The 60,948-nt window shown below is 41.7% G+C and overlaps 2 protein-coding genes across 2 annotated transcripts; one reads left to right on the top strand and one right to left on the bottom strand.

Annotated features, from left to right (window-relative positions):
- Window positions 1-4,559: 4,559 nt before the first annotated feature.
- On the top strand, window positions 4,560-16,973 carry chmp2ba (charged multivesicular body protein 2Ba). The gene is made up of 6 exons (XM_037110380.1): window positions 4,560-4,778; window positions 8,145-8,236; window positions 11,802-11,996; window positions 13,212-13,314; window positions 13,547-13,653; window positions 15,183-16,973. The coding sequence occupies exons 1-6, from the start codon at window positions 4,745-4,747 to the stop codon at window positions 15,297-15,299; spliced, it is 648 nt and encodes a 215-aa protein (XP_036966275.1). The 5' UTR covers window positions 4,560-4,744; the 3' UTR covers window positions 15,300-16,973.
- A 1,635-nt stretch (window positions 16,974-18,608) lies between these two features.
- pou1f1 (POU class 1 homeobox 1) lies at window positions 18,609-32,280 on the bottom strand. The gene is made up of 7 exons (XM_037109902.1): window positions 31,738-32,280; window positions 28,746-28,895; window positions 28,106-28,204; window positions 21,629-21,892; window positions 21,325-21,489; window positions 20,274-20,334; window positions 18,609-20,170 (listed from the first exon to the last, which is right to left on the bottom strand). The coding sequence occupies exons 1-7, from the start codon at window positions 31,871-31,873 to the stop codon at window positions 19,930-19,932; spliced, it is 1,116 nt and encodes a 371-aa protein (XP_036965797.1). The 5' UTR covers window positions 31,874-32,280; the 3' UTR covers window positions 18,609-19,929.
- Between the last annotated feature and the right edge of the window lie 28,668 nt (window positions 32,281-60,948).

Raw genomic sequence — 60,948 nt, 5'->3', positions numbered from 1 at the left:
TACCCTCAGACAGATTGGCCTCCTCGGGCTAAAAAGACCTGTGGATAAAAGAGGGGTGTCATTGAACCGTGTGTGTGTGTGTGTGTGTGTGTGTGTGTGTGCTTCAGTGAGTGCAGCTTCCAAAATTGGCGCCAGCAGCAGATTTAAACAATAACACTTCGCTGTTTGACCTTACTCACAAAACCATGTCTGCAGCATGCTCTGTATGTGTGTCTGCACTTGTTCATGTGTCCAAATCCACACCTGCCTCTAAGTGCTACATCGGCCTGCCGGTGCTGAGGTGTGTGTGTGTGTGTGTGTGTGCTTCGTAGGAGGCTGGGGAGGTTACGAGTGGCAATGATGATGAGCAAACACTACGGGGGAGAATAATCTCTCATTGCCCACAATTCCCCGATGCTGCGCTGCGCTGGTGAGCGCGACTAGATTCGTCCCACGGGCAGAAACGAGTGGAGTCACTCACTCGATTTATTAGACCATCCCAAACTCCCCGTCCCCCCTTCCTGCCTCCCCCGCTGCTGTCGTCCTGCTTCCTACACCTCTCCGTCTCTTCCCTGCTCTCAGCCACCTGCTGTCTTCCATATGTCCTAAATCCTCTCCGCCACTGGCATACCATGGGAACTGATCACAATGTCATGTTGGAAATAATTCCTCTTAGAAATAACTAACCCGATCAGCTTGTATTGCAGATACTAAAGGGCACCTTTTTGGTTTGTATGAGATGCCGATGCATGAAAGAAAACATCAGTATTTGCTGACCTTCTTGCTGACAGTTTCTTGGGTGGGCAGAATGATTTACTCTCAGGCCAGGTTACTGCGTCCAAGAAGTAGTCAGGCGCCTGACGCCCAGTACAGCAAATGGTTGTTATTTTCAGACTTTGCTGTTTGTGTGGATTACACAAGCTTCATATTTAACAGAGAGGCTTAAAACGCTCTACCCATATTCTCATCTAATTTAATAAAACATCATATAAATAAAGGGACATGGATGTTACAAGCCAACAAGGCTGCCAAATGGGTGACCACAGTTTGAGTCAGTATAGTGGAGACCAAGACTGGTTATTTTTCATGGGAAGTTGGGTCATTTGTGGCGACACACACAGGTATTTTGAGCCAAACCATGATGTTTTCCTAACACTAACCAAGTAGTTTTTGTACCTAAACCTAAGCATAGCATGACACAGTGTTATGGGAGAAGACAAGAGCTAAAAAGATGATTGAACCTACATAAACATTCATCATGACCTTAACTGTGGTTTTGCAGGAACGTATACTTCAGCTAACATTTGTTCTGACAGTTGGGTTGGTATAAACCTACACTGACATAGTTCAAGGTAAGTGTTTAGATTAACACGACCTTGTGACTTTTTGCCCATCCTGTAAACTAACTTCCCTCTCTGTCCCTGCTTTGACGTTCCCACTGATTCTGTCCTCTTTTCCTCTCTGTAAACTTGCCCCCTGTTCTCCCCTTCCTTCAATCCCCCCGGTGCTCCTTGCGTCCTCCCTGCCCCCTCCTATCAGTCTCTCTCCATCTGAGCAGCAGTGAAGTATCCATCCATCAGAAAGAGGAAGAGCAGTTGAAATCCCGTGCCTCCCATCGCAGCCCCTTGTCTCGCTCTCTGTTTGCATACAAACATATTTCAGCCTGCTTAGATGTCAGCGGCACAAGGAAGAATATAACGTACAGTCATGTCTTGTGTCCTATTATGATACAGGATTTACACTTGATAAATATGAGGAATGAAATTTACATCCCGAGGAGGCCTGAGGGAGCTTTGTTGAAAATTCTACTGCAAATGACAAAATAATAAAAAATAATGGGATCCGGGTTTTTTGCTTGCATGAGGGGCAAATGTTGGCTGGCCATTACCATAGAAATGAGACATCATGGAGTCAGGATTGTCCATGTCTGTTGCGATAAATATGAAGATGTTGAATCTGGTCTTACTGCCATTTCTTTTTTTCATTTTCTCTCTCTGTTTTTTTTTTTAGCTAAAATAGATTTAAAAGTCCTTGTTTTACTCTAAGTTGTGTCTCAATTACAGTATATTAAAGTTGAAGAATAAAACGTGGTACAAATGCAGTTCATTTCCAGTTTTTTGTGCAGTTCTTTAGAATGAGAAAAGCCACATTCGGTTTTTGGGATGCAACATATTTCCGTCTCGACCATTAAAAAGGACCCCTCACTGCGAGACTCAACACTTGTTTCATCGCTGGATGTCCATGAACGGGTTTATCTGTGAGAGAGGAGAGGAAACACAGTTGTTACAAGAGTGACTCCAAAGGATATGTGCGATTTTCCTGGATGATACCTTAAAGCCGAAAGGCTTGATGTGCTTTATGGCCGCGACTCCCACTGATTGTGCAGAGATCTCATTTCACACATGAACGTCTCTCTCTGCTGTGTCCATATACTCTGTAGTTAGTGCCTTAACATCACAAATCTGCTTGCCCCAGGCTAGATCACAGAAACGAGGAGGAGGAGGAGGGAGAGGAGAATAGAGGAGGTAGATAGTTAAAAAAACGTGTTGAAAAACTGATGCCGACAAACAGTGAAAATGAAACAGAGAAAAGAGGGGTTCTTTTTTTCATTTTTTAAATTCATGTTTGATTTTGCTAAGCCAGATATTTGGTGTTTTCCAAAAAATTTTGCTGTATAAATAAGGCATATTTGAGTCATTCAAAGTGTCCAACTTGAATAAACTCAGGTTAAAGCCAGACCATTATACAATGATCAGTTCAATAAAGTGCATTTAATCGAACATCAGTATATCCATCAGAGGTACAGGTACTGATTTACATGCTCCTACTATGCAGCAGCAAAATCAGAGACAGATACAGGCTTGGTACCTGCAGGTCCTCTGGGTGCTTGGGGCTAGATTTATCACCACTGGGGCCCTCTGATGATGAGGCCGTTTAGTGGGTGTCCCTGCAGTCCTCCACTGATTAGCGCCAAACATCTTCCTTAATAACCTTAACAAGAACAACGCCTCAGGACGACATGCTGATGCACACCGCCAGTGCGAGCACATACACACACACACACACACACACACATCCTTGGAGATAGAGGAAAGACCTAAGGGCTACCCATCCTCCTCCTTTTCTCCTCAAAGTCACCCCTCTCTCCTCTGCTCCAGCCTTAACTTGGCATCCCACACTACTATTTCTGGGCTGAGACCCCCCCCCCCCCACCCAACCTCAAACCTCTTCTGTGTTACCTCCCACCGCCAATACCAATACAGCCGCACACAGGCACCAAATTGAGTTGGTTATGGTTCAAGAGTCCCACCAAGTTGCTCTCAGCACCAATATGAAATAAGACAATACATGAATACAGGCTGGAGTGTCCCTCTTGGGGTAAAGAGATGAGGAGGGAAATTGAGAATAACAGAGTTTATGATGCTGTGAGGAGCTGTGGGCGATGTTTTATAGACAGTAACTCCCTTTGTGGATTGTTTCCCTACAATAGTTTGCATGCTTGTGCGCTGTGACCAGAGTATATGCCAGTCAAATCAAATCATTTGTATTCATGTAGCCCAAAATCACAACCACATTGCCTCAGTGGGCTTTACAATCTGTGCAGTGGACGACATTCTCTGTCCTTAGATCCTCGATTCAGGTGAGGAAAAACTTGCTATACTGAAAAAGAAAAAAATACTTTTAACAGGGGAACAAAAACATGAAAGAAACCTCACAGAAAGTCACAGCCTCCCAGGATGGACAGACGTGGAATAGTTTACAAATTACATTCAGAGAATGGCTGATAATGTTAAATTATATGAAAAATATGTAAAGCTGTGAACGGAGCAGGTCCAGCCACACGGCATCCACTCAGCTGTGGTGACAGATATAAGGAGGTAGATATATTGATAACATGCCCCAGATACACAACCAGTTTGGATACATTACAGAAGAAGAAGAGAAAAAAAAAACACTAAGAGGAAGGAAGAGCCAATCCAACACCAGCTGGATTAAAAATACAATGAAGGTAAATCTCTAAAATTAAAGGTGGCCCACATATATCATGATGACATCACCTGCTGACTTAGTCTTATCATTTTACAATAATAATAAATGTCTTTGTTGCCAGTGAACATTTTATTATCAGTTCATGCTGCGTTCACTTACTGCATGGAATATTCACCGTCTGTGTGCCACGATCGGGAATAAAACAAGATCGGCATATGGTAATAAAGTTTAAGTTTATCAGTCAGAACACAACAAGTACATTATTTTCTTGCTCATTGGAGTCGCCACTTTTCAAAGTCGCACTACAAAAATAACGACAGTTTGGCCGCATTTGCCTGTCTTTTCCTGTTCTAACCCTGTACATAGACACGTCAATCTGTTGGTCCGAACATACACGTTGGCTTTGTTTTTTTACTGCCATCCAGACATTCAGAGGGTTTAAGGTTCAACCAAAACATATAGACCGTGTCACATGACATTTCGTCACTTTTTTTCCCCTTACGGCTGAAGCACAATTTTCCCGGCTCGTGAAATCTCTTTTTTACGAGGCACGACGAAGGCAGCGTGAGAGTCCCGCCGTGACGTCACGCGGAGCCGTTGAGTCAGTCAGCTGAGGGAGGAACTCCGACAACAGAAAGTCAACCAGGAAACCGAAGCTGCTAAACTGACCCACCGCCCCGGTGTGACGGTCAAACGGCAGTATCCACAACAGGAATCACACGGTTTAACAGTGTAGGAAGCGTATTCGGTAATTAAGTTCATACAAAGCAGCGACATGGCTTCCCTATTCAAGAAGAAGACTGTCGACGGTAAGTTTGCTCCGTGTGGGGAGAAAAAAAAGCTAGCTAACTTGTTTTTAGCCCAGGCGTTCAGCCGGCTGTGTTGTTCGCGTCTTGAATTAGCTCTTCCCATTACACGCTAACTTGTTTAACCTGTTAGTTGAGTCACCTGGTACATTGTCTGGCTTAAAACAGCGTTCAGGCGCTGCCAAAGCTCCAACTCAACGTCCTAGCTTAGATGTATAAATTGTTTTTGTAACATACATGGCTGGGGTACACTGTGAACAAAAATATGAGGTGTTACTTGGGTAGTTTGGTTCCCATTTACTGATTAAAGAAGTTAGCTGTTGGTTAAGGTTTCATATCGGAAGAAGGTGTCTGTATGGCTAAACAGGAGCTAAGGTGAAGTAATTGTCATCCAATGACTGACAGAAACCGGAAACATAAACCCTTATCATCATACAATATATGTGAACACGTTGAATATGCCCTGTCGAATAGATTTAAGCATATTACAGTGTTTTGTCGTTTATGTTCTGTCATTCGTTTTTATTTAATAAGATCAATCCAGCTTCTACTCACAGTCACTTTTCTTTCTTGGGATGACATTAAGCTACGTTACTGTCCATTTGTGTTGAATCCTTGCTGCGCTTTCACAAAATGACTACACAAATGACTATACTAATGACTTTTATCCAAAACAGTGCTATGAAAATCTTTTTATATAAAGGAAAGGGCTGTTAATGACACTGTGTCATGCTGTTTTTTCCACTTGGATATGGTAATTTTAGTCAGTAATATACAGTGTTGTCAAAATTTTGGATAGCCTTTCAATCTAAATCCTTCAGTGTTTTTCTTCAGGCAAGGCAATCAGCCTCGCAAGGTCAAATGGAAAAAAAAATCTGCCTCTCTTTAATCAAATTAATGAATCAATGATTCCATTTAAAATATTGATTGCTACCATGGCTTTTCTGAATGTTATATATTTTTGGAGAGTTTAATAAGAATAGCATAATCTGTCATTTGCAAGTTTAAAAATAGGCTCTGTTGGTGAAGTGCAAATCTTTTCGCAGCACCGCCTATCTACTCCTCCCATTGCTGCCATTCCAGTTTCACCCATCCCGATCATCTGCATACTGTACTCACTGTGCCGTGTTACCCTCAGTCCACACCAAGCCTTATGTTGGGTCTTCCCAGCTGTCTCCATCTCACATTCTTAATTTCTCTCATCTGTCGCTTTCTGGTCACAGAGTTTTTTTTCCCGGTCGTTGCCCTGGGTAGGGTGGTCGAAGTTGTATCTGGTTATTTGGCGAACGGAGAAAGGGGGGGGGTTTAGATCACACGTATTTGTAGGACGATATCCCTCCCACTTCGAGACGTTGGCGACACGTCACCTTATACGTATACGTGTGGCGTTCACACAAGTGGTCCAAGGCTCTGACGTGTCTTTACCAAGTTCATGATTGCTGAACTTTTCAGAAAGAATAAGCATTTTTTTGGAAATGGCTCACTTTTTTTCCCAAAGTCATATGAAAGTAACTTTTAAATATAGAGCTGAGTCAATTGTTTAAATATATAAATATTGTTTCATTATCTTTTCACCAATGTAATATCTAGATGTCTTCCCAGAGAACTTATTAACTGCTGTGTTATTTTATGCCATCCTGATCCTGGAGGAGAGGTCCATCTTCTGACATTTTTCTCCTTAATTTACCCTGTTAAGGGGTTTTTGTGAGTTTATTTGCCAATTTGTAGCAAGCTTTTTGGGTTAAATTAATAAAAGCTGTACTGATTCATCAATTACATGTAAATCCCCACTATTTTGATGATCAGTCAATCATTAAAGTCATTTTAAAACAAAAATTGTGGCAAATTTGCTTCTTAATATATATTAATTTGCTGCTTTTTTTGGTTTTTTTTGACAGTGAATAAAGAGTCTTCAGTTTTTTTTTACTGTTTAGACAAAAGAAGCAATTTGAAGATATCACTTTCGCTCAGGGAACTTGTGATAAGCATTTTTCACAAAACTTACTAGATCAATCATGCAAAATAATTTAGTTTGATCGCTAATAAGAATGAGATTGACTTGACCTGACATGACTGATTTTTTTAGCCTGAATCTTAACTTTTTAAAAACATTTTATTGCTTAAAGATTCATTGTAGATTATGATAATGAAACATCTAAAAGCACATCAAAATATAGACTGAATCTGCTTTACTTCATAAGGCAGTCGAGTTTAAATACATCTCTAAACTGTGTTTCTTAGGTCATGAAGGGGAGGTGTGTGTGTGTGTGCACGCTCACGCATGTGTGCTTGTTGTTGTGAGAAGTCGTGGATGATTGTGTGACCTCAGCCTCATACAGTATCTCACATGATGCCACTTTGTGTTTGTGTAGGTGTACTGAAAACTGACTCAATATTTTTGTGAGCTGTCCAAGCTCTTCCACAGTTGGCAGCGTCAGTATGTGTTCTCAATGTGTTGCTTATCACTCTGGTATTTCGCGTGCATGTGTGTGCACACTTGCACATGCTCACCATTAAACAACTCAATAGATGATTGAGATTTCTACCAAAGACAGCTGACCTAGACCCTGCCCTTTTCTAACAGCATTGCAGGAGAGACGTCCAAATAGATTCAAGATTCAAGATAGAAAATAGAAAACATAATCAATTTTACAGATATTTCAGTCTGAAATATGTTTTTTTTAAAACCACTTTTTTTTTGTTTTGTTTTTCTAGCTTTTTTCCTGGCTTTTCCACTTTTGTTTGAACTAAAGAATCAATTTTAGGATATTTATTTGGGTTACTGAAAAATTTTATTTGCTTTGGCAATTTTTGACATTTCATACACTAAAGTAATTATCAGTTAACCCGGAAGATAATCTGTAGATGAATTGATAATGAAATAGTTGTTAGTTGCAGCCCTGTCATCCACTGACTTACTGAAAAATATACATGATGATCTTGATATAATCCTTCGTCTTCATGTGTAGTTTTTGTTTACAGTGCCAGTCCCATTTAAGTTATTGTTTTGGATCTGTGGTAATACTTTATATATACATTATATATTGAGGATATGCTACCAGTTCCAATGATTGTCTGAGTACAGTTCATAGCACTTTGTAAGGGTGTACTTGCATAAGGCTATCATCATTACATCAGTGGGTTCAAAAGATTTTTAAATGACATCAACATCAGTTATCTTAACAGGCCTACTTTTAGGTTGACTTGCCTGTTAAAATACAACTGATGTGAAATCCAGCCTGTCTAACAAAACCTCATGCACGAAATCTCATAAATCCAGGTACAGTTTTGGTGTTTGAAATATTACTTGGGTGTCATAAATGTTTAGGATCCTTTTACAATCTTTGATCCATCTGTCTCTCTCCAAAGACATAATCAAGGAGCAGGGAAGGGAGCTGCGTGGCACTCAGAGACAGATCACCAGAGACAGAGCAGCGCTGGAGAAACAAGAGAAGCAAATGGTGGGACCACACGCACACACACACACAGTTAGTTTGGAGAGCATTAATTTCTACAGATTGCATCAATGCTTTATTAAACTCTCCCAACACACATACATGGCTATCTGGGATTGAGCCCGATTGGCTAATGGGTGTAAATGAATAGACATGAGTGATCTGGTCTAGTGGCTTAGCTTCAGGCAAGTAGGACTACCCTCTTTCTCTGTCTGTCTCTCTCTCTCTCTCTCTCTCTCATTCTCACACACACACACACACACACACACACACACACACACACACACACACACACACCCCGGAGCTAAATGATAAGGCTACAAAAACAGACACACGTAACATTTTCCCGCTCTGAAAGATAAAAGAAGATGTCTGTGTCCTCTCCCCTCTGTTGTATTAAGTAAATATCATACAGGACATAATTACCTCCCTGGGGAGCCAGATTTTTATTCCTCATTAATGTTTCCGCTAATTAGTCTATTTTTTTAAGCTTTATTGCACATTGTGAATAAAGGATATTTTCACTAACAAATGATAATGACCTATATTTGCAATTTAGCACTATCATGACTTTCTGTCGCCCCTCCCTCCCTGCATGCTAGACCAAAAGTCTTTTCACAAGTTTGCAAAAATAATGTTTTTTTTGAACTAGAAAAAAAGTCTACACACGCAGGCCTTCACAGGTTTTCAGCAATAGCAAAACTGTTTTATTATCTCAGCATCTGAACAAAGTCTAGAAACAAAGTAGAAACTAACCATGGTTTAAACTACAACTCCTCCTTGTTGAAAGGTCCCAGCAGAATAGACGCTTCAATTCCAGTCCTTAAGTATCTATTTTCCTTCTACGTCTCTACTTTTGTTGTTAATCTGTAAAGGAAAATTGTTTTTTTGAGTGGGTTTTGGTTACAAATAGATCTGTGGTTACCATAGGCTTAATATTATTATAATTACATTATGATCTACAACATAAAATGCGTCATTATATGTCCCACAATTGAATTATAAAGCGCTTACGTGTCTTGGTTGCTAACAAAGTGGCCAAATGAGACTACAGAAGCTGTCAGGGACATTAAACGTCATCATGCCAAACACTGAGACTCATCTCCTCACTAGTCCGTCTTTACAGGCCGACTTTAGTTGCTGTGTGTCCTAACACTAACTTTACAGCTTGTAGAAAACATGTGTTGTATTTGTGTAGTAAGATGCGTAGTGGTGGTGACATTTAATTAAAAATTACACAATATTAAAATATTGTGACCACAATGTAGTCTGTTTATAGTCTCAACATTAGCTTTTTTACTTAGTGATTTAATCTACACTTCAGAAATCATGAAAGTAGCGTTTATCTGTGAAGATTATCTTGCTGAACAAAACTTGTGTTTAACGTACAGCTTTTCTCGACGATAATCCAAAATCCACTCAAAAAATCCAATAGGCTTCTTGTCGAGGGAACCAGAGCAATGCCAACTTCCAGGTTAGCTAAACCACTATATACAGTTAATTCTGTATTGAGCAGAAAACATATTGAATTGTTTGAAATTTGGCTTCCTGAAACAAGCTGAAACTGCGAAACAAACTGAAACTGCTGCTGCAACACATTGTTCATCTGTTGTCCAAGAAAGTCTTTGGTCTTTGTTTATAGATTACGGTTCCCAGTTCCTCTCAGGCAGAGCTTAACAGCGCCACATTTGTCTGCTGTATTCCTGCACGTTTCAGTTAGCACTAAGCTATCCATCACAGCCCCTCACCACCTTCCTCCTTGTGTGACAGGGCAGTAAATAAGACATTATAAGCTTCACATCTGCAGAAGTCCCACTGCTCTCATCTGTGTCTTTTCATAGTTTTTCAGATGACAGCGCGGTTGACATTGTTATTGTCACTGTGTGCCTTTTTTTCCCTCACACAGCTCTTCCTTCCTCCATGGCAATAATTTGAATTTTATCTGCTCACAATCAAGCAAATACACACTGAACCTAATGCACCTGTTCTGTGTGTGTGTATGTGTGTGTGTGAGCTGAGTGGGGAATGTCTATTGCTTCATCAAACATTAATAATTGATTGTTGTTTCCTGAAGATGCTTTTAGCTCACACACAAGAAATAAACAACACATGCCGGAGCTGTCGTACGGAGCGGTGCTGAGAGGCCCGGCTAGCTTACTGTAACCTGCAGCTCCACTCTCGTCTCCTGGGATGCTCGCACATGCACACAACCACACACACACGCTAATGCCCACACACATCCCTGTAGGCATCAGTGTGTTTTCTGATGTTTACCAAAGCTAAAAGCATGTATTTGTTTGCCTCTGTGTAAGGCCTGATCCAGATGACTTTATTGACTGTGTCTATATTTGCAAACACGCCGGTCTCGTGGGAGATTGCAGATACATTTCTGTTTGTTTATCAATACATAGGGTCTTTATGCATGCACAAGCACTTGGTTGTGTGTATGTGCATGTGAGCGTGCAAGCATGTGTGTATTGTACAATAAGAGGAAGTCATGGTAGCACTTTGTATGTCATAAGATCAGTAGCAGCACAGTTATTTGCATAATAATGATTTCACAATTTAGTCTATGAAAGCCCTCCGGATTCTTCTGAGTCATTGAGTGTCACTTAAATGACAATAAGGAACATTTTCACTCGTTATGAAACGGTCTTAATTGAATATGCCTCTGTATAAACAAACAAACTGTCAGTGAGAAGTTCCACTGTCAGTAAAGACATAGCAGCATCAATTAGAGATGGTTGATAATGTGTTAATTAATGTTTGTTTGCACGCAGGTCACACTAATCTGTTACTTACCTATAGATTGCAGGTGAATAGCCAAACTCTTGGAAGTTGTTGTGGCAGCTGCTTGACTTTTTCAACATCTCGCTAGCGTTGTATCATCTAAAATGTTCTTTCAAACAATGGAATCGGCGTGGATAGCCCATTCAATGTGTCCTCCATGGCAAAGGCAATGGTCATCTTCGTTACCAGTGTTGCAGATGATTTTCCTATTCTGTTTCTCCAAGATCTTAATGTGGCTTTTGACATGGTTAAGCATGTCATATACTATATTCTTCACACAGATGTTTAAAAAAGACACACAACATTACTTTCAAATGAAATGTTTCTGTTGTCTGAGGTACCGTCCCGGCTACAGCTAATCTACAATATGTGCAGCCACAAACCCTTTATTTTTCTTAATTTATATGGAACATTATCTCTAAATGTAATGCTTATTTTCACTGTTTGGCAGATAAATTACTTACTCATAAAACCAGGAGGCACTCAGCCTCTCAGTAGCCTCAGTGGATTTGTTCCAGATATTTACGCTATAGCTGAATTAGCATTTGGATCTATTAGTGGCTGCTCCATCTGCTTCCTGCCCTTTCACACAATACCATTCTGTAATATGGACTCAATTCTTTCAATTTCCATTCATAATCTGTTGTACTCACACTTATTTGCTACATTTGTTTTGCACATACCAACATTTACAGGCTTTTTGTGTTGAATATGCTAAAATTCAGACACAGCAGAAGAGTTTTGTTGGTGTCATGTTCTTATATCCAATTTCTCCCTGCAGGAGGCAGAAATCAAGAAAATGGCTAAGAGTGGTAACAGGGAGGCGTGTAAGATTCTTGCCAAGCAGTTGGTCCAGCTGAGGAAGCAGAAGAACCGCACATATGCTGTCAGCTCCAAAGTCACATCCATGTCAACGCAGACAAAGGTCATGAACTCCCAAATGAAGATGGCCGGCGCCATGTCCACTACAGCCAAGGTAACATCCCGGATCTTCAGTTCAGCTGGTCTGAGGTCTGGTTTGGAAATATTAAATTTATAAAGTTGCTTACTTTACTCCAGTTTGAAAGCACGTAGGGCTGCGCTGTTACAAACAGACACATAACAAACTAATTAATAATATGTACATATGTTAAGATAGTGTGATCAGCAGTACTTGCACTTCTTAGGGGTTACGTGTTCAAATTTTTGTTTTTTGTTAAAAGACGGGGTGCATACTTTACACATGGAAACACTGTACTTACTAGCAAACAAAAGGATGATATTTTGATATTTTCAAAATATTACAAGTAGACAGCTAGAACTATTTTAGTGCATTAGTGTACCTTAATGTCATTTAAGGGCTGCAACTAATGATTTTATTATCGATTTAACTTTTGAGATTATTTTCTCATTCAGTCAATCAATTGATTGTTCTATAACATGTCAGAAATGGAGAAAGATGTTGATCAGTGTCACGGAAAGCCAAAGATGATGTCTTCAAACATCTTGTTTTACCTACAACTGACTGATGACTGAGTGTGAGAAGATAGGTGTGTTTGTGTTTTGCTCATGAACTACTTTCAGTGTTTACTAGTATTAATATTTTAGTGTTGTAATTAAAGTATTAATGTGGGATCTGTTAGTGTTAAAAGCCAACTGTTGTGGCAGTGTCATCATTAATGAGGTGTGAGAGGTAGTGATTTGCCAGGAGCGATGTACTGTACAGAGTCAGACTCAGCCAACACAACACGACAGGTCAAATGTAATTAGGCTTCAGATTAATGGAGTGTGATGAGGTTGCTGTGCCGCTGTGTCAGAGCAAGAATGTGTCAATTGTTCAGACGCACACAACATTTCAGTTTACATATAGAATATTCAATAAATAGCGTGGCTTTGCTCTAGTGTTGGGAGACTGGACGAATATATCATCTATCTGCGATCGGCTCAATCCATCGCTGGTTGTTTTTTATCAGAGCTGATATTTTGGTCTATTTTTTACATTTTATGTATATATGAAAATCGAGTGAACCAAATGCATTAATTTTGTCTTAATTTAGGCTTAATATTTATTTTAATTTTTTTTACCACCATCCTAGATTTAAAAAAGAAGGCAATACCAGGCCACCCCCGTAGCTCAGTTGGTAGAATTTTTAAGCCATTTACTTAAAACAGTAAGACTGATTTTCTAACCCTCTCTCAATAATGTTTACAGACGATGCAAGCAGTCAATAAAAAGATGGATCCACAGAAGACCCTGAAGACCATGCAGGACTTCCAGAAGGAGAACATGAAGATGGGCATGACTGAGGAAATGAGTAAGGACTCACAATACACAAATGTACACACACAAAGAGCTGGTATTTATAGGCTTACTCAAACCAGACTATCAGGATATATTTGAATTCTGTACAGAGTGACGTGTGGTGCACCAACACATACAGTACATTTACTAGTTTGGATGCAAAAAAATGTTAAGCTATCTCACGCCAAAGTCTAAGCTGTGACTAGTAATCAATGTGACCTCTCTGTCTCACTCTCTGTTAACAGTTAACGACACTTTGGATGACATCTTTGATGAGTCTGGAGATGAAGAGGAATCTCAGGACATTGTCAACCAGGTTCTGGATGAGATTGGCATTGAGATCTCAGGAAAGGTAAGACATTGAAAATCAGAGAGAAACTACGACTGACCTTATACATCCAAAATACCAGAGCTGTATACTTCTAAGCACTTTAAGTCCATGGGCAGTATCAGTTAAACCTAACAGTTTGTCTATGTAATCTAGATGTGAAAACATAAAGTTTTATTGCACCTTTTACACATTCTTCAGACTATTCATAATGGGGTGCACATCCCCCAGCAACATGAGCTGAACAATAACTGTTCCACATGGCTTTTACTCGAATGTTAACATGTATTCCAGCTGCCACATGGTGGGGCTCACCCTCAGCTCTTCTCTCTCTTATGCTCTGCAGTCTGTGTAACTGCCTGGCTGCCCATCTGCTGTGTGTCTGGCTCCCCCTGGGGGGATTCATGAGTTATTACCCCTCATAACATAATGCACAAACCCACAAATTCTCCTATAAACAAGCCCACAGCTTGAGAGAACAAACAGGCAAGTTTCATAAAAACCTGCAGAGCAGTTTTTGAATCTAGAGAGGGGGTAGTTAGTTCCTGCTCATTCATTGGAAAAGCAAAACAATAAAAGCATCCTCAATGAAGCCTGAAGCTGAAGGGAAGTTAGAAGACACATGACTACTGTAGTTTTAGAGAAACAAATGTAAGTACATCAGCAGCCGTTTGTGTTAATATCATGGTTATTGTTTAGAGAATAAAGCAACAAATGTAGAAAAAAGGGCTTCCTTTTTCAGCAAGTACAAGGTCATTTATCCGTAGCTTCAAAAGAGGTCAACATAATTTAATTATGCCTTTTGTTGGAGAGAGCCAGATTGTTATGGTACTTGTAAAACACAGTGCACAGCAATTAAAATCTGATTATTAAGCAACAAGCCTGGAAAGCCACACTTTCAAAGGAGACATTAAAGAAAGTTGAAAAGTAAAATGTGACATTAAATCTGAGAACACAAAGCAGTGATACAAATTCAAAGCAGTTTCTGTAATTGATTGTCTTCTGCCTTTACAATCAGTTATTGAAATAGGAAAATATGAAATATTTATAAAAGCAGAAAACTGTTTTCACCACTGACATGATCTATGTTTGTTGCAAAACCAGAGTAGGCTATGTAAGGAATTAAAAGAACAGAGTGTGACCAAGTTATTAAATGATGAACTAAATAACACAATACAATTGTATTTGATTAAATACATATTCTCACACCAGTATTTTGCATTTTCTTCTGATATACAAATTTCATATGAGAGTAAATGAAATTTGTAACTAATCTTTTGGATTTATCTCTTCTCTGATCATTAGTTAATACATTTTTAAACTGGTAAATCATCATTGATCACTAACATCACAAAGTATGAATGCAATATGAATTATAATGTGGAGTCAATAGATAACAAAATTAATAAGAATTCTCATAATTTCAGTTGAATTGAAACCGGCCTTTTGAGTCACAGCTGTACGTGGCAGCCAATCTTGGAAACATTTTTGTGCGCGTGTGTTGAGTTTGAATCGTCTGCTAATAGCATTTTTCTGCCCATGTGTGTTTCCAGATGGTGAGAGCTCCAGCTGCAGGAAAGAGCCTCCCCGGCGCCGCCGCCTCCTCCAAATCAGCCACCATCTCTGATGAAGAGATCGAGAGACAGCTCAAAGCCCTGGGAGTGGACTAAATGTCTTCTGCGTTATTAATGTTCACATTAGAAACCTGTGCAACATTAATACTGATTGAAACAGACTCTTTCGGTTTTGTTCAAACGCTACAGGTGTAGCAAATGGTGCACACCGACACACAGCAACACACACACATAACACACATTAAGACATATGAAGGCATGCAGGCAGACATTATACTAACACATACATATTCAGACGTTCTTCGGCAACATCTGATCTATTTATGCGAAAAATATTTATTATGACACTGGAGTGACCACAGCCGGAAGGTTGAGCGATAACAGATGTTTGACCTTAAGAGTTCTGAACCACCTACACTGTTGTTTACCACCCAACTCTGTCTTAATAAGGGCTACAGTGGATGATGTGACCTCAAAACTAGATTTTCCCGTCTGATATTTCAGTCTATCCGCTCTCACACAACTGAAATGATCATCAGTTTTAGAAATGAGTAAAACGTGGTAATTAAAATGAGCTGAGGGGCTGTCAGTAACCACATGGAACTTGTTTTCTTTTTTTTCCCTCCTCAGACAATTTACCTGCGATCATTATTGCTGGTGGTTAATTATCACCCATCTGATTCTCGTCCTTTGAGGCCAACAATCCATATCTGATAATAATATCCCAGAGGTGTCAGATATGGACCGCAGATAATTAATTGTGCAAAAAACAGTGAGAAAATTGTCACTCTAGCTAATTAATTATCATGGTTTTTTTTTTTTGTAATCCTTTAGGTACGCTACCATAGATACTGGAGACAACCATATGCATGTTAAACGTTTAACTGACATTGATGCCTTTAGAGGAGGGTAAGGCCTTCACTTTACTTCAAAATAATGCATGAGACGGCTGTTAATTAGCGCCACCGAAGTTGTGTTGCTGTACAGAGAAAATGTGAGAAAATTTAATCCAACACAAATTAGGACTCATGAGCGACTCGCATATCAAAGAGTTTTGGATTGATTCATTGGAAACTACTGAGTAATCAAATTAGGTTTGTTGGGGGGATTCTTGGTTGATGTTTGCTTTCTGATTGTGTATTGTATATTGAACATGGGATTTACAGTGATTGTAGGATGGCACCGATCCTGCAGTCTCTCTTCTCTTTCAGCTGCTGTGCAGTTACTGTCCTTTTATTATTTTTAAGCTGCCTCACTCATAAACACACACACACACACACACACACACACACACACACACACACACTACAGCAGAAGTATGATGGATGCAATGTTTGCTAAATCGACACTGTGATCCGAGAGATGTTTTCTCTTCCTCAAGGCTGATTTATTCGCGTCAGCCAGCTTCATGGGAGTGACAGAGACATAATCTGATGTCTTTGTCTTTTTCTCTGTCTCTGGCCTTTTGTTCCCGTTTTGATTCCCATTGCCAAAACAAATCAGAAATGTTTAATTCTTGCATGTATCATGTGACATGCTCAACACATTTTTTTTTCTCTCCTCTACCTTTTTAACAAGTCTGTGTGATTGTGACCCCAAACACAGTTTTAACAGATTTCGACATTGTTTGAGTGCAGTTCCATGGTTAGGATGTTTCGACACTTTATAAAAGGTGTATGTATCTTCCTCTTCTTTTCTTTAGTCATTGTAAAGTGACTCTGTATAGGGTTTATGGCTTTTATAAGGAATAAAATTTCTTCAGGTACAGTTTGGAGAGTCTCTTGAGTTATGTAAACTTCCCATTTCTAAAGACCATTTTTCAGTTTACGCTGTGTATTTGTGGATGGATGTGCCTTTGGTTGCTATTACTTTCCGTTTGAATGGCAGTCTCTTGTGTTCTATCTCAGCGGGCAGCAGCACAAATGAAGAAGCACAGACTTTTAACATGAGTTTGCAATGAAAAATGTGTTTTTAGAATTCATACAGAATTATATACAAGTTGGGCTAATGGCAAAAGAAAAAACTCTCTACCATGGTTACTGCAGAAAAGTAAAAAAAAACTTTTCATATCTTTAGAAAACTTGTTCAGACTCTTGTTAAAATGAAAATATTAAGTTTTGTGACCAGTGTTCTACAAAACATAGAAAGGGAAGACAATCAACAAGCGTAATTTATTATTTAATAGTTGTAGAGCTGTTAAGCAGTGGTCACGTGTAATCAAGTTAATTTTACATATACAGTAGAGTAATTAAATGCAGATCTAAGGTACTTTTACTTGAGTATTTAAAATGTACTTTAGCATGTACTTTTACTCCACTGCAATAATTTGACAATACATACAAAACATGTTGACTTACAATGCTGTGTTTTGAATCCAGATCCAGGTCATTAGAAAGCTGCATCTAATCTGTTAAACTGCCTCCAGTGATGTCACCCTGGGGCTAAATTGCATTGTGGGGGATGTAGGCACCAAGTTGTGAAAAGGAAGAACAATGAAATTTAAAAAAAATGGTTTCTATGATTCTTCTGTATATTGATTTTAGTTAAAGGAATACAAAGTTAGACCAGTGGACTGCTCTTTCAAATCTGGACCCTACATTACCCACAATGCAGCGTAGCCATTGAGCAACACCACTCACATAATACATATCAGGCTGCCCGCAGCTTCCTCTGGAGCCACAAAAGACTTCATACTACTTTTTTACTCCCCAAACCTGCAGGCACACTTTCGATGCAAAATTGGTGACGTTACCCTTTAACCATTTCTTTTAGCTTCACAAATACTAGGATTGTCTTCTTGACCTTTTGATTTGAAAAGATTAAAGATTATTAAGGTGTCACTTCTGGCTCTGGGTTATTGCGATGAATTGGTACTTCCCACTGTTTTCAGAATGGATTATTGGTAGTTGCAGTCTCACCTCAACCAACTGTAAAATCCTGCTTTTACATGACTGCATGAGTAAAAACATTAAATGATGATATGATACATAACAGTATAACAATCCTAAAGGACTTGGATGAAGACAAGCAAATACTTTGTGTGCCACTGCCGGGAAGAAACTTCTAATTCTGCGCATCGTGGCTGCAACTTCCCGCCGTACAGCCTCAGCAACATGTCAGCAGTCGACGACCCTGCTGCATTTATTTCCCCTGACAGCGCTCCACTTAGACAGCTGTACATGAATCACAGTGGAAAGTGCTTGTGTCTGAATTAAGATGTCTCACAGCTTTTATTTATGAATCCCCGGCGACACACCCCTGACTCGTGCAGTTCACGCTGTGCGCATGACTAGACTCCCGCTCTCTCCTGATGTATATATTCAAAGGGTAATATAACTACGGTAAAAGAAGAAAAAAAGATGAGAGAGTGCACATGTAAGTCTTCATGACATGGTTCCTTTTTATTGTCAGAAATGAATTAAACAGATTTATCTTCCTTTAAAGACGACTGCAGCACAAGTGCTCATTTTGTACTAACCAGCGATGTCTTTGGCATATTTACAGGAAGGCACTTCATATCTATCTGTCTGAGACGTTCATGGTCTATCATTCCCTTCCTTTGATGTAAGATGAATATGAAGCCCTATATATATTTATATATATATATTTTTTTTTGTCTGAAAGGAAAGTCGCAGCTTGCTTCCTCACTTGAGACATCAGTCATCCCAACCAGGTCAGAGTGGCGACTGGCTGGATGTTCTTTGTCTGACACTTTGGCAGGGCGGCGTCGGCAGAAGCGCAACATCAACAAACATGAAATATGAAACAGGGAAACAGCCGAGCTGAGGCCCATCTGTTGACAGAGATGTTTCACATATCCCCAACTTCAAAACCATAGATCAAATCTCAGTAAACTCCATCAACACAATATATTAGATTTGAGTGAAATATATTAGTTTTGACCACAGCTAAAATAAATAAAACAAAGATCTTTCTTATTAATTAGAGGACACAGGGGTATCGGCTGTGATCATAAACACACAACAGCAATAACATCGACACAAAGGATCAACGCAGATGCAGAAATGTCCCTTCTCTCAAAAAACGGGACAAAGTCAAGGACTTTTTTTAGAAAGGCACAGGGCGGATCTGCCTGAGTACTCATCTGCACGCCGCTGCTGATGGAATAAATTATTATCTGGTCTGTGTAATTAATGTACTTTGAGTATGCACACAGCAGCAAATAAGGCACAGCTGAGAGTCAGTGCATTTAAATATCAGGTCTGGGAGCTGCAGCGTCATGTGCGGTTAATGGAAACCTCTTATCTTCACAGTTTCAACTTCAAGAATGAAAAATGACTGGCTCGGTCGCTCTTTGTGTTTTGTTTTTTTTTTCCTTTTCTTTTTCTGGGGCACGGAGAGATTAAAGAGACACTGTTTGAAAAATATTAAGACAACCACAGCACATAAGAACAAACATTTACTCCTTTGGATTCAAGTAGCAAAACGGCAGTGACTCATGATTTTCTAGCAGAATTGTGGCGTTTTCAGTGGTTTTCAGGTTCTTTTTTTTTTTTTTTGTCAGGCTGATCTCACAGGATATGGATTTTCATCTGAACGTTAAATTAATTAAACTGTTTTGAGAGCATCAGCAGCTGGTGAATGCAGGGCGAGGGCAGTGTGTACTGTCAGGTGAAATGCTCCCCTCTTTCGCGGTGAAATGATTCCTGCAACACATTTCACTCCAACCTCCGCCAGACTGGAGGTGAACGGATCGAACCTTGAATTACGTCATCGGCCTTTGTGCTTTGCTCATCTGCGCGATGCAGTTCGGGCTGATTTTGCTGAAGCAGGAGCTGAGAGTCAGGCTGGTTTTCACCCGCTTCTCTCTCTGGCGTCGGTTGCAGAACCACACTCTCACCACCTCCTTCTCCAGGTGGAGGCCTTTGGCTATGCGGGCTATTTCCTGGGAGGATGGCTTATTTTTTTCCACAAAGCTGCGCTCCAGAGCCTCCTTAGCTCCGAGGCTGTGGGGGAGAAAGGTGGAAAAGAGAAGCGGGAGGATGAGCTACATGAAACCCAACATCACTGTGTGACACAGTTTGCATCTTTAGTTCGCACGGTTGATACCTGATAGTTGTTCTCCTTTTCCTCTTGCGCTCGTTCATTCCTATTTTATCACTGTACAAGGCTGCAGAAGGAAAAAGGGAGATGTTAATTAATGAACTGAACCTGTTGGAGCATCATTGGAGCGACATTTCTTTAGGGCTAATATAACTGTCACCTCTTCCGCTACGTCCTGCCGTGCCCTTTGGATTAAATAAAGGGTCTCGCGTCTTAAAAAATCCAATACCTCGGCTGTTAAAATGTTCTCGCATGAATTTTTTAAAACCAGTGATTCACAACCAAAGGGCTGGGACCCCTCCAAGGGTAAAAGACAGAAGAAAGAGCATATTTCTGCTTCACAAAGCTGCAAACATCTGCGTTAGACTTTATTCAAAATAGTTTCTTTTCGTCAGGCCTTTAAACTTGCATTCATACTCAAATAATAGAATAGGATTTCTGCAAACCACAAGCATGTTGAATGTGTACATGTTCATGTGTATGTTTCAGTACTCAGTCTCTTAATATCTCCTTTTGTAAGGTTTAGGCATACAAAACAGACAATTAGGATCAGGAAAACATCATACTCTGGCTTAAAATACTCGGTTTTGTCTCCGCGAACACGGCTGGAAAATGTCCTGACGTCTCGATCAAAATCCTTATAGGCTCCGAAATGTTGCAAAAGGTAACCGGCTGTCAGTTGAAAGTTGAAGCAAACAGTGGTCTGAAAGTGGTCTCTGGCCATGAAACCTTGTTAATCTGTCAGGCCACAGTTCTCTTCCTCCTGATAGGAAGGTCAGCTAATATACATGCTACATATGTTAGAAGTGTTGGTGTTGATATGAATGCAAAGTACCATTTTTTCATAGCTGCGTTTTCCAGAAATGTACAGTGGTGGCTGGGCTGACAAGCCAGTGTTCAATCTTCACAATCATGCAAGGAAAGCATCCTGTCACACTCACTCAAAAGCGTATTCACAACTTGATTTAACACAAGTGTTACCTCATCAGGATGTCAGCGCGAGATTGTGTTTAGCCAAGTGGAGGTCGATGCAGTTGTGTGGACGTGTGTGACTCACCTCCAGCCAGCTCGGCCTCGTCGAGCCATTTAGCCAGGATGGCCTTGAGTTTGCAGGCGTTCTTGAAGCTCAGCTGCAGATTTTCAAAGCGGCAGATCGTGGTCTGGCTGAACTCTGAGCCGTGCACTGCAGCGAGAGCCTCGCCCACATTGGTCTGCGTGTAGCCTGGTGGTTGGAGTGAAACACAGAGAGAAACACAGAGAGAAACACTTCATCGAATCAGCGCGTGCAGAGAAGCAGCGAGGCGAGAGCGAACAACACAAACAATCCCGGTACTGGGGTCAGTCTCAGCTGCTGTTGTTACCCAGTTTGATCCTCCGTATTTTGAAGTCATTGGCGAACATCTCCAGCTCTCGTATCTGCGGGGAGTCCATGGTGGGGGCATCTTCCGGGTCCCGCACGCTCTTCCGTTGGGCGTCCGCTTTCACCTCTCCAATGCTGGGGCCCCCGGGGGCCTCATCAGTGGAGAGGAAGGCCGAGGGCAGTGAGGAGAAACCGTGGCTTAACGCGCAGGAACCGCTACTTAAACCATGGTCCGGAAACTTGTACAAGCAAGGAGTAAGAGACCCTGCAGAGAGAGAGAGAGAGAGAGGGCAGAGAAAGAAAATTAGTTGGTCGGTGTCACAAGGGAGTCAGACTGTCAGAGGGGTGCCGAGAGCAAAGCGCAGACATTATTCCCACGCGGCCCACCGAGAGCCGTTATTTTGACAGCGCAAAAACAGTTTTGACGCGCTCCCTCGAGATTCAATGAACTACTAAGAATAAAAACCCCGGCAGAACCTGCGAGCTATTGTTTTCTGTTATTCCGCCACAATATCCAACACGCTGCAGTATCTTTTTAATTATGATTATCATTCGTGAGAGTGAGAAAGCCTTCTTTGGATCTCTGTGTAAACCAGGAAGCACACATGAGTCAGCTCCACTGACGGTGCTCAGATACACCGAATGTGTTCTGATGAATAGCCATTCACTCCCCTGCCCCTTGTTCCAGTTATTTATCTGCTCAGTTAACCCAGACCCATTCACACGCTGCCAGAATGCTCTCATCCTTGGCTGGAGTCCCCTTCTTTGATTTAAAAGGGTCTCTTCTCAACTCAAACTGAACATTGCACTGCCTCCTTCAGCTGGTTTGTAACACTTACGTAACACACTTTAGGCTACAAACCTTCATATTGGAGATTCTGCTTTCTGCGGGCTGTTAAAGTGGAGTGGTTCGATACAGGGGATCTGATGGCTGAAGCTGCCTTTTTGTTTAGTTTTAATGACATATTGCTGCCAGAGTACCAGATGGGGAGGTTGACCGATCATTATTTTGGAATATGAAGCTGTCTCATTGCATCAGCACTGTGCACGGCTGCAGCGGGAGACAAACAACTGCACTCATCAGTGTCGCCGCCGCTCTCATCGCACCGCAGGAGCAGACAAGACCTCATCTGTAGCTTTACGTTCGACAGCAGCCCAGAACTGTCGGCTTCTGCCCACCCTAAAGATTGCTCGCGTTTGATAGCTGATAACTGAATCTGCTATGAGCAATGCAACACTCCCCTCTTGTGTTAGTGGGATTGCAGTGCAGTGCAAAAAAAAAAAAAATCTGTAACAACTGCAACACCTGCTACACGGGAGGTTGTAATGTAGAGGCCGCACACAGCTGTTGTGTCATGTGTGCACCCACAGATGGGTGAAGAATTTCCAGAAAAATGACGTCAAGTGTTCGACCACCACAAGAGATCTGCAAGTCTCTGGAACTCCACTGGAGGGACGCATCAACCTTCTCCCGATACACGCCAGTCCAAAATCTCTCGTAGGTGTTCAGCTGGGTTGACATCTGGTTGACTGCGACTCACATCGTTTCCATACTCATCACACCAGTTCAGGGGCCCGTTGTGTCCATGGCGGAGACCTCTCCCATGTTAGGATACAGGTGATCATGCAAAAACAATTCAGGACCCTGACACACCAGGCCGGATCTTATTATTTTTTTTCATTGAGCGCTTTACAGCCCTGGTTGTTGTGGTGTGTGTCGTGCACCGTTAAAGTCGTCCCCCTTTGTCAGCTGCCTTTTTGGCCAATTGAACATGTAGAGCGAGACGTTATGTCAGAAAATATGTCACTTCATCATAACAACAGTCTGTTTATCTGCCGCCCTGAGCCTCTGAACGAATACAGAGTGCGGCTACCTCGCGGCATGGAGAGACATTTACTCTCCGGGCCAGCACAGATCATAAGAGCTAGTTGGCCGTCAGCTGTGGTCTTTGCTGTGTGTTCGAGCGCAACACAACAATCAGTCTTTGTCACCACCAGTTCTCTGATGACAATCTGATGTGTCTGGGCCGTTGGTATTGATTTGCAGTGACCCTTGCCTGTAAGAAGACCGTGCCATGTTTTTCAACTCATCCATTCAGGCTGTCACCTGTTCCAGTACATCTGCTGTCAGTAGTATATTTTGTCCAGTCAGTTCACATCACTGAGGGCAGACTAAATGTTTGCACAGGTATCATCTTTTCCCACGACTCATTTTCTCAGAGCAATAACGCTTACATCTATGTACTCAGCGAGTCAGGATGAGCCTATACAGTCGTACGGTGCATTATTCGATTTCAGCATATGCAGCAGATAGCAGTGGCCTACTTTTCCTGTATAACCCGAGGTAACAACATTTAAGGCTCCATCTGAAACTCGGATACAGCTAAATATTGCCCTGACACCAGCAGCTTTTGAGCCATTTTGGACTCTCCATCTCTCCCCGGAGGCGCACAGAAGAAATAGTTAAATGCAACAACAGCCTGATGTTCAAAATGGGTTTTCTCACCAAAAGTGTGTATGTGAGCGTAGAAAAAAAAACGAGGCTTTCATTGACCCGCTGAATTGTGGAGCTGGATCTATACGCCAGCTGGAGAGCAATGATTCCACACTAAAACTTAATACGTCAGTGATTTTATCTCATCCCGCAGGTGTCAGGGTAGGGATTTCACTTGCTTTCTAAAAATGTCTCGTTACGTCTGGGAGGAGATATCTCGGTACAGTGTGCGGCTGCCCTGTTGCAGAAGAAAAACAGAGCGAATGCCCCATGAAAAGTAACCCCTGCAGCCTCTTTGTTTCTTATCGGTATCACCCACCCTCGCCCCCGAGAACATCGAGCTTTCTTTTTGAGAGTCTGGACGATCCAGCTTGAAGCTTTTTAGCTTTCCACGCCGCCCTGGAGAAAGAGAGGAGGCTTTTGCCCTCGTTTGTGCATGATGCCTGCACGACGCTCCTCGGGGAGGATACCATGCAGCTGCGCTCCGGTGCACACGGCGGCTGTTTGTGAGCTTTGGAGACAGACTGGACAGCAAGCAAACCCCCTTTCGAAAAACACATGTGGGCTCGGTGGGTTTTGCGGGAGCACCTCAACAAGCCTTTGTGTACACAGACATGGACCCTCTGGCTGCCGTGTACATGCTCCATCCAGACCTAACCGGGCTGACACCACGGCGTTTACTTTTTATCAGCTCATAAGAATTGTTATGGCTGACATCTTAGCAAAAATGTGCCACACAGCAGATAAGGAGCAATGTTAGTAGTTGGTAGTGTTTTTACTTTAATTTGAACTTGAAGAGTTTTGGTCTCTACCAACGACTGAGGCAAATATCCTGCGTTTCTTTAAGTTGTGTTTTTGTTCCTGTTTCCCTCGAGCTGCAGGCTTTGTGTGTCACTATTTCTCCCTCCTCTTGTTCCCACCTCCTTCTTCAGACTCCCCTCTGCTGAATCATCGACCACCCGGCTGTCAGCGCCTCACATATACACCAGGTCAGGATCGTTACTCCCTGGGGCCCTTCTCTTGGATCCTTGCTCCCTTGTGTTTTACAGTCTTCTTATATTTGTATTTTTGTTTCCAATAATCTGTACACATTAGCACATTTGTTTCGCTAATCATCCTGTGTGACCTGTTCTCTCCCGTCACCACACAACCTCCTCGCCGGTTGTGTGGCGATGCCTCGGCCTGCTGCTCGGTCGTCCTCTTGGATGCACCGTTGGATTCACTTAAATCTTCAGTCTACAAATCTACTGCTTGTCTGTCCGTCCTTGAAGTGGGGTTTCCTCTTCTGTGGTTTCTTCGATAGACACTTCCAGTCGCCTTTGTGCTGACGGGACTGGGTGTTTTGAAGGAGACCTCTGGTCACTTCCAGCTGAGGAAAAGGGGATATTTTTCTAAGCTCCAGCCGTTTGCAGTGACAGTAACAGGGACACTGAAAGCAACATCCGGAAATTTCCAACTGTGTTTGTAGAGACCGAAACCAAACATTTTTCACGGGAAGTCGGGGTCCATCTAAGGCCCAAATCTCTCTTGTGGGAACAGAACCGGGCGTGGTGAAAGCGACCTCGGGAGGTTTCCAGCCTTGATGACGATGCTTTCCAGAGCATAAGCACAGCATTGTGACAAGACAGAGACAGAGAAAATGTAACCTAAAGACCTTTAAAGATTTAATCGACCCGTGGTTACGCAGAATCGTTCTTAACTTATTTATTCTGGGGATTAGGTTGCATGAATTTGTGATTCTGGGCTGTATACATAAAAATGACCAGACTCGTTATTTAGCTGCAGACTGTTCAAGGCAGACAGCAGACAAACAGTTGGCTGCTGTAAATGAAAAATAAGGTTGAAAAGCTTCATACAGCTGAGAGGTTCTCAAAGCAACACCTTTCACATTACGCTTCCATTTGTTTGTTTGACTCAAATAGATGAGTGCAGCTTCAAAAAAATAAAAAATAAATTCTTTCTTGACCTCATCGCAGCCTGTTCACACAGTTATAGAAATCTGTCTAACGGCGCTAACACCATCACTGCCCGCTCCTCTCAGGTGTCCTTCTGCTGAGTGCTGTTGTTGACCACTTCAGACAAGTTTTGTTTTTCTTTTTTGCGATTCCACCACACGAACACTGGATGTGCCTCTGCATTAAAATGTTAGTTCTTTCAAGCTAAGCAACTTGGATTTTGTCCTTCATTATCGTCACCCGGTGTGTCCATTTACCTTTCTTGTCCAAAGATTTCAACAAATGCTTCAAACTGGCCGACTGACCGCACAGACACAGAGTTCATTAAAGTGACAAACGACCCCCTGATGGTAATAAATGTGGCCAGCTGTTTTATTTTAATCCTAATGTCTTTCGGCACAGCCTCCGACACCGCAGACCACACAATTTTATTAGACCGCTGACAGGAGCGGGTCGCCGTCTGAGCGGATCTACACTCCAGTGGTTAGAATCCGACTTCTTAACGGTCTTAAGGCGATTTCATTTTCCTCCACAGCCATTAATTGCTCAGCGCCACCTGGGTTACATTTAAGGTCATTTTCCTTTCGGTCTCTTTTGGCTCCTACTTCATCATATCACACAACATTTTAATAGTTCAATTATACTTTCTTTAACAAAGAAACACATCAGGATTTAAATTATCTTTACCTACTCCAGAGCTTAAAGGTTTTTCTGATAATGTCCTCATTATGACTTTTTCTTTTCTTTTTTTTTGGTCTTTGCTTCATTATTTTTAAGTTATTCAGAGGGATTAGCGGTGCAGGACATGTGCACAGTGACCTCATGTCTAATAGATTGTACTAGTTGGATATGCCTGGGTGATTCTTCCAGTCTGTGAGCATGTCAGTGACAGAGACACCACAGTGGTGTCATATAGTGTAGTGGTTTGACACCGCAAGATGTAATTGCTGATTCTGAGCTGCTAAACGCTGAAAAAGTGAGAAACATTATGTGAATCCTCCTCCGAGAAGACCTGACTCTGTCGCGTTCTGTTAATTACTGACATTAATGAGTTATGAAACACTGCTCCTTCATTACAGTAATGATGTTTGCCCTGAAAATTACGATTTCGTGCACAATGCTGCATTTTTAAAGAGGTTATATTATGGTTTGGGGGTCTTTTGCCTTTCCTTCATTGTTTGCATTGTGGAGGAAGGATTTCATTCAACGGCCGCTTCACTGTGACTGTTGCGCACAGAAGAGCTCGACACTCAGGCACTCAGCCGGTCTGCCTTATCAACTCTGTGTGGGCGTGATTGGATCAGATTAGATTGACAGTGGCCCGGCAAACACGCGCAAACAAGCCATCAGCTGTCATCACACTTTGATTCAAGTGTCGCGAATTCCCGATTGGAGCTTGACATCACCTTTTCACAACTGAGGCCCGCCCACTTCAACCCAGTGAAAGGAGCCCAGACACAAACACAAAATATGGAAATCCCTCATGTCAAACAACCAAAACTTCTCCAAGTTTATAGGAAAAAAAAACCCAAAACACATCACTCACTTTGAGAAGCTGAAGCTGAGAAAATAGGTTTTCAGGGCCGTTAAAATTCAGTACAACCTTGCTAGGCTGACAATATCACTGTCAGTCTCGTGGCAGCTTTAATATGAAATGTTACAAACTTATATATTTATATATGTGTATATACAGGGACAACTGTTATAAATCACACATCCATACTTACTTGATCTAGAATGTAGACTACCAACAAAAATAGAAAAATCTCAAAGCACCTAGACCTTTTGTCCTGATTGGTTCACATAACCAGGAAGTGGTGAGCCGTGTCTTTGACAGCCATGTTTAACAAGTGTGCTAAAGAGCTCAGACGAGGTAATCAAGTCTGAAATGAATGCCTATTAAACATTAAAAGGGAGTAAACCAATTGTCTATTTATGTTATTAGGCTCAACGTCTGGCCAAGGGAGGGAATGATTGTGTGTGTGTGTGTGTGTGTGTGTGTGTGTGTGTGTGTGTGTCTGATGATTACCTTGCAATGGGTTCGGACCGCCCACCATGTTGGGGTGAGGGACACCACACGTCTGCAGGATACGAGTCTGAGAGATACTGGCAGAGAGCATCTCCTGAGCTACAGAGAGAGAGAGAGATTCATTATCATAATCACAGTTAACCTTGTAATTGTCTGCACAATAATCATCATCAAAAACCTCCATCAAAGTCATCACTGTTTGGACGACATTGTAATATCCGCGTGACTCAGACTTCTTTGACTGGATTGGCTGACATTGTCACTTTCCACATGTGGTACCACAAAACTCCTGGCAAAACTTTTTTTCCCCACCAGTTATCATGTCATAAACGCAGAAGAGAAAACATTTTAGATCTGACAAAAATGTCTTCATCGCCCCTCAGGGTTTAGAAAAAGGGTCTTAAAACCAGGGATGAAGACTGGAAGTCTTGTGTTAATCTGGTTTGGTCATCAAAAATAGAGTCGATTACTGGCACTATTTATCTTCATATATCATGAATTAATATATTTTTTTAAAATTTCATTTAATATATAGGAAGAATAATCCTTAAAGCTGTCAGACGCATGAATCAAACGGTTAACTGACTAAATGAATTGTTGCCCTGCAGTTATTGTCAGACATACCATCACCGCCACTCACCTGCCATCATGCCGTAGGTGGCCTGCTGGTTGCTGTAGTGACAGGGGGTGACTGGGTAATGTAGGCTCGTGGGGCCGTTGCCAAGGGACGAGGTGGACAGGTGCATGTGGGAGCGTTTGGAGGACTGACCCAGCGAGAGGCCAGACGATACTGATGAAGACAAATAGGGTTACAGTCTGGACGGAGAACAGAAGGTGTGAGTGCAGGTCACATGTCAGATTAGAGTCGGGGCTGTGTGGGGCTTTGAAATCCATCATAATTTCACATCAAAGCAGATGCTGCGTGATTTTTAAATCATATTCATAACAAGTGGGTGCTAAAGGAAACATCTAATTTGAAAAAAAGGGCCATTTAAACTTTCCACTGAAAGCCCATTCAAGGTATTCTTTCAAATCTCTGATTGAAAATATAATTTATCCCAAGGAAAGCGCCAACATATCAGACAGAAATGGAGAGAAAGATGAAGACAGACGGCTAATATTTGGCCACTAAAGGCCAATATCACCAGAGAGAGCGATGTAATTACAATCTGACTTGAACACATTTATTCTTTAATAGAGACACTGCAGAGAGATGTCAGCTACAGTGCATGTGACGGATATCACATCGTACACAGGCCTCTGTAAAAGTGGATAGAAATGAACCCAGTGACCAGAGAAACACACAGAGAAATGAACAGAATGATTCCCAGTTACATTCTCCTTCTCTCTCCGCTTCTGTGAATGCTCGTCTCTGTTGAGTTTATGTAAATACAGTTGAACGTTGCTCTGGTAATGACCTCCGCTAATTATGTAATTAATCATGTATTCAGCTTTTAACACAGCTTGGGGTTCACTTCAAAAATGACTGCATGCATCCCGGTATTGTTAAGTTGCACTAGCACTAACGTGCAGACAGGTTTTTGTCTTATTCTGTGTCGTGTGGGCAGATTTGACTTAATGCAGATCTTGCTAATTTTCAGGTTCATCGTTTCATTTTGGGTCATTACTGGTATAGTGACCCCCGTTTTAGCTCCTGTCTCTTTAAGGCCCCCCCGTCCCGCATACCCAGTCTGCTCTGATTGGTCAGCTCACACACGCCTGAACCAGCACCCCTCACCGTGCCTCAGGGTGGCTCTGTTGTGTGTTTTAGCGTCCAGTTAGCTTCACTCCTTCTGTGAATATAGGGAGGCATAATAGCATATTACGTCTCCTTTAACCGTTAATAAAAATACTTAACAATACCTAATTCACAAATCCTATATTTAATTCCCTTTTTTTAGGCAACCACATTTCACCTTTCAGCAATAGACTCGTTGGTAGGCAGAAATCAAATATAGACGAGGTCGACATCCTCCAAATATCAGTAGTACAGTACTGTCTGAGAAGAAAAATCCATTTTACAGTATACAGTATATTTGACCCGCTGCTGTATATACATGTACTGTATGACTAATGTTCTCCATGATCTAACTCAGTCTATTCTAAGCTGTAACAATCAGCAGGCACTGAAACCCCCAGGATGCCTTCTCCACAATGCTCCGTCGTGAAAAAGACCTTGGGGAGTTTGTCGAACTGATAACATATCCTCAACGCAATTATCCGCTGAGGAGAGACAGCTGGGGCAAACCAGCTGATTACATGCATTTACATAATGTGGACTGGTTTTGAATAAATCCCATTTTTTCAATCCCATCCGTCCTCACTGTTGCCGTGCGAACACAACTGTGTGTGATAAGGAGCATCAGCAGGACGAGGGGGGGGAGAAAAAGGTGTGGTGGGTCAATTTAAACAACTTGTAGCCCTTCACGAGAAACAACTCACCCGCAGCACCAATGGGACTGCATGATCAGTAGTGTCGACGCAAGCACATACCTGCATATGCCTATATGCTTTCTTTTTATAGCGTCAGTAGGTTGAAGTGGAAGACTGAAGTGGCTCTCGGGGGCCCTGCTTTCTGCAGCTGGGATTTAACAACATGACAACACTATGTGGGCTAAATCACATGTCGTGGAGGCAAAACAAACTTACATTCTTCACCTCTGTTTTCTCTGAATAAATATATAAATAAATATGTGAATGAAATAAATACATAAATATGCATAGAACATAAATCTGATATTGATGAAATGAGTAAAACATATAAAAAAACATAAACACACGACCCAATATATTTCAGTAGATGAATAAAATTTTATTTTGAAAGTACCTTTTTTGAAAGACAACTTATATTCATTTTATTTTACTTTTACTTAGCTCTTTTTAAAGTTTCCCTTTAAAAAAAATATTTTCAAATTAAAAACCTATTTATTCATTTATTCGACTGTACTGATTGCAGATGCTGGATCACTGCAAATGTGGCACATTTTAAATTTATTTATTTCATTGTTAGTTGGAATAAAAATAAATAAATAAACAAAAAACAAAACACTGATTCAGAAAATAAGAAAATCAGCCTGGGCAATATCTGGTTGACCTGATATTGTACATACATACATGTAAATAAATAAATGTATACTTTTACTTGTACTTCAGCTATGTAAGTATATTCATCACCAGAACCCAAAGCTAATACCAGAGACTTTTACTTTACTTTCTGAAGTAATATTCCTGTTGGCGACTGTCACTTTTGACAATGTGATATTTTAACACGAAATGTTTGACTTTTCCGCAAATACGACTTTTGAGTATTTTTTATAATGCTGCTGATATCCAAACAAGCATTTTAGGTAAGCACAGAGGCATTTCTGGTGTTGGAAGAACCCTAACTTCTTGAAGAACCAATTGGGCAAAAGCTAAACACACACACTGAGAATGTCACAGAAGAAAGCATGTTTAAATGTTGTATATGTAAGAAAGTTGATTTTTTGAGTCCCATTTCGTCTAATTTTGTCTGGCAGTCGACCCGACCCACAATCCCAAAGCACCAGGTCGTCAAGTTCCGGATGAGACACAGAAATCAGCTTTCTTACCTTTAATATTTCAGAACAGAAGCCTGTTGGAGGCCAGCTTACCTGGAGACACCATGCTGTGTGTATGGGAGGTGTTTGGCAGGCAGTCACTAGCAGAGGTGTGGTGCATTAGGATGGGTAAGGGTGAGTCTACTGTGAGTGGGGTGAAGGAGTCAGCACTGAACGCCTGACATGCCATTCTTCTCTAGTCTCCTTCAGACGGTCCCAGTGGTACTTTGACGTGATCCCTTTATTGGATTATTTTCTGTGTTCGCTGCTTTCCTTTTCCTTTCTCTTATCTTTTTGAGATCGTTGTCCTTGCCTTTGTTGCGTTTTTATTTCATCTAACTTCGTCTCGCCTTCTATTGCTCTGTCTTCATCTTTATCTCGTCCTCCGTCACTTCTCGTTGTCTTTTCTTGTCCTTTTCCTCCTCAGCTCAGTCAAACATCGTTCTCACTTGGGTCTTGCGGGAACACGAGAGTGGGAAACTGTGATGGGTTACCTTTTTTTTCCTCTCAAAGAGAAATGGATGTCAGCACTTCAGATCTCTTCACAGTTTTAGACACAGCCGCAGCCTCAGCCAAGACTCTCGAAGATGAATAGTGATGAAGCTTCAGGTTCGAGTTACTATCACTGCTACTTCTGCTCAAAGGTTGTTCCTCAGCTACTGAGCTTTCTCTCATTAGGGCCTCTGTCGTGCATGTCCCTGTCTGTTTTTCTCTATTATGGATGCAGGAAGGCCAGCATCTGTCATATCCTCTGCATTTTTTGCCGCCCTTGTCTACTGCAGGTATTTATATCCCACCCACCCACACCTAACCACCCCTCTCTCGACCTGTGAGCCCCCCCCGACCAACTGCTATTTCCTACCAAGCTGCTTACCCCCACCTACCAATCCCATGTCAGCGCTGTTATTACCTGTGTTTGTCCAAACCTGCATCTCCTCATCCCGTTCCCAAATCCAGGATTAGGGTACAGAGCGGCTGAGAAACCCGATCCCCTTCTCTCCTCTCCTCTTCCCCCTCTCGCTATCTCTCCGTCGCTCTCGCTGATTACAGGCTTGTGTCGTAGTTGCAACTGGAAAGTAAAGTGAACACAACAAAAACACTTTTGTTTAACTTCATAATGAAAAAAAAGGTTTGTCTTAACACTGAACAATATGGCACAGATAATGTGTGTAGTTGTCAGGGGACAGGCAAGGACAACTCTTACTTCCTTGAGAGTTATTTTAGGTCGACTTAGTAGATATGATGAGTTACTAAAGGACAGACTTCCCCTTCATGATTAATAAAAAGAGTGGTCACACTTTATACTAACGTCCTCGAACTGTTATAGGTAGCGGAGTCATAGGTAGTTGGTGTCATGTCCCTACTGCAGTGCAGCCCGTCCTCGTCAGAAAAAGACCATCGGCAACTGTTATATAAAGCATTGACAACATGGTAAGTAGTGTTAATGAGGTAATGAGGGACCATTTAGTTAGTTCTTAGCATAATGTATCCCTTTTCTTGAGCTGGCACACAAAGAGTAACTAATGACTAAGTAATTAGTAATTAATGAGTCGTTACTAGTTTGTGCCTCTCAAACTCATTCATGAACTTCCATCAGATCGTTCCTCACTTGTTCCTTAGTAACTAATCACATTTTTTGTGTTTAGTATTGTAAGACACCAAATCGCCCCGCAGGAGCTTTCAAGAGTTGAATTGGATGTTTTTTTGTCCGATGGCCTCGGCTTGACCCCGGAGGTCAGGGGAGCTGCTTGCGTCCAGCCTCCTAAAAGTCCAGCGTCCAGCGTTATCTCAGAGTGAAAAGGTTTGCATTGTTTCTGCAATGTGTCCGGCTCGTGCTGAATGCCGAGTGCTCCAGGTAAAGACAACAGGTCTCATCGGGGAGGATAAAGGTTAATCTGAGGAGTGTAGCCACCATGTGCACTCTGTTGTGTCTGTTTGAGTTTGTGTTTATCCTTGGAATATGCTTCACTATTGTTGATGTAGGTGGGCAGCAGGTGGAAAATAGCTTGTGGGTGGCAGGCACGATTCGACTTGCTTAAGCTTGCAGTATAAATTTGGAGTGGATGCACTTGCTCCTTTTGACAATGTGTCTCCTCACGACGGATTTTGCACAAAAGATTTTGGGCTGCTGGTTTTATTTAGTCACTCAGTTGTAGGGTAGGGACATGCACAAAGTCACTTTCATTATTAGACGGTCTGTGGGCCTCTGTCTTTTACAATCTGAAAGGATCTTAAAGGAAATGTTTTGTGAGACTCGCTTTTGCCATCTCTTCTCCAACATGCAACCCTGTTAGATGTAATCCTTCAATCAGCCCCTCAATCAAAGAAAACAACACAACAATACTGATAAAATAAAAGAGGAGAGTAAAGCCTTTGTGAAAAATAGCCCAGCAAATCAAAATGGACTTCGACAAATCTCATTTATACCGAGCAGGTTTGAAATAACCACAAAGTGAATCCCCCAGTATAAAGGAGCCCACTGAATGTAATGGTGTGTGACAACACACCAACAGTAGCATCATCCTTAAAATACTTTCCTCTTTTCTTTCAATTCAGCCAACAACTCCCACTCAGGCTAAAGACCATCTTCCCTGCTGGCGAATACCAGCTTATTTTTGCACATAGAAAGCTAAACCACCTCTGTTTTGTATCAATCTGTTGCCCAGTGTTATTCAAATTAACAGCAGGAAATTAAAATAATTCTTCAGCAATTTGCACTTCAGATGAAAAGACCAGATTAATTATTCTTCAAAATCACTAAATAATGAGTAAAAATTGATACATGCAGGTTGTGTTTCTACCCTTCCACCTCCGTGTACTTGGAATTTTTGCTTTTTCATTTTAAATGACTAATGTGTAGAGAAGCTGTCCATGTTAAGTAAACAGTTTGTGATAGAGCAGCCTGCTGCGATGACTCAAGGCTGACACAACAGTAAATGTAGCTGCAACATAAATAGGAGAAGGTAGACTATGATAATGAATATGGCACCATGAAAACTAACCTTTAAAACAGTCGATGAATAAAATATCAACATGTTTGACTTATTGATCAGATGAAATTCAATTGCACAGGATGGGTACGAGTGATCGGTTGGTCCCACACTTTTGGAGGCTGTTATTGTCAGGTGGTTAGAGATAATCAAAGGATGAGGGAGTGGAAAAGGCAAACCTTTCCCATGGATGGGCAAGCAGCTCCCAGACACACACACACACACACACACACACACACACACACACACACACACACACACACACACACACACACACACACACATAAAAGAGCCTAAACTTAATTAGCAAGGAGACCATGAGTCAAAGGGGTTTTCATAAAGCACCTGTCCTAGATCCCCCTCCTCATCCTCTCTCCCCTTCACACACACACACACACACACACACACACACACACACACACACACACACACACACACACACACAGTAAATACAATGTTCCAGTGTTGACAAATGAACAATTATTCTAATCTCTTCCACAGACAATAAAAATGTTGTAGCAAGCACAAAATCAGAAGTCAGCAAACACAGCAGATATAGTCCCCTCTTCACCACACACACACACACACACACACACACACACACACACACACACACACACACACACACACACACACACACACACAAAACCACTGATCCATCCAGTGATGCAGTGGGAACAGAGTGAGGTGACACATTCTCACAGGTATCACCTCCGTACATACAGTGAACCAGGTGGACTGTGTTCATGTGTGAAGGAGAGGAGGTGTGTAATAAATAACATGGGTGCATATGTGTGTGTGTGTGTGTGTGTGTGTGTGTGTGTGTGTGTGTGTGTGTGTTTGTTTGTCCTTTCAGCCACATAAAGCTGCAATCAACAACAGAACCATGACACATTTCGCTTGCAATAGTTAATAGTCTGCTCATTAGCAGTGAACAATATACACCATGTTAGAGTTCATAATTTTAAAGGATAAGTTCGCCAAACAATGAAAATTCAGTCATCATCTACTCACCCTCATGCAGATGGAGCATCACAGCAAAACAGCGTTGTAGCACTCTCCTAAACAACTGAAGTTGGTGGGGAGTTGCTTTAAAATGTTAAAGAAAAACAACCAAAATCAGCTTTTCCAGCTGAATTAAATTCTCCAGTCGTTATATACACCTTCAACACACAGTGGAGCTTGTGTACCCACTTCAGGCTGGGTGTGTGCTGATGCTTTTAGCTTAGCAGCTATAGTAGAGAGTTATGCTTTAAAAAGAGTGTAAATAACACACTTTTAAATACTTTTTGCATCTCAGGGCTTCCAAAGACTTGTATCAGGCTGGACGAGCTGTATGGAGGCATTTTGTGAGTTCTTTATTGATTTCTTTTTCATCGATGCTTTAAATTCTGTCCACTTCAGTTGTTTAGGAGATTGCTGCAACACGGTTTTGCTGTAAAGATCCAGGGATGTTTTTTTACATTCCAACCAGTGTGTGGTTGCGACCCATTTAAAAACTTCAGCACGATGAAGAAAGTGGAAGTGGCTGCAGCTTTGTTCTTGAGAAAGAATTTTAGTGTGGATGCGTGCAGCTCTTCTACTAATGCATGGTGAATGTTGATTCTTCCAGCGATACCGCATTCATTTATTTTGAAATAACCAACCTTGAATCAGCACAGGTGCTTGTTATTGTTCTAACATGTTTTTGCCAGAATATCTTTCTTTTTTTTTCTTTTTTTTTTCTTTTTTACCAAACTAAATAAAGATAGTGCGGCAGTGGGAGTGAAACCAGCAGCTGAAAGCGGCTTTTGTCTTGTTTTTCGAATTTCTGCATCCATTCACTATGCATCGTGAACTCTGAGTGAGGTTTGTCGGATGCTCAAATTCATCATGGCAAGAGGTCAGCTCCCCTGATGAATATCAAGTGAACCTCATGCACCGCTCCGACCGCCATCTGCCCAAACGCTGTGCCTGACTCACCAGCCGCAGGACAAACACCGCCCGAACACATCTGAGAGGGCTAATTTCATCAACATATTCAACAAATCGTGTTCGAACAGCAAAGGTTAATAGTCCATAGGAAGAAACAAGAGCGGGGTCCCGAATCTGCTCGCAGATTGTGATCTCTCCTCGTTAAGTAAATGTCAGCGTAAAATATATTCTGGTTAAACGACATTATTGACGCGGCGATTTACAGCTCTCCGTTTAGTATTGTAAGGACCGTTTAACTTTGTCGTCAAAAGGTTTTGGTAACGCTCTGAGATCCTGTTTGTCTGTAGAGCCTTTTGATTTATTTTCTGTATTTTTACCCATGTTTGCACCATATACTTGATATCTACTTGTCGCATAGAAAGGGTAGCAGAGGTATTTTCTCTCAACAAGAAGAAAAAGGACTTGAGGAGCTTTCAGTTGCAGGAAGTCATCGTTAGCTTTACTCCTAGCCCCATTCAGACAAGGCAAATTGGCGACCAACTTTTGATTCACAGTGCACGTGCCAAGCTTTCAACACTCTTCGAATGTCCTTGCAAACGGCACATACAAAATCAAACACACACTCCTCTTCACATCCCCAGTAATTAGAACCCACTCTATAACAGCCGTGCAGTAAAGAAAAGAATGGAAATAAAAGCATCAACCTACCGGGAACATTTCTCTTGAACCCAACAGCCACATTTCAGCCGCTGAGCCTCAGCTGTGAGCACACACTGTCCCTTTGTCCCGTCTGGAACTGCACATTATTGTACTCGCTTAATATATTTATTGCACAGCGTGCTGAATGTTTAACGAGACTTTATTTTACAATCAATATACAATTGTGGCACCGGACGAGTTTTGCCCCCTCGCCTTTACATAGTCAACACCTCTGCTCGCCGTTCTGCTCTCGGCGGCTCTGTTTTCTTGTGATTTTTCTCCTCTGCTCCCTGCAGCACGCACAGTTTGAAGGACGAATCAACTGAATAGCAGAACTGTTGCAGAGGGATAAATAAATCTGGCAGATAGATGAATTTGTTGAAAAGCACTGACGGGAAAAGAAATGACAGTGACACATGGGACTGCGATGAACCAGATAAAGATAAAAGAATAAAGAGGAATAACATCGAAAGCGCCGGCTGTAAGGGGGCTGACGCTGCTTTAGGTTTCAAGATGTTTCTGAAAGTAGCTCCCGGTGTCTCAACTCTGAAGTGGCATTTCGAGGCGCTGTTTCTTTCCAACGTTGTTTTCCACCGAGGCAACGGTGTCAATGCATAGAGTTTAACATCAGTAGCCCCGTGTGTTGAGCACCATGTGCCATTTTGCATCACAGCCCTCAAGATGCAAAACGTTCACTGACGTGTGAAACAAAAGGAGGAAAGTGGAACAAGGAATTGAGGGGACAGACAGAGTACGCTAAGGACAAGAACAACACATGATGCATCCATGCACGTATGCATGTTTTGTAATCAGCTTCATTCAAGTCTTCTCTTTGCAAAAAAAAAAAAAAAAGAGAGAGAGAAGAAAAGAAAGGAAGGAGAATAAAAATCATACAGGATGGATGTAGGCAGTAGCTAGGCAACAGGCTCCAAGGCAGGGCCGTTTGCTCATGTGCCCCGTAGGTCCACAAGCCTTATGAGTTTCCATCTTTCCCTTCATTTGCTGAACGAGGGCTGTGGCCTATGGATGGCAATTAAAGAAAGCAGCAGGGGAGGGAAAACCTTCTTCATCTGCATGTCCTGCTCCGTGACTGCAGGTGGGGTCAGCATGAACAACAACATAAATGGGAAAAATAAAGAAATGGAAATGTGGCGGCAAAGGTGCGGGAAGTGATTTCAGAGATTTCGCAAAAAATATGTCAGAACGTCCAGCCCCTGGAAGCAAAACTTTAAAAAAAAAAGATTGAATTGAATTGAATGCAAACTTATTTTGGAGATCTGGAAACAAAACAAAACAAAACGTTAAATTAGTTCTACAAATAAGCACAATACAATAAAAAGCATGTTTCAACGTATATTCCATTAACAGGCACATACATGCCAAAGAGGAGTAGGAAGAAGTATACACTTAGTCAATCCCATCTCCACAACTCAGTAATGAATCATAATCCGTTTATTTTCATTCCTGTACTGTGATCTTAGTTCATGTTCCCCAGAGGATACATCTCAACTTTTTGGTGACCCTCTGACTTCTCCTCTGGTGCCAACAGCCGGTCAAAGTTTCTACTGAGCATTCGATGATCTAATACAAATATTTGATTATTCTGAGACTGAATATTGGCACGTGAATCATCTGAGACACTATTGTTATCAAAGGGTTATGATTAGGTTTAAAACTAAACTCAACTTTTCAAAGGCAAAGGCATACTGGAGGTTCTGTAACACATATGCCCCTTGTACTGAGCAAATTTAGCTTAATTGGGATTAAGCTAAATTTGCTAATGAAGACAAGGAGAACAAGCGTCATTTACTTGAATTAAGTAAGGCAGCCTTTGCAAAGTCATCACTCAATAATGCCAACCGTACTCAATATACGTCTTTGTAGTGCAGTGTATGCAATTTGATTAAAAAGCTGAAACTGACAGGCCCTGAGATACGGTTATGAAGCCTCTGCTGCTTGAGTTTTGCCACTTGAACCTTTGTCGATGCTTAAAATGAAAAGTCGATGAGAAATATGATAAATCATTCTGGGACGTCCACGGTGCCGCACTTATGAATACCTCTATGTCATCAATTGATACATTTTCCCCAGAAACCTTAAAAATGTACCTTCCCATAATCTACTCCAGGGGTCACCAACAATTTTGTACAGAGACCTTCCTCAGTATATTTATGTCTATGTGCTCCCTGCAGGCTGCCAGGTGCCTGCTGGGAGCATGTTGGCAACCACTGCATCACTCTATACCACTCATTAGAGTGGGTAGCTAAAACATTCTTCAAAAATGAAGAAGAAAACAAAGAAAACACTGTTTCTTGCCTTTTATAAGTACACAAATCTGCCAATGGAACAAGTGAAAACTGTCCAAAAACAAGCTCCATTTATCTCAGTGAGTTGATACTTTTTAGGTAATTGTGTCTTATATGTGTCATGAGAAGACGAATATGCTTGGTAAAATTTTGAGTTTTTATAAAGTAATAGCTAACTGTCTACATCTAAAACCAACCGGCTTCCTTCTCGTGTGAATTGTGCTTCTGCCTCACCTGACCACCAGGAGGCTACAGGGCTACAGAGAGAATCACAAAACAAGGGAGCGAGAGAAAGAGAGAGAGAGAGAGAGAGAGAGAGAGAAAAAAGCCAGAGTCAGATGGACAGAGCTCCTCCGACCCCATAAAACCAAGCTGCTCCCTGGAGTCCTGTTCTGTTGCACATTCAGCAGGTCTCTCTACCGTCACTCCTGTCGACAGGCTCGTCTGTCTACAGTTCATTACACACAGAAATTAGAGTCGTGTCACAGAGAGAGAAATCATTACAGGGGATCAGGGAGTTTGTTGTTGGCGGGCTCACGTAAAAAAAAAAAAAAAAAAAATGGGTTTAAGATGATGAGAGGCTCCTGACGGTCTGACTGATAAGCTGGTTAACTTCATGTTGGGTTATTTATTTATCTGGAGCCACTCAGGCTCGTAAGTTTATGGCAGCTGTTCACACACGATAAAAGAGGCTGTAATATGTACAGGTACAGGCATTAAAGTTGACGTGCAGAATAAGGCCCAGCCGAGTCCGGTGTGCACCTTCCTCCCCGGCTGACAACAGTTCATCCCACAGTGTCTGAAGCAGTTCAAGTTGTTCCGTCCAGCTGAGCTACAAAGCCATGAGCGAGCGTGTGGAGGACAGTGCTGCCTTGCTCATTGTGTTGTTAAGATTTAACACAACTCTTTCGCCCTGTGAGCGTCTACACCGCAGCCGCAACCAACACAGAAGCCAATCGATCGCTTCTTTTTTGTTCTACAAAAGCATGTGTGATTCTGGAGCTTCACAGCAAAACAGTGTTGAAGTTGTTGTTCTCCTCGAGAACTGAAGTTCAAAACATACAGCTTCTCCAGTGTAATCCTAGTCTCCACAAGCTGAGCGATCCAAAATTGATTTTAAAACAAGTAGGTTTTTTTTTTGTTTTGTTTTTTTTACAACATTTTTGGACAAAGGTGTTAGCATGCACCCAGTCTAAATTGGGTGCACAAGCTTCAGAAGCGTGTAAATAACATCTTTTGGTATTGATTTGGTCTCCATCTACTTCACCTCTTCAGGAGAATGCTGCAAAGGTGTTTTGCTGTGAAGCTCCAGGAATGTTTTTTGGACTATGAAACACCAAGCGAGTGAGTGGACGATGACTGAACGTTCATTTTTGGCTGAACTTATTGTTTAAAAGGTTCTGTTTGTTGAAAAAAAAAATTCTTACAAATTAGCACCTTTTAGCTGATGAACTTGTTTACAAACAGTTGCTGTTTAGCAAGTCAGGTGGGAACAAAGAAACACTGTCATTCATTGGGAGTTGTGTAATATTCTTTCTTCCTTCAGCCCGTCTTGGTGGGCAAAATGCTGCACAATGTTGATCACCGTCCATCAGCAGCTTCGGTCGGTGGCCCAACACTACAAAATGATGCTGTAGCTACCCCTCTTGTGAGAAGTTCACAGGATATCCACCCAGGAGTACTGAGTTTCATTCCAGCCTGTAACAAAAGGTCAAAGTGGACTTGTGTTTAACTCACTCGCTGATCAGATTAGATACTTAGATACTTATTATAACACAAATGATGATGTTTTTCTAAAGCATATCAACATTTGGTGCCTAAATCTACCCAAACTGCAAACATCCAAAGCTAAATGTCCACAAGCTTTATAATAAAAGTCCTTTGGTTCAATCTCACCACACTCACCAAAGCTAACAGACAATACGACTCAACTTCGTGAAGTGACAATATGTCAATATTGTGTTTATAGTTTGTTCTGCTGCCCCCAAGTGGCCCCAAAAAAACCCAACAGTTGCTTTAGCTTCAGTTTCTTAAAGGCTTAAGAAGTTTTTTTTTTGGAGCTTTAAACCCACAGAGCTGTTAAGTCCTTTAAAATCCCCCGTGACCCTATCATTCAAAATTAAGCCTCGGCAAACAAAAAGCCCTTCTTCTAGTTCTTGGAAAAAGTTTTTTTTTTTTTTGAGATTCAAGCTTTTTCGACTGTCGATTCAACAAAAGCATTTTGAGGAAACGGTCAGCCACATGGCATTACCTGAACCAGTGGGCTCCAATGGACATCTGTGTCCCTCAGTGTCTCTTTGATGGTGCCAGGGGGGCACATTAAACTAGAAAGGATGACACTGACAGCCACAGGGACTGTCACTGGTACACTGATAAGCACCAGGCGAGGCTGTGTAGTAACACGGCTCTGGTCGTTAATATGCAGGCCAGGTCCTGTCTGTAGTGTCAGGAAGGCAGGAAGCATGAGAAAGCATTACATGTCAGTGTGCCTGTGGCTTCTCCCTGCTAAATAATAATTTAAAAAAAAGCTCCTATGATAAAAGCGACTCGGCTGATAAATTAAATGGAGTGATAATTACACTAGTAACAGTAGAAAACGGGCAGCACAATCGAATTTGAAAACAATGAAGTCCTCTCTGCCTCTCTTTGTGAGTCTCTGTGTCTGTGTAGTAAAGACCAGAGCTCAGAGGCTCAGATCAAACGGTCCTGGTGATGAAAAGAGCAGGTCTCCGAGGGCTGATAGAGAAAGGAAGGGACGAGACACTGAGATCAGAGAGAAGGACCAAATGAAGGCTAATTTCCTCTGATGATCCCGACTGTAAACTAAAGAGCTTCAAAGAGCAGCAGCATGAACTCAAGGTCACCGGTCAGATCGTGTGATTGTACACAAATTACCTCAGCGCACCACAGACGGGCCTGTACAGTGAAATAAACCTCCTAATAAATTCTCCCAATCAGCTCACCTTCGACTGTATTTTTGTGTTAATCACCATCTCACATATTCAGGCCTTGCTACTTTCTATTGCCGTCGCGTGGTTCGCACTCGAGCGGCTGACAGCGAACTGTTTGATGTTTATGAGGACCCTTCAAAACTTTAGCGCGATGAATATGCAGCTGTGCAAGCAGAATGATTAACTCCGCAATTAATTCGCCATCATTATCTGTTTAGTCTCATGCCAGCCTTCACCTCCTCGTAACACACAAGGGTTTTTTGTTGTTTTTTTTTCTGATTAAGCTCTGGGGCAGCCTCTTGTGAAGAATTTAGAATGTGTTTACAGGAGGAAAGTTCTTGTACGTCGATCAAAACTGGAAGGTCGACACTAACTAAATCAAATCTGAATGTTACTGCAGCAGCACTTGGAATTGTTTATAATTGTATCACAGGCTCTACCTTATACCTGAGACAGCATTTAGGTTTGAATTAGCTGTTCATGTAGTGAAGAAAACATGACAGAGAATATTGGACCTTTAATCTATTATATTAGCATAAACACTGAATATGATATTTGTGTATTGATAATCTCCCTCCCTTGAACTTAAAGTTTTAAAAATCCAGCAGACTTCTCCAACCACGATCAGCGATGTTGCTCTCCCCTTACTCTCCACTGATGCAGCTAGATTTATTCAAAGGTCGACTTTTTTAGGATTGATTTTGATTTCTGAGTCTCATTCCCAATCCGTCAAATACTGATGGGGTCGGGTCGACTGCCATTCCAAGGCGTCGGTATTTGACGAGCTGGGAATGAAACTCAAAAGTCCAAATCAATCTTTCAAGGAGGGACCTTTAAAAGTCTCCAAACAGACAACGCAGTTACAGGCTGGATTACAAAGCTTCTGAAGGGGATCCGATCGCACCAGAGCGCTCGTTAGGATGGAACAACAGTTAACTGCTGGGGAAAACTGTTGCATATTTACTTACAAATTCACATCTGCGTGTGTTTGATTTAAGGTGTATCTTTTTTCCAAATCAGAAAATGTCAAGGCAGTTTACTGACACTTTGTTTTCACGCATTACTTTTTCGAGATCGTAAGATGGGATCTTAAGATGTTTCCTCAACCAAAGCTTTAGCTGTCATTCTATTCAGAAGACATGATTATGTCTTATGTGATTGTTTGCCAAACCGTCACACTCATGGTTGAGGCTGCTCCACTTTTTATTTTACTTTTTTTTTTTTTATTACCAACCCTCTATAAAAAATGTGGTATAATAATTACTTTTTCAAAAGCTGACAACTTTAGGTAGGCTGCTGGTTGACTCTCTCATCAGCATAACAGGAGGCAGCAGATACTAACAACACCAAGTGGGTGGGAAGATTACCTTAAATGAATGCTGTTATCACTTCATATCTGCTGGAAGTGTAAATGTGCACGTCTTCACATAAACTTCATGAGGTGGTAAAATGTCAGTGCTTGGCTCACGGCATTCTGTTCTGCCAAAAACAATTACCTAATGCAGTTTATTGATTGGTTGGTCAAGTTTAAACACGTGTGACGTCACATGTTTACAACCAATTCTTTAACCTGACCTCTTTCTTAAAAGGCTCTGCAGTAAAAGGTCGCTGTGAGGGAAACATGTCATATACGACTTCTGTAATTGTGGTGAGCTGTACGACATGTGCTCAGCTGACTGGCCTTTCAGTTGCAGCTCCTGTTTTGCTCTCGCTCCTCTTTTAAAAGGTGCTTCCCTCATGTATCATAGCGTTTCCCACCCTGTCTAATAAGAAGCCTCGCTTGGGTGAAATAAGACTCGCTTTCCTTGTGAAAAAAAGGACACAAACAAAAACATGCTCGTTTTTATAGATTAGGCCAAAAGTTCCAGGGTTACCATGGCAACAACGGATAGCGCCGCAGCAGATCACTTGTCAATCAGAGCCTCTCGTGGAGGGAAGAGCTCGTGGATCTGACGGAAAGCTCTCTGTGCCTCAGTGTGCTTGAAAGGATGAATAAATGTTGCTGATAAAATAAACAGATGAAAATACCAGACATTCCTCCGCTGCGAGGAAGAGACACCTGGATGTACTGTAGACCTGGAAAATAAGATACTTGACAACCTCTAGTCAACAAACAGAGTTTGACATCTACTCTACCTGTAGCACAGTGGTGTACATCAACATGGCAACAACATCAGCAGATCGTGTCAGCAATCGGGCGAGGCAGGTAAAGCCGTGCTGCAGTACAGGGCAGAGCCCCGCGGCTGTATTGAACCGAGGTCGGGGCTGCACCTTATTGTTCGCCTGGTGCAGAGTCAGTGTCAAAACCACCATCATTTCATTTGTAAGCAAGAACACATGTATCATACTGTAACTGAGGACATGCTAAGCACAAATGTAACTTTCAGCACAACACTGCTCAACATTCAGGCTCCAGTCCAGACCAACAGGGAAATTGTTAGTATTCCTACTGGCAACTCTGTGCTGATAATTAGACTGATTTTCTAATTTGAATCCACTTCATTACTCAGTCTAACATCTTGTTATTGTTTGGCATTTGGGGCTGTGTAGTGCGAACATAAACGCTTCAATTTTAGTCCACAAGGAAGCTGCACACAGGAAAATGCACATTTAAGAGTTGGAATTTCTGTGAGTTTACTTATAACAACTATTTTCATGGCATTTTTTTTGTCATGTATTTTGTAGGTCTGCTTGGAGACAGCTTCCAGTGGGCAGAACACCAGAGCTATTTGAATTGCTGATAAAAATGTGGGCAGTTATTCATAAGTGTGGATCTAGACTTACAGTATCTTTTTAGCATAACATTTATACTTTAAAATGGTTAGTTCATGTTAAGGGATAGTTTTAACCATTTTTGTAAAACAAAAAACGGATTCTGTTGCGTGCCAGTAATGGATGAGAAAGTTACTAAAATTACTGAAAACTTTAAAAAAAAAGTACATGAAATGTTTCTGCAGAGTCATTTAAATGATGTTAAAGGTCTGTACAATTAAGATAATTTATTCCAGTTAACAACGAGGATCAGATTTCCAAAGCATCTTTTACATCTTGTATCTGGAGAATGCTCAAAGGTAGTTTAAAAATGTAATTTGGAAGAAAGGGCCAGAATATGAAGGTAGCTCTAAAACGATGGGGGGCAGCATAACCGCCTACTGCTGCTCACTATAATGGACTCTGGACTCAGGCTCAGTCAACTGGCCTCCACGGCTGGACATCAAACTGGGACGGAACACAACCTCTGAAGCCCGGGGATACAGTATGATTTACATCAGGCCTTGTCAGGACTGGCAGTCAGGCAGAGATGGGGGAGCCATTCTGTGGCAGACGACTTAGGGGCATTAGAAGCAGGGAAAAAATGTTGTGTAGAGCTGGTGACTTGAGGATTTATCATGACCAAACCAGTGACAGTTGTGAAAAGACAAACCAAGACTGTTTTGATGACTTTTAGTTTGGCCCCTTCGAATCATGTCAATGAGTTATCATGGCAGTGACACTCATCTTAGAAGTGAGAAGCTTGAGTTCAGGCAGTAAATGGTTGTATTTTCCTTTTAGGTAAGGAAAGTAGGCGTTAAATCATCTCCTTTCTGTGCTTAATTTAACTTTAATTTACTTGACTACTTCACATTCTGTTTGTTATATTGGTGCACTTTTTTACATTTTGAACTAAAATTCTGTCCATATCTTACAAACTGTCCTTTTAAGCATTCCTTCGGGTTTACCAAGGTTGGTGCAATTTAGTAAGTTTGGTTTTGTGTGAAATAATAGATGTTGGAGTTGTAGTCTCGCTTTCATTGCCATGTTCAGTGGAATGTAGCAGTATTTTGAGCTGGCACCTACTCTGCACTGTATTGGTAAAACATTTCAAGCAAGCGTTTGGCTGTCCGTCAATTTGGAAGCGGTGGCAGTTTCCAGTCTTGCTGCATTTTAGCTTGTACATGTGGTCAATGCATATCAAATATCAATATGCCCACAGGTTCATCTGATCATCTTTTCCCAAGTGAACTACAGTGGACTAGGCATCATTGTCTCGGGCTTATCTGTGGCCCTGACGAGGAGCAGAAACACTTGAGAGCACTTGATTTACAAAATGAGAATAAGCCCGTAGCTAAGAGTGCCGGAGACTTTGAAGTGTAAACGAGGAGTCGGAGAGCTAAAGGAAAAGAGATCTGAAATCGGACAAAATTGGTCAAGGAAAAGGTATGAGGGGAGGTGAGCTGATGTAATGTTGAGGGGAAGTGAGCCAGAGAAAGGAAGTCTATCCAGCTGCAGATAATGACACCGATGATCTGATGAAAGAGGGAGAAGTCCATGCAAAATTGAAACCGAGACCCATGCTGATAGTTTTGGATGAGTTTTTTGTTATAAAGTGCAGGGAGCCAAAACTTAACGGTGGTCTCTGAAAACAAGGATGACAACTAAAAGTAACAGTAATATATACATGTACCATGTTAAGTAAATAGCAACTCTTATTGAGTGTAAGAGTTGCTGTGGGATAAATATGTCTGATGGTTACATTAACACTGCATTTTAATCCTACAAGAATGACTCCTAAAACTTTAGGAGTTTTAGCACTTTGGGTTCCCTCGTCTCATAGTGAGTGGATTTTTTTTTTTTATGTCTTTTCTTTTAAGTCTGCGGCAAACAAAACCTTTTTTTGTCTTTTTGTCTTTGTGTGTAGTTATAGTTTTGCTACCTAAGTCTAACCTGTGACTGTGGCTCAGGAGGTAGAGCAGGTCGTCCAGTAATCTGAAAGCTCAAATTCCTGGATCCCCTGGCTGCATGTCGAAGTGTCCTTGAAGAACAACGAGAAGAAATCAGAAGCAAGGTGTCGCTTCTAACGAGCAGTTGACAGCTTGAAGGTGACAAGTGCGACCCACTCTAAAGCTGGACTGGAAAAGCGCCACAGAAATGCAAGTCCATTTACCATACTTTCAGAATGCTAACTATTAATGTACATAACGTACTGTCATGTACGTGATATATGAGGCTGTTGTTGGCCACGCTGAAATGATCTGCTGGGTATGATGTCACAGGAACGTGTTACATCAACTGCAAAGCATGTGAAGCATCTGTTCTCCAGCAGCCACATTATTTATATAGAGCTTCACACTTTCTGTGTGTGCTACCTGCATAAATACACATTTGCATCTCCTTCAGATCAAGTAACAGATGCTTTGCTGCTCCTTACCTTCTTCTCTGTCATCACTTTTAAATGTCAATATAGCTGATCTCACAGCACAGCTGTTGACTAGCGCTGGATGAGCTGTGATCAAATTTTCTGAACATATTCAGTTGCCTGACAACTGAAGACACATCTTTGCTAAGAAATACAGCCCCAAATATACCGCTATTTGGGGTTATACACGGTGGAGTTTTTACCTTACGAACGTAACATGGCTGATTTGCACAGGATTAAGATCACAGACATCCTCCTCAATCATCACAAATAACTAGAGGTCCATCGTACGAGCCCCATCGGAACAGGGCTCCAGTGGATAACTGGTGCTGGACAGGTCATCAAGAGAAAACAATATAAAAAATTTACTCATTATCATAATAATACAATTTGAACCTCAAATAAATGCAGTGATGTAGAAAAGTACAATTCTGAAATGTTCATGTACTGGGGAAACCTCCGAACTGGAGAGTATGTGATATGATTTTCCTTTTTCCACCACTGAATGCATTTGATGTGATGTAATTCTACCAGGACCATCACCTCCCCTTCAGCGAGCCAGTACAGTATGTGTAATACCGTTGTATTTCCTGAGGTGTTGCTGGTACAATGGTGAAATGCGTCAGCAAAGGAAAGGAAATGAGAAACCAGCTGTCATTCTCAGCAACACTTGCACATTCCCCCGTCAGATCTCATCTCGAGATGTGGTTTTGCCTGCCGCTGTGCTTTGACAGAAAGTCACTCACTCACCTGGCTATCATCCTTTAAGGAAAAAGAAGACGGGGTGGACAGACAGGGATCAAGATTAATCAATACTTTATCTGTGGCTGCTGAAAGAAGCCTGGGGTTAGAGAAAAAAGAAATTAAATTGAGCTACAGTTTGTTCCTGCTGAGATCTTCAGAGCACTGAGTGTCCTTCTGGTCGTGCATTACATCTTCCATCTTCAGTCACAGTCAAGTGGAAAACCAATCTTCTTTTCTTTCATTTCGCTTTTTGAAATCTGTGGTTGTTTTTTTTGGTTTCTTAATGTTAATGTCATCACTGTCTTTGTGCAGTAAGCTGCTCCATACAGTTTGGCATGCAGCAGTCAAGGAAAGCATTTGAGCTGCTGAATACGAGCTAACAATCGCAACACTTACCTCATTTGCAGACAAGCTAACGCACTTTTTCTGGATTTTTTTTTTGACATGCCGCAGGACGTTGGTTACACACACTGACTTCAAAATATCACTTTGTTAAATCCTTGAAAGACCTGCAAGAAATACTTCCCATCAGCTTCAGCATTCGTGTTTCGTGTGCTCAACTAAGATGACATTTTGGCATTGTAATTGTTAGCATGTTGGTAACGATTATACAGCCATTTGATTTTAATTTCAGTTGGTACATTTATAACTTTTACCTTGATCCATTTTTTTTATGCTGGCCTTGTCTGTAGGACTGGGTTTTTAAATGGCTCTTGTTAACATCCATGTTTTACAGGCTGCAGTCTTCTCCATTTCTGCTGCAACACATTGCCACGCATTAACACCGACCACCACCAACTGTCAGTTTGCAGAAATGTGTGAAATGACAGCAGGAATGTGTGTGTGTGTGTGTGTGTCCTCGTGTGCGCTCACGATACAAACAAAAATGAGAATCCATCCGTTACGTCATCGCTCCGTGGCAGTTCTCGTGGGGAAAAACTCCACAGGGTCCTTCACACGTAAGGCTGATCGAACTGAAGGAAAAATAATAAATCTTTACCCGGTCGATTGGCCTCTTGAGTCTCACACAACAGAAAATGATCAAAGTCAGAGTAAGAAACAGAGTCAGCTGGTTTTGAGCTCCTGCAGCCCACGTACGGCACACAGCGACCCGCCTCTATGCCCTGACCCGGCTTGATGATGAGCAGGCACACACAAACACACACTCGCTGTGGTGTTTGTCGCTCCTACGCAAACACAACGTGAGACCGAGGAAGAGAACCGCTGTGGTGCTCACATCGGCCGTCACACTGACACATGTCAGATGCATCAGTGTCTTCTCCTTCTGCCGTCTTTCTCTCACCATGTCACATGATTGAAAGCTTCCACCATCTGCTTGAATCCATCTGTAGTAAGCAGATCCCTAGAGCACATCCACTTATCTCATTCACATTTGGGGAGTGAATATCTTCATGTAATTCGGATTGTCCCACAGAGATGCCTCTTATATCCCCTCATTAATAAACCCAGTTCCAAAAATTTAAAAGAAAATCCACCTCTTTTTCACGCTGCGTGACGGCGTAACGGACATAAACTGCGTCTGTATGTTGTTTTCACACTTTATATAAGCTTCAACCTTTTACTGAACCAAGTTATGATTTTTTTTTTTTTTGCCCTCATCATTAAAGGTTGAATATACAGCATTTAATGACATCAGATAGCACATTGGAAAATCAGCATCTCAGAAAACAAAATGAGATCGCACAAAGCTCACAAAAGCCGGGTTAATATGTCAAATTAGGCAGTGCTCATGAAACAGGAATCCAGATTATGTCACTTCATCGCCCTTTAATTGCTTACAGTGTAAAATGAGAAATCAGTCATCAGTCTGTCACCAGATGGCCGAACATTCTGTGTTTTTTTTTTCTCAGAAAACTGAGCTGATCAAACTCATATCGAAGCAGTCAAACTAGGCAGATCTAAACTCTAAATAGTTTCTGTTACAGCATAGCCAATGTCCTGCCCCAAATGTTTTAAGAGACATGTATTTTAGTGTACAGTTATACAGCGATAATAAGTGACATTTTTTTTCTTTGTTTTTACCAAGGCTGTCGTGTTGACAAGGGTCGCGGGGAAGAAAGAGATAACATGACGAGCCAGAACGCCAGGCACCAGAAACTGTGCAGTTGCAAACAGCAGTCGCCTCTGTTGCTGCCAGCAGCTCCTCGTAGGACGCTGATTAGTTGAACCACTGTGTTTCGACATAGTTTGAGGCCCGGCAAGATGGATTTCTGAGATCCTGTAAATCAAGCTACCTGGTGATGTAACGAGAGTGGGACGATTTTTCTTTACCTCAGATGGCAAATTGATAACCTACCCGCTTATTGGCTTGTACTTTTTGACTTTGTTGACTTGGCTTATTAAGTTTAGGCACAGGGACTGACTGGTGATGCTGCTCTGAGTTTGAGTTTGATGATTTACTGTTTATTGAAAGTTTGGCCTCATGTGTCATAGTTTACCTTCCACTTCCTCTCTTGGTTTTTTTTCCCGACGTTGTTTGTGTTCACCTTTGTTTCATGAATCACTCCCTGTGTATATAAGCCTGTGTTGCTCCCTCAGTCTTTGTTGGTTTGTCTGTTTACGCCCACGCGTCCTGCGCCTGTTCCCCCGGTCCTGGTGTGTTCCTAATTTGTTTCTTGTGGTTTTCTGGTTTGTCCTCAGGTCTGTATTTCTCTATTTTTTTTTTTTTCTCCCTCTCACTTTTTACTGTGTGTGTCTTTTGTTACTTGATGGTTTATGGACACTGAATTTTTTGATTTCACATTGGACATCAACTTATAAAAGCATGCAAAATGTACATTATTCACCACTGATACAAATGTAAATGCTCCCAAGTTATAAAACATACAACATTGTGATATAAAAAAAAACATATATATGATATCAAAAGATATATGTTGTTAAAAATAGCATCAGTATCTTGCCATCAGCCATATCTTGTCTTTACACCTAAATGAAAGATGATAATTGGGACTCTCTATTTGATTGTGCTGCTGGATTCAAGTGATGTGCCGCTCCAAAGAATGGCCGGGCTGAATGCAGTTTTATTACTATTCATGTTCAAATCCAATGTTTTATATAATTTCATAAACATTCTCTATAAAATTCATCCAGCATATGTAGCATCTTTGGGAACTTGGAGATCTGCACTGCTGTGCGTTGGACTGAGAGTTCAGTTAATCTTGTTTTACCATCTGTCTGCTGATTACTTTATCAGGCGGGTGCCTTCCGTCTCTGCTGTTACAGCAAATCAGGCCAAGAGTAAATTTTTATAGTCACACAAAGCTAAACCCCTCACACCTACTTGCAACACTGAGAATACCTGCACGGTTCATCATGACTTTTTTCTGTAATTGACACTTTTTGGACAAGTTGTGTACATTAAAAGTATATTGTGGTTTTAGAAAGAGTATGAAATGAATATATTTCAGTACATGTACATGGACATAACACACACTAGAAGGTTTAATTTGCTTAAAATGGCATCTGGTTGATCTGCACCACCATCCATCCATCCATCCATCCTGCACTGATCTGGTCGCGGAGGCAGGAGGCTTAGCAGACTGTTTGAGACGTTCTTCTCCCCAGCAACACTTTGCAGCTCCTACTGGGGAACCCAGAGGTTTTCCCAGGCCAGAGGAGATATGTAATCCCTCCATCCAGTTCTGGGTCTGCCCTGGGGTCTCCTCCCAGTTGGTGGTGCACAGAAGGCATCTTTGTCAGATGGCTGAACCACCTCAACTGATTCCTCTCGACGCAAAGGAGCAGTGCTCTTTCTTTTTCTTTCTTTCTTTCTTTCTTTGTTTCTTTGTTTGTTTGTTTGTTTGTTTCTTTTTTTCTTTCCTTCCTTCCTTAGCGGTTTTCAAGCTTTTTCACATCAGCCTAGACTGACAAAAATTTGACCACAACACTGAATTTGAAATTGAAGTTTTTGTCCCAGGGTCACCTATCTGATAAGAATTTTGATTGTAGTAGATTTATTGCAGAAAGTGTGTGAAGTCCATGGCCAAAACAGTTAAACATTCTGTTTGACATTGTGTTACTGATTGAAGGAACCATATTGAACAGGTGTTTCTAAGGTTACAGATGAAAGAGGTATTTCAAGCCAAACTATTGTGTTCTCCTAACTATAACCAATTATTTTTAAACCTAAGTAGAGATAGAAAAGGACCCTTCTTGATAGATGTATTTATACTTCGTTCCAAATAAATTCTTTGACTGATATCAACCTGCAAGACTGATTTATGTCCGCTACAAAATGAATCAACCAGGTTTGAACATGTCTCTGTACAATCCACCATACCTTGAGCTCACAAGTGAACTTAAAAACGGCAGTGAGAATTTTGGGGGCTAAAAAAATCAGGTCATGAGCCAGAGAGGGCTTGGAAACAGATCAAGTGTTAGATTCGAAGCCAGAGTCTTGTGGGAGATTCTGATGTTTATGTGACACTTTAACAGCCTGCAACAGCCTGTGGGTGGGAAACTAAAAATGTGTAAAAGGCAGAGTTCTCTCTCCACACTATAAATAGGAAATAGTGTACTATGACTACCCCCCTGTGTTTCATGAAGTAGAACTTCACTTTTTTTTTTTGTCTTTATTTGCATGTTGTAATCCCAACCATGAATCCCCAAACTCCCCGAGTAAACTGGTGGTGCATGAGGCTACAAATCCATGGCAACAAGCATCTGCGGGGTTTACACAGGCAGCAAAGCCCTCGGTCCCGTCGGCTCTGTGTATGTTCAGTCCATATGCTGCGGTGGCACAGTTAGTCGTCAGAAATAGTAATCAGTCCAACGCGTATTGGATCAGAATATCCCATCGGGTCCGAGTGGTGGTGATTTTCTGTGACAGGAGTTCAGTTTTTCAGGGCCACGGACTGGACAAGTCGTCCAACGTAAGAAAACCAAACAAAGGCTTTTCTCTAAGGCCTCTGGTGTTGATTATCAGCGTTGCGGTGAACAGACTGTACAAGACCAACTGAGACCCCCACAAAACACATTCTGTAAGATAGAAGCTGACGTCCCATTTAGGCTGTCGGTACAATGGTAAGGTGATATCAGATCAGTCGCTGTGAGCAAAAGTCACGGACTGCGTTCTTCTGTCGAGCTGAGCAGCCAGGTGAACTTGGCTCTTAACAAGCTTAGCAGGCTGACAGGTGTTAACAGCTAACATTTAATACTTTCTCCCGGCTTCTTTTTTCACTCGTGTGATTTGAGTTCTGATTTCAGCTTCTTGAGTAGAAACATGGGCAAACAGGCTGATATTCTGAAATCATTTAAAGCATCCCAGTTCTCTTTCTGACAAGCAGACGTCTCCGAAACTTGTAAGGAAACGCTCTCAAACAAGCCGGAGTCGATTGTTAAAACTTTAGAAATTGGGGCTGCCAAGGTTTGGAGGAGCAGAGAGACAAGTGGCCCGAAGAACAAAAGTAATGAGCAGTTTGATGAAAACTGTCCGTGGCGAAAGTGAAAACGTTCAAATTAAAGCCAGCCTCGGGATCTTTGCTCGAGCATTTACCTCGCAGCGCTACTAATCAAGCAGCTATTTTACCACCGCAAGCTTGTGTCAACACGTGTGAGCACAGGAGGTAAATCTTACTTCAAAGTGAGAGATTTTCCATTTATGTGGAGAAAATATGAGTAATCAAGATTGGCTGTGCCATGCAGCTACACCTTTGACTCTGCCACTCCACAGCTAAGGCGTGATCGATAAGAAAAGCAGAAAAACAGGGCGGCTTGTGCATCACCCCGCGGCCTTCTCGCAATCTCAATGCAGCGTTTGCTACAAGCAGATTCAGCTATTCTGAAAGCTAAATTTAATACCTGTGGTATCACTGTCAGCACGGCTGATGCGAATGACCTCGCTCCCACCCAAAGCTTAAAAACAACTGAAACCATCTTGATTTGACCCATAAACCCTGATCTCACTGCTGGGAAAAGGTAGAGCAAATGAATTGATAAGCTGGCAAGTTTTGTTACTTACTGATCTAGCAGAAGGAGTGCTGATTTTGACTGTCTCAGGTCCCAGTGGTTAGGGGGAAGATATCAGCAAGGGAACAGTGTTTGACACAACGCCGGAGCGGTCTCTATCGAGGGAATGCCTGTCCGTTCACTCTTGTTTTACCACAGTTTCTCCCCACCTTCTTCGCCTCGTCCATTCGAGGGGGGTCTTTTTCTTTGTTAGTGTTAAGTTTCCAGTTGTACAACAGATACCAGGGAAAACAATACCGCTGTTTTGGTTGCGCAATGGCTGATGGAAGCACTTCCTTCAAGCCAGGTGGGAGAACAACTAGAGACCCAATCCCTGACATTTTTCCACAGCCAATACACTGTGCGGTCATGATTTCACATCAGACTGATAAATAAAGTTGTGTTGGGATCCACAGTCGAATTCATTCATTGAGGGATTTCAACTGAACCTCAGTTGCCCTCAATCCTCCAGGTTTCCCACCTGGGTGAGAACCCTGCACAGAGATCCACTTCTGAGCTCCTGTTGATCAGGGTCTCTCACACAAAACTCCAGCTCCATCTTTGTTCCTCCGCCTCGTGTCTCATCAGGGTGGTCTTCCCCCCCCAGCTCTCTTTCTCCTGGATCCTTCTGGCTCAACAGCTCCTGAGAGCTGCCAGCTGCTGCACCAGGAAGCCAATCATTGAATTGGCTATTGTTTCCCTTCTTCAATTTAAATGAGATTGTATTATCTGATTTAATTCATCTATTATTGATAGCCAAATGTATTTCTCTACCGTCCAACAGTTGTCTATTTCCAGTTTAAACTTCAGGTAACTTTATTTCTTTAGCAGCTTGTTTACATATAGCTTCACATTATCACTAACTAACGTTTCTGGCCACCTGATGAACGTCTAATGATCACTCTCTTTGAGCTCTGTTTTTGGTTTCTACCCTGCTGCTAAATACTCCACTATGTTCACCAGCTAGTCACTAACTGCCTGCTGCCTGCTGTCGTAGTGATCATAATGAGACTGATAAGAGTGCAAATTAACGTAAAACGGACAGACAGAACCAGACAGCGTAATAATGAGTTGAAATCACTTTCAGTTTATGGCTTAAATTAAAATTTCAGTAATTATGATATGCATTCCAGTGCAATCCAATAAATTGCTCTATTCCTCAAAACTCCTTTGAGTTAAAATTACAAAGTCAGGAAACTAATTTTTTTTTTTTTTTTCTCCATCAAGATGTTTTGATCAAAGGCGAGTTTTTGGATGGCTGAGTCCCGATACTCAGAAATATTCAGCTGTGAAGCGGCTGCTGGCATATGATGTTGTTTGCCTGGAATATTCTGCACCGCGGCTTTCTAATAAGCTCGGCACAGTGCTGGAGCTAACAACGAGTCACCACAGCTACCGCTCATGTTTGCTGCTGCAACACACAGCGTGCTCGGCCAATTAGAGAAAGACTTTTTTTTTTTTTTTTTTTTTTTTTGCATTAGAAACGAACACCATCGACGAGCCTGCGCGCGCGTGCGCACACGGACGCACACACAGTTCACTTGCCTCGTTATGGCTCAGTGATAATGCTGAAAGAAATATATGCACATATTAAAATGCTATCATCTGCTTGATGTGCAGGAGTGCCGGGCTGGTATTACTTGCTGTTGTCATGTGTTTAAAAAAAACAAAAAAACAAGCAGAACTGCTCCATGATTTCCAGCGATGGCAATTTGTATGTGCACCTCCTTTCTACTCGGAATCATCCTGACACCATGAAATACCATCCTACATCCTCGCCTCTCACTTGACATTTAGACCAACCACAGACTGGAGAGTGTACATGTGAATCTGCTTTTGTACTGAAGGACAGATAAGATCTCATTAAAAAAAAAAAAAAAAAGCGCTTGATTCTAATAACTCCCCCTCCGCACTGACACACACACACACACACACACACACCTTGCCTCGATCCTCCTCGGAGCACTGGAAGTTTCCCTTTGATAGATGTGCTGTCAGCCCCTTTACAACAAGTGGTACAGCAGCTATTGGTGCAGCTGGTTAACGCCTGGGTCGGGGGGAGTTGCCCCACTGTGCTATAAATGCACCGGGATGGAGGCTTTTTTTTTTTTTCTTGATGAAAAACAGTAATGACGCTCAGCTGAATTTCCCTTGATAAATTAAAAGTAAAACCAGCCATTTCTCCGAGAAAGTTACTGCTTTGGGCTTTGAAGATTTTTTTTTTTTTCACTGTAATTGCTAGTTTGTTTCCTTCCCTTTCTGGGTAATAGGCTGTGGAAATGAATACATGTCCTTCTGGAGTGGGACTGGAGCAGGAAGTCACTCAGGCAGAGATAATCCAGCAACCGGCAACGAATGAAGAAATACACACCTCAGTTCGGGCACACGGAGATAATCAGAGCTCAGTGCATCCCTAGACGTCTTACAGTAGGGGAATGATGATCGTTTTTTATCTCCCGTCCCCTCTGGCTTCTTAGCCCTCCAACAATGAAAAGCTTTTTCATGGCAATATTCAAGGTAGCAGGTCGCCTTTTATCAAACACTTTTCACTTGCGCGCACACGCTGCTTTTTACATTACGAGCACCTCCACAAAAAGCATCCGTCTGCCCTCCCATGACGAGGCTGTCACGTCCGCTTCTTTTGAGTGAGTTAATCTGACAACATGCGGTTCGAGCGCTCCCTGACAGTGATTGAGGAGTCGTGTCCCACCGAGGCAGCACAGACATCATCCTACGTGACCACGAATTCTGACAGATTCAATCACCGCTGCACACACTGTAGTGCGAGAGCCGGGCCGGTTAGCGTAGCCTGAGCGGCGATAGTCATTGCGGATGAATAGGCGGAGAAGAGAGATGAGTCAAGCTGAAGGGAAAAAGATGTCGTGAGAGAGAGATGTCAAGAAAATGGCAGACTCTTCATGATTACTAATAACAAATATAAACAGGGCAGACAGGTGCTTCAGCCAATCATTTTATAACTGGACCTCAATTTGGAACATTATGTGTTTTCTCTTCTTAACATCTTGTCCACAACCTTAAGCGACAGATTTATCTTCAGTAGATTAATCTCACTTGCTAATGCAGTCACACGCTGGCCTTTTTCAGCCTTCGTTTTTTCACATCTTTCATTCTCTCACACCCTTCCGCAGCCGTAAGGTGGGTGCTGACTCACTTTTCCTGGCGAGACACTTCCTTCATGTCCAGCTGCTCAATCAAAACTCCAGCGGATACCTTTCCCTGAAAGACCAAGCCGTCGGTCTCTCGGCCCTGCAATCACGGACGGAAATGTCTCAACAATTACTGGATGAACGGTCTGTGATGCATTCATGGTCCCAAGGTGATGCACGTTAAGTTTCTGATTTTCATATGGGGTCATTGTATAAGGTAGCAAAGATGGTAGACATTAACCGTATGGCTGAGGGTGACATTTCTGTGATATTTGGACCTGACATTCACAGAGGAAACACACTTTGTTCCCCGGACCTTTCCTAAAGCGACATCATCAGGTCTAATTCATCCAAAACGTCAAGGTTTGTGGACCAAACGCCATCAAAGCTGACATTCCCAGCAGCCTCAGCTGTGCTCTGAGTTTATTGATTATCAACAGAAGCTAGCATTATCGTTATGGGTACATTATCATGGCGATTTCAGCAGTAGTCTCTTGGCGGCCAATCACACAGAGACGCATTGCTTTGTACATCGACGGCAAAACCATCGCCTTCTTCTGGTCCACCCACCTTTGACTACTCCACTGTCTCGTTTCATGTGTCACGTTTTTCTTTCCCATTAATAATGATCAGCGGCTAAACACGTCTTAGGTCTGACGCTGTAGTCTGGGAGTAGTTCGATGGGTTACTCCAGGGATCAGAGACCAGGGTTGCTTTCCAGCATTTTGTTTCTAAGTTGTGGTCCATAAGTAATTAACAAGTATTTAAATGACATCACCTATGTTGCACTTACATAACCAACAGTATGTACGTTAGGAGACTGAACACAGTTATTTTAACCCTAACTATGATCTATTCCGAAAACCTTACCAAGTATTTTTTGTACCTAAACCTAACCAAACCATTACTATTTCTCAACATTAACAAAAGTCTATATCTCCTAATATGTGAGTGAATTGAACTTCTTTTTAACAGGTGGCACAAACACATACAAGCATGTAGAACTTCAGGGTATTCCTCAGTAATGTGAAGTACATGTCTCTTAAAGAGACCGATATTAACACACTTGTTTCATCCTCTAACAGTTGCTGATGAGACTCACAGTATGAACTCGGTCCTTATTGTGTGGCAATGTGTGGTAATATCCTCCAGTCAAAGGGCACTGACATGAATCTGTTGTGCAAGTGGAAAAACTATCGATTGTTAAGAGATTCCTTTTTATAGAAAGCAAAATAAACACACATTTGTAAGTTACTTAAAACAAAAATGGGTGTGTTCATCCCGCAGAAACGAGAGGTAATGGTAAACTACTTGCTGTGTATTAAATACATGACAAGAAATAACTCTTTGACCATTCAATTAACGTACATTTTATTTTATTTTTTTCAATCTCTGTTGATTATTCCTCTGCTATAACTCTTGTTCAGCAGAATGTTTCTGCACATAAATGTCTGTGAGCCCTTTTGTGGTGAATGCATTTGCCATTATCTCGCTTCCTCTTTGTTAGTGGAACTTTTGGAGGCTCTTGATCTTGCAATAGCTGACTCTGAGGAAGTATGTGCAGTGTAACTGAGCAGAGGTGAAGCGAGCTTAAATGGAACATAGCGCAAAAGAAGCAATGGTAAGCAAAGTGAAATAAAAAAACACATTTATCAAAGCAAAATGTTGCAGAAATGATCGGGAGATTTTTTTATTTTTTTATTTTCTGACTAGAAGTGTGAGTCTAACTGGTTCTCACTCTTACACACCCCCACGGACACATACACCTACCTGCCTCCTGAACCCTCAATCACCCTTATATATATGCCGAGAAAACACACATTTGAAGAACTGCTGCAATTTTCTGAACCGGTTACTTTGTAATGAACAATGAAAGAAAGACTCGACCACCCACTCCGCAGCTGCACAATGAAAATCCTTGGAACGAAGAGCGTTCAGAAAGTCTCATCCTCAGTGTTACAGGTAGTGTCAAGAGAATGTTTTATTTCTCGACCATGCCCCAATCCGTCGTCCCACACATGCAGTTTGGAGGTTTTCTAATGTGATTGAAAAACACTCACAATTTACACATACAATTTGCATAACAAAATGTGGGTGGGGGCATGTAAATCCTCAGGCGGTGCCCCTTTTTGACCACAACATGCCTGAAAATCTACAAATTAGACTCCAAGGAATAAGAGCTAAACCATGGCTGTGAGAAAAAAACAAACAAAAAAAACAAGATAAGCTCAAGTATGCTTCCATGAACATTTGTGGGTTAAGACCAAGCTGTTCATGTAAATGTCTTATGAATAAAATAATTGTTTGGTGTCAAGTGAGAAAAACACATTCAGAAAACAAACAATGAACGAGTGTGCTTTTCTTTCCGATGAACATCACAACTTTACTTGTTGAGCTCATCGCAAACATGCTCTTTATTGGAGGTACAAGCAGAAAATGCATTCATCAATAAAAATCGATTTCAGATTACTGCAGACGTTGTCTTTGGGGTACCTTCAAAGCAGTTCTCCTTCACTGTGGGTATTGGATTAAATGTTAAATCGCAACAGGATCAACTTAAATATGACAAGCTATCAAAAAAGTCCAGCATCTACTTACAGGCCAGGGCTGCGTTTTATTGCAGAACATTGCTTGGGAGCAGAAAACAGGGAGGCTGATAATAACAACTTAGAATTACATTCATTCCAGAACTGGCTACTTGCCATCTGGTCGCAACAAGGTTTTCACAATTTTTAATATTTTTTTTGCATTCAGAACTTGAGTCATTCTCTCCCTTGGCCTTAGGCTGTACTTGTGTTCTTCACAAACCAATTATTTCACAAACCTAGCAGCGATTCCCTAAATAATTATGCATGTGATAAAAGCCCAGCGCAGCTGCTTCTCCCGATTTGGCTGATCAGGGGAATTGGAGCAACTACTGAATGTCCACTTATGCTAGAAACCACCACTGAGCAGCTGAATGGGTGTCTCATCTTAATAAAAAAAAAGGTTCCTCCAGGGTTTTGGCAGGCTAAAGCCCCTAAATTTAACTTTAAATAATGTTCCAGTCTATTTAAAACAAACTGTAATGACAGGACAAAATACGCTGTGTGAAAAAGATCAACTTGCTATTAAACCTGCAGTATGATGCTTCTGCCAATAGGGGGCCCTGGATAAAAACTAAAGACGTGCGTGGGATCATGGGACTTGTTTATATACATCTATCTACATAACTCAGACAGAAATGTTCACAGATGAGGTAATACTGTTGTTACATTTAATAATTCATGTTTGCTCTCTCCCTTTCTCCCTCTCAGACTCCCAGAAGTTATGGCGACAGGCAACCAATTGAAATGCACCGTCACCTTG

This window comes from Acanthopagrus latus, chromosome 9, assembly GCF_904848185.1.
Source record: "Acanthopagrus latus isolate v.2019 chromosome 9, fAcaLat1.1, whole genome shotgun sequence".
In the NCBI taxonomy this organism is placed as follows: Eukaryota; Metazoa; Chordata; class Actinopteri; order Spariformes; family Sparidae; genus Acanthopagrus; species Acanthopagrus latus.
The sequence above is the reverse complement of the archived record's forward strand: the minus strand, read 5'-3'. Positions and strand labels throughout refer to the sequence as shown.

Excerpts from the sequence above, each read along its gene's own strand:
- chmp2ba (XM_037110380.1), top strand. The coding sequence starts at position 4,745 with ATGGCTTCCCTATTCAAGAAGAAGACTGTCGACG. Across the intron at positions 4,779-8,144 it reads CAAGAAGAAGACTGTCGACG|ACATAATCAAGGAGCAGGGA; the intron begins GTAAGTTTGCTC and ends CTCTCTCCAAAG. Across the intron at positions 13,315-13,546 it reads GGGCATGACTGAGGAAATGA|TTAACGACACTTTGGATGAC; the intron begins GTAAGGACTCAC and ends CTCTGTTAACAG.
- pou1f1 (XM_037109902.1), bottom strand. The coding sequence starts at position 31,873 with ATGGCATGTCAGGCGTTCAGTGCTGACTCCTTCACCCCACTCACAGTA. Across the intron at positions 21,490-21,628 it reads AATACGGAGGATCAAACTGG|GCTACACGCAGACCAATGTG; the intron begins GTAACAACAGCA and ends TCCAACCACCAG. Across the intron at positions 20,335-21,324 it reads CGAGGCCGAGCTGGCTGGAG|CCTTGTACAGTGATAAAATA; the intron begins GTGAGTCACACA and ends TTCCTTCTGCAG.